Source organism: Acartia tonsa, chromosome 1, assembly GCF_053477335.1.
Source record: "Acartia tonsa isolate MP-2025a chromosome 1, ASM5347733v1, whole genome shotgun sequence".
In the NCBI taxonomy this organism is placed as follows: domain Eukaryota; kingdom Metazoa; phylum Arthropoda; class Copepoda; order Calanoida; family Acartiidae; genus Acartia; species Acartia tonsa.
In genome coordinates this window covers 33,413,708-33,474,655 of record NC_137260.1, presented here as the reverse complement: position 1 = coordinate 33,474,655, position 60,948 = coordinate 33,413,708, and the positions used below count along the sequence as shown (strand labels likewise).

General features: G+C 30.8%; 3 protein-coding genes across 4 annotated transcripts; 1 reads left to right on the top strand and 2 right to left on the bottom strand.

Annotated features, from left to right (window-relative positions):
• Window positions 1-8,643: 8,643 nt before the first annotated feature.
• LOC145317410 (uncharacterized) lies at window positions 8,644-9,417 on the bottom strand. The gene has a single exon (XM_080158490.1). The coding sequence runs from the start codon at window positions 9,367-9,369 to the stop codon at window positions 8,737-8,739; it is 633 nt and encodes a 210-aa protein (XP_080014616.1). The 5' UTR covers window positions 9,370-9,417; the 3' UTR covers window positions 8,644-8,736.
• Window positions 9,418-15,550: 6,133 nt separating this feature from the next.
• LOC145330738 (F-box/WD repeat-containing protein 5-like) lies at window positions 15,551-34,479 on the top strand. Of its 2 annotated transcripts, XM_080175405.1 has the most exons (26): window positions 15,551-15,683; window positions 22,383-22,452; window positions 24,736-24,770; window positions 25,012-25,082; window positions 25,283-25,346; window positions 25,704-25,775; window positions 26,417-26,484; window positions 27,026-27,046; window positions 27,529-27,610; window positions 27,735-27,840; window positions 28,357-28,452; window positions 28,834-28,891; window positions 29,372-29,449; window positions 30,070-30,173; window positions 30,443-30,544; window positions 30,765-30,848; window positions 31,114-31,149; window positions 31,233-31,321; window positions 31,552-31,605; window positions 31,874-31,925; window positions 32,200-32,280; window positions 32,501-32,538; window positions 32,791-32,902; window positions 33,106-33,183; window positions 33,489-33,568; window positions 33,718-34,479. In XM_080175405.1, exons 1-26 carry the CDS (start codon window positions 15,589-15,591, stop codon window positions 33,818-33,820), a joined length of 1,929 nt encoding a protein of 642 aa, XP_080031531.1. In that variant the 5' UTR covers window positions 15,551-15,588; the 3' UTR covers window positions 33,821-34,479. The 2 variants fall into 2 exon arrangements, with proteins under 2 accessions (XP_080031531.1, XP_080031539.1); XM_080175413.1 differs by lacking the exon at window positions 30,443-30,544.
• Window positions 34,480-40,644: 6,165 nt separating this feature from the next.
• LOC145327165 (katanin p60 ATPase-containing subunit A-like 2) lies at window positions 40,645-53,275 on the bottom strand. The gene is made up of 15 exons (XM_080170735.1): window positions 53,198-53,275; window positions 49,413-49,482; window positions 47,580-47,656; window positions 47,225-47,340; window positions 46,871-46,962; window positions 46,624-46,692; window positions 46,150-46,258; window positions 45,669-45,747; window positions 45,144-45,192; window positions 44,401-44,624; window positions 43,833-43,992; window positions 43,549-43,639; window positions 43,235-43,336; window positions 41,214-41,305; window positions 40,645-40,740 (listed from the first exon to the last, which is right to left on the bottom strand). Exons 1-15 carry the CDS (start codon window positions 53,248-53,250, stop codon window positions 40,645-40,647), a joined length of 1,479 nt encoding a protein of 492 aa, XP_080026861.1. The 5' UTR covers window positions 53,251-53,275.
• Between the last annotated feature and the right edge of the window lie 7,673 nt (window positions 53,276-60,948).

The window sequence follows — 60,948 nt, the reverse complement described above, 5'->3', positions numbered from 1 at the left end:
ATGTATTTTTGACTTTAGTTTAAATGTAAAATTTAGAAAATGTAAATTGAACAATTACATATTCTTGTACATTAACATTAGTAAAGAATTTAAATTCACTTTCATCAAAGAATATTTTCTCATGACTAGGCAGCCGCAATGTTTTCCTGACTATAAAGAAAACTTGGTGTACTTGGCTGTGGCAGAAAAACAAAGGTAAATATTTTACTTTGTTCCTACCGAGCCATATATTTATAAATTTGTTTTATAATCATTTTGTTAACATAGAAATCATTATATAAGAATACATTTAACAATTAAGAAAATATAGTATAGTAATGTAACATAAGAGAAATATTTTTTAGGTAAGCCTGGTAACACTATCTTTTCATTTCATTAGAAAAAAAAATTAACCACTATCAAACACTTTTATTAAGTCAAAGTAATATTAATGCAGCTAGCTTCTTTCGTAGAAGATTACTCTTCAAGTAATAAAATTCACAGCTGTATAAATACAGCTGTTTTTTCCCAAAAGTTTAAATTGACTGCCATTTTCATCAACATGCCTCTAAGTAAATTAATAAATTTTTCGGTGCAACTGTTGCCCTGTTAGTTGAAACTTTGAGTCCTGCTAAAGGTTGTCCTTGTACATAGAGTTTAATCTCAATATTTGAAAGATAGAGTAGCCTAACTCTTTGGTGCAATGTGAATTTGATTAGACCTATAATTCCTCACTTCTCAGTACAAAGTGGGATACACATTCTACAAAAGTATTCATGTTGTTTTATGTTGTATTTTTCATCTTGATATTAACCTCCATATAACCTTACCTAATACAAAATTTAATACCTACTTCGAGCTTCTAATCTGACAGTACAAGGATATACCCAGAAGTTTTTTTTATTGGAAAAAATATGTTGTTTTTGTGTGTGTTAAAATGTAAAGATTATTAAATCCCTTATAAAAAGTAGTAGATTCCAGGGGGGCAGGGATGAGACATAGGACTGTAAATAACTAGAATATGTTCGTTGGCTCAAATTTTGGGTACTTTTATGGAGTTTTGATAGGCATGTTACATACTAGCAATGTTCAAACTATTCAACGGATAATTTTTATCTGCAAAAATGGCAATTTATGGTTTATCTTCATTTGTGATTTCTTATTCAGAGACGTTTGATAGGTATTAGACTATTTAACATTAACATGGGTAAGAGAGAGGATAACCCCCCCCCCCTCCATCCCATGCCCCTTTTTACAAAACAGATACAAATGTTGTATACCTGTTCCTTTTCCTGATTCTCACCTTCTAACTCTGAATTCAATTATCCTGTATTATTGACAGGGACCACAAGTCTTATTCTTTAAAGGTTGGTGATTTACCACGATTGATTGCCGTGTCTGCTCGTTTTGAAAGCATTTAAATTAAATAATGAAATGATTATCTTTATTTGAAAAGCATATATATTTCTTCGTGAATTTGTATTTCCCCTATTTCTGCTGATACGACAATAAAATAACTTTAAGTCAAAGGACTTGAATGTATATTCTAATTCGTAAAAGAATTTTCTATTTAAAGAATAAATTCTTCAAATTTCAAACAGCTTTTTACTAAAATAAATATTGTCTGGTTTTTTTTTTAATTAACTTCTTATAAAGCCCTCTTAAATTTAAAATTTTCATTTCATCCAACTTTTTACATCTAATTTATGAATAGGTTACAAACAAAAGCAAAAACATCAGTTCCTGATTTTTTCTCTAGAGATGTGGATGGAGCTGAGCCGCTCAAAATAAACGGCGGCTAACCATAAACGTCCAAGGGGGGGGGGGGGGTAATGGGGCGATTACCCCCCCAAACGATTTTTCATTTTACCCCCCCCCCCCCATTTAAAATTTACCCCTACCCTGGGGGTGCCGTAGGAGGGGGTATTTACCCCCCCAAAATAAAAAATCTCTAATAAAAAAAATTTTTGCGCGCTTCGCGCGCATTTTTGATGCTAAATATTTAATAAAATTTAAATTACCCCCCCAAAAATTTTACCCCGGGGGTAAATTTTGGAGGGGGGTTAACTAAATTTATCCCTGCCAACAGATTTTAGGGGGGGTAATTACCCCCCCCAAGCAAATTTTACCCCCGGGGTAAAAATTTTGTGGGGGGTAAAAAAAAATTTGCGGCGTGCTTTGCGCGCCATTTCACCCCCCAAAAGCAAATTACCCCCCCCTTAAAAAAATTTTACCCCCCCCCAAAAAAAATAGCTTGGACGTCTATGCGGCTAACATTACTGAAATCTATGTAAGAAAAAAGTATAAAGTTATGATTAAAGGCATGATTGTTGGTTATACTTTGTCAAAAACATGTAGGTCTTTGTTTTGCTACTCTTGTTAAAACCTATTCTTCTTTCAAGACAAATGTGACTAAAGTATGTGAAGCTAATTTATTTTACACAGAAGATAAAACACACTTTATACATTACAATCACAGTGCTTAATTTACAAAAATTCATATTTTTACCTCTTTCACTTTACGGTATAAATGAGGTAAAGCTAATGTGCAAGTCACAAGTGTATTTTTTCATTTCTTATATTAAATTTTCTTTTGCTTAAGATATCACTGATTACTTGAGAAGGAAATCTTTATACAAAAAAAATACAATATTCCTGTCATCCATGATTGTACGTACATAAATAAATTTTGTAAGGATTTATCTTGGAAGTATAAAGTTATATTACTTTATGATGAATCTTCCATAGTTTTATATTACTTTAAGGATGTACTATGTAAAATATATGAATAGCTATTTTCATGGAAAGCGAGGGCCAGTGTTATTGAGATTTAGTGAATCAAGGCGTGAGGGACCCTATCAAAGATCAAATGATTTCTTAGAAGAAGGTATTACTTGTTAGTTATAATCAAATAAATAATATTTAGCTTTAAATTTATCTATCTTTTAGGAATAATTATTTACCTTAAAGTTACATATTATAATTAATATTAATGTTTTATATAATTCTACTCATGAATTATTCTATAGCTACCAATTAAAATCTATTTATAAATGCAGACTACTCAATGCTTTAAACGCTAAACAAACTTTATTTCAATAACAAGGATTAAATCATACATAAATAGAAAAACGAAATTTCACTGTGAAATAATTTGGTCAACATTCTTTGTTATTTGTGCTATAACAAAATCTTCGTTGTTTTCCGCTAGGTGCTTTGAAGATAATGTTGGTAATCGGTCACAGAGATTTCTACCATCACTGGAGAAGAATCAGTTTTCTGTCTGCCTTTATTTTTTTCTGCTTCAAGTTTTTTTTGGTTATTATATATCCAGTTTTTGTACTGCAAATATTGTTTTGAAATCTGAAACCAAGCTGAGTCGAGATGACGCTAAGAAACCCGCCTTATCAACAACAGTCTGACCTACCTCCCTCCCCTCCAACTTCTGCCACCATCCCTTCCTCCACCCCTTTCTGCTGCACCTGTTCTACCCCTTTTGGATTGAATGTCTTTCCGCCTGATTTCTGTGTTCTATCTATTACTATTCTATTTATTGTGTGAAAAAGGGAAATACATTTCCCTTTTATTCTGGTGCCTTCTCCCCCATATCATGGGGTTATCTTTATCCGCATATGTCAAGGAGCAGATCACTTACTGTGAATTTTAAGAAATCTTTGACAAGAACCTTTGTAGTCTTTTTTTTATTATAAGACTACCTTACAATTTTGACTTTTCATCAATTTTGTAAGACCCCAAAAGAGCCCAGTAAGCTGAAACTGGGAAACCTCCAACTCCATAATCTACTCCTGCCCAAAATGCTTGCTACTAATCAAACCAACCAACCAACAAACTGAAACTCAAACACCAAACCAATTTAAACATTATTAATTTAATTGTGTATTTAGTTTATTATGTTAGTTATTTACATTTTATATGTATAACAGCTAACCCTTAACCTACTAACAGTAACACATATCTATTTTATTAATTTTATTTTCGTATTTTACTTATTTCATTTTGTATGATTTTTTTCTAAAAGAATAAATCATTTTAACAACAAACTGTGAAATAATTTGATATGGGAATATATAATCATGCAATACAAGAAGCTAAAATATTATCTCGAGAACTCAGAAATCTCACCAAAATAGCAGGATATAGATCTAAACAAAAAACCTCTTTGTTTTAAAATAAAAGAAAATCTTAAACTTAAAACACAGAGTGTCAGACATAATAACCCAGTCAGTTACTGAGTAACTTGGCTGTTATTGGTGAATGAATGAGACTAAATCTGTTTTGAGACATGCCAAGTTTAAACACTAACTAAAACCATTAATTGATTATTCAAAAGGAAGCAGCTTATAGTGTCTCTAAAAAGGTGGACAAATGTTTCAATGTTTTGCCGAACTATGCCAATTTACGTCATTATTTCTTCATATATGACGCCAATCTAGAGAATTCGGCCAAGCATTGTAACATTTGTCCACTTTTTATGGAGACACTTTAATCTGCTTCATTCAGAAAAATAAATCACATAATAAACATTAAAAGAAGATTACATGGTCGTTTACGTCCCCCAAAGAAGATAAAGTATAGAATAGAATCCAGGTAGAAGATTCTGCCTGGCTAGCCTGAAATAAAATTGGAACTTTTGAAAGCCCTAAATGGCTACAAGGCTTGTAGTAAAATCATATGATTTCAGATATTATCGAGAAATGATATGAGAAATAAATGCCTTTTTTAATAGTATACTAAAAGCCATACAGCCAATCGTCCAGCCATATTTGTCCTATTCACAATGGATTAAAACCTTATAGTATTAGCAAAACTTTAAACAAAAATTCATTTCAACATGAATTTAGTAAAAAAATGACCTTAAAAATATTTGGTTAAGAAATAATGATCATGGCATTTGTATTAGGGTTGCGCATGAATTTGTTTACAAAAAATCCTTAGCAGCTGATTTTTAATTCTTTCAAGGTCTGAGAGTAAAAGATGTTTATATCCAATTATATATTTTTAAGTATTTTAATTTCAATTCTTATCATAAATTATTTTATTAATTGTTGAGTTATACGCAAGTTACGTTTACATTTCGTAATCGAGTGATTACGAAAGTTGCGTCATAAAGTACATTGACAGTGGTGAAATGTAAACAATATTAGATAAACATAAATTTAATTTCTATGCAGTAGAGACATAAAGTTAGAGGAAAAATCTAATACTTTTCGATATATTTTCATTAAAAAGATATTATTTCAGTTTTGTCCCAACTTGACATTCAAGTTTCATATTATGTTTTTATTGCGCAAGCGCAACTTTTCTTCAATATTCCCTAAAATATTTGAGGTTTTTATTTCTATTCCTCCTTATTCTATGATCGATAACCGCTGGGTCGATTGGGGTTTCCTTTGCAGTGAAGCAGTGTTTGAAGTATGGGAGGGGTAGTTCACTTCCTCCTCCTCTCCATAAACAAAAACGATTAATAGTTAATTATTTTTTGAATAGTGCGAAAAAACCTTTTTATAAATCTTGGTTATAGATCTTGGACTTCAACAATTATTTGATTTAAGAAATTTCCTAAAATAGATATGAGAGTGCATTTTCTGTGAATGATACAAATGTTTTCGGGTTTCAGGGCGTAGTTAGTATGATATTTGGGAAGGTATACCTATATTATGTATGAATACATGGTTACTTACAGATTAACCTAAATTATACCTGGTCTTTCAAAAGATTTAGTCCTTTCATTGATGATTTTAGAATTAACAAAATTTATTTATCTTTTATTTTAAGATTTACAGTGTACGATATTTATTATTTACAGGGTTGTCATATACCCCCCTTGATTTGCAATGATGCACGCCTATTGCGTTTGTGTCCCCTTGCAAACTAAACTTGCGAACTGGTGAATGTTCCAGGGATACAAGGAAAGGACAATGGCTGCTATATTAATGTAACTCTATTTCTTGATTAATTATGAAAGTAATAAATGAGCTGAAAGAAAAAGAATATTCACTGTTTCAACTGTCATTGTCCTACCCTTTATCCATGGATAATGACCCTAAAGTTTTTTCACTCTGACCATATGGAATAAAACTTTTCAATTAAAGTAAAAAACTAGATACCATGCAGTCCAAAGAAGCGCAGCAGCTATTCATTATGCTGTTAAGATATACTGTTATCTAATCAATTCAACACTTAATGTTCAAAAAACCAAATAAGGTTTCGATGCTGTACGTATTGGTGCAAAAAATGGGGACAAATTTCAAATTGTTTTGGCGTGTGACGTCATACCCCCATATCTTTTCTAGGGGGTTTCTTTCCTCCTTCCCTTTTCTTTCCCCTCACTTGTGACGTAAATAAACAGCCCCGTCAAATCAATTTAAAAATTGTCCCCATTTTTTGCACCAATACGTACAGCATCAAGGTTTCTTGAAAATTGGAGATTGATTAATACAGCCGTTATTGAGATTTTATTGGATTTACACAAAAAATATACTATTAACACAAACACATACAACTTCTTAGTTTTTAAGTCAACGATTGATTTAAACACTGCACCCTTCCAAACACTCCTGTTTTTGTGCACTCCTACGTTTGACACTCCTACATGCAACTTAGTTCTTTGAACGACATATAAAATTTTAGTGACATAATGAACATAAACCAGAATTCGAAACACGCAGCCGCAGTCACCATCAGACACACGGCTTAAAGAAAACTCCTAGGCAGCTTTCTAAGACCGCAGTAAGCATTTGCTATAGATACCAAATTTTAAATCAGCCACCATTAGCCACAGCGATCCTGAGTCTTATCTCGGATATATCTCTTTTTTAAATCAAAATATTTGTAAAGAGTGTATTGTAAAGAGGCTGCGATTTCAAAAACTGCATACACGCAGAAAGTTTGTAAAAGTTAGGTTCAAATAATTGCATTGCAGATTCAATATATGTATTATATATATATTATAAATACGGAGAAAGTGTATGAAGGAAAAATTACTAGATTTAAAAAAAATATGTCGAATTTTGCGTAAATTTGTATGATATATCTTGGGAATTTGATAGTTTCAAATTTGGGCAGAATTCTAAATGACAAATCAAATATGTATCAAAGTTTAAAATATTTAAATAAGATTTTTTATTTTTGTTTTTGATGCTTTTTTTAATGTATATATATTTATATGTGTCTTTGGTCTAAGAATTACGAGAGACTTTATCATAATGAAATACTATTTCCTTTGTTTGATAAATCTAATACTTAGAATCCACATATTAATGTAGGATCTAAATACTAAATAAAATAAAAACTTTTTCCTACTTTATAGATGGGTTGGGTAAGTAATATTCAAATTCAAAAATTATTTAATTTAAAGATGAAAAAATTGAATAATTTTTGCCTTTAGCGGGGTAAGTAACATGGCATTTTTGGTAGTACCAGAACCAGGTTTTGCATGATAACGTACTTAAATGTCCTACAGAAAACCGACTCGTTGATTATCAAATCTACCAGGAATTTTTGCCTGTTAACAATTTTTGTAAACCAAACAATTGACAATATTAGAAATTATTCCATCGTTGATTTTCAGCCCATATTCGAAGTTCGAACCTCTTAAAAACTATTGGATTTGCCTAAACATTGGATGTCGTAGATTGTTATGAATAATTCTTAATCTGATTTTAATGATTTATATTATTTTGTTGAAATTTTGAATTGTCTTGTTTTATACTTAAAATGCATTATCTATGAAACATTATTAATTACACGCATGCTATTAAACAAAACAAAGAGAAGATAGCTTTGGTACCAAGAAAATTTACTAGAAATTGGATAAATTATAACTAAAACCTAGCATTTTCCTAAAGGTTAAGACACTTCTTAAAATCAATTTTAAGTGTTTTTCCTGTTCATATATGTTTAAATATTTTTCGATTGGTAAAGAAACTACCTTAAAATATACTTTAAAAGTATATAAATGACAATCTCTTTGAATATAATTATCTGTTTTTAAAGGTTGTTAGCTTAACATTGTTGATCCACTGTCATCTAATATAGATATTTGTTACTAATATCTATAAAAAAAAATTTTTAACATTTTACAAAGTCCTACTTTTTCAGAATCCTTTTTTATTTCCCGAATATTTGAAAATGCATTTCATGAAAGTAATTGTGATTATAAGTTGAGGATTCAATTTATCTAGATTGATGACAGGATACCAAGAATAGTTGTTTATTACACCGTATTATAGACAGCTTTCCGTGGATAGTAAAATGAAAAATATATTTGATTAAAGCAAGTTATTATATCCCCGAGGGGGCGATTTCTCAGGCTAACAAAACTGGCAATTTAATGATTTATGTTTTAATATTTTTTTAAAATTTGTCTGTATTAAGATGCTATGAATAATTTTCCGTATTTTCCGTGGTTGAGTATCGGTTCTAATCCAGCGGATATTTATCGGTTTATAAGCAGTACTGATTATCTGCTGTGAGATAAAATTTAGAACCCAACCACCAAACTACCTTGTGTTTCCATTTCTAGAGATACTTAATGTATAAGTTGATAACTGAATTAGAGGCTATCATTAAACTCAAAATTTTCCTTTAAAATTGGAGTAAATATGGCTAAAATAATTAATTCAACAATTAAATAAAACTAAATTTTGCAGATATGCATATATCTTTTATTAGTCGTCATTGGCAAGTGGCAAACATAAATACTTTTACAAATAATCTATTTTATAATAATACTGTTTAATTCCTGCAGTTAGTGAGGATGGGGAGATTACAAATGTTGATCCTGTCATCAAAGAACATGTTGAGAGGACACTTCTTGTGCTCAACAGATCCATCCTTCTGGCAGACATAGTACCACTGGCAGGACTCTGGGTCAGCAACCTTGGCATATTCTCCCTCAGGGCACTCAATTGGAAGCTGGGGTTCTTCTTCTTCAGTGGTGGTATCAACTACTTCTTCTTCGGTTGTTGTCTCTACAACATCTTCAGTGGTAGTTGCAACTTCTTCGACTGTGGTGGTTTCCACTTCTTCAGGGGTGGTAGTTTCAACCTCTTCGGGTGTTGTAGTTTCAACTTCCTCAGTGGTGGTAGTGGTAGCTTCTTCAGTTGTAGTAGTAGTTGTTGTGGTAGCTTCACACTCAACCATGTTAGGCCAGTTACAAACATTTATGGAGGCATCAAATAGTAGAGGAGGAAGACATTGATCAGCAACAGCTTCTCCGTGGGAGCACACATAAAACTTGGAGCAGTCAGTGGGGTCAGGAATGTAGGTTCCCTCAGCGGCTCCAGTGCAGTCAACTCCAGATTCAGCTGACCTTGGCCTGGCTGTGGCTGAAGCTACAAGAGCAAGGATAACAAGGAAGGATTTCATTTTTGATGTTTTGCTTATTGGTGTTTGATTGAAATTATTGGAAGACTGGTGAATTTTTCAGACATTCAGTTTGGTTTTATAGGCGAAATTTTCTTATCTCTAAAGAGTTAAACAAATAAATTTAAAGAATTTTATAATTGAAATATATAGTTTTAAGTACAAATAACTTTTTATGTTGCTGACTTAATTATTGTTTGCAAAGGTTTAATATTTATCATCTACTCATAGCATGATATTAAATTTGTCATAGGTTTTTAAAAGAATTATTTAATTATTTTTTATATTATTAATCAAGATTATTTTATCTTAGACGTGACACTTTTGGCAAGATTGTACTATTTAGATAATGTTTTTTTTATACAAAAGTTAAGTATTAAGTTACTTTTTCGACTATTTTTATTTTCTGACATTCAAAGCAAAGTCCTTAGAAGATGGTGACAAATCCGCAAGTGTCTGCATATATATACTAAAATAGTTTTTTTTATGAATTCTGGTCGGTGCTCCTTGAATTTAAGTTTTTGAGGCAAAACTTTACTATACTTAGGGTAGGTCCGTCTGGTAGTCTGTCCACTATGGATAGTTCTTATCATCAATTAAAGAATGTTAGAACTCAAACGTTGCATTATGATTCCTTTAACATTTAGGCAATTGATAATGTTCGTTTGTCCTACCATCTGGTGTGAGAGCCTCGCTTTAATGGAATTAGCCATACTTTGTTTTTATTTTTGCGCGTGAATGAGAGATTAAGTAAACAAATCTTATAAGTCAAAAACGTTTTCCCTATTTGCGGTAAATAAATTGAGATAAAGTACAAACTTATTCTAAAAAGAAAGATTAGTTAATCGTATAAAATCCTATCCCAGTTTTGAAAAAGATACTTCTGTAAGTTTGTAACAAAAAGAATTTAATCCTTCTGTTAAGTCAAAATTTGAAAATTATAAGTGTACTTTAACGTCTAAATGTAAATATGGAGGAGGGGAGGGACTATATTTGACATATAATGTGTAACATGGATTACTACATAATGAGATACCCAAGCTAATTAGTAAAACAAATCTGTATAAAAATAAGGATTTATATAGAGAAAAGAACTTTAATAAGTATATACCTTGATGTTTGAAGAAGATAGTAAATAAATTTCTTAAGACTATCTCGTATAGCAGCTGCAAAATTTACATTTTACTTATAAAAATATGACAGAAAGATCATTAATAGAAAGCAAATAAGTATCTACTTCAAAAGGATTAAAGGGTTAGATTTGACAACATATAAAGCCACTATGCTTATAAAATTATGCTTGGGTGATAAATAATTGCTTTAAAAACATACAATAAGACGTGCATGTACTATTTATCTATAAAAACGTCGCTCAACATATTACTTGTATAACTATATTATCATAATTCTTTAATTTTCCCTAAACATGATTTAAAATTAAAAAGTACACACTTTATGACTTCTTAAACTAGAGTTTTCTATGTTATGCGTATTTATAATCCTTATATTAAAGTAGTATATCTGTGTGTACTTGTCTGTCTTTACAGAAATATCTCGTTTACCACTGAGTCAATATGGTTCTCCTTTAAAAAATAGCTTTACATATGCTCTGGGAAGGTTTATAGTTATTTTGTAGAAGGGTAGCACTTATTTACTTTTTCTATTTAAACTAAAATTAAAACAGGGGGCATGTATACTTTCACACACACACCCTCCCCCCCCCCCCACTCCACCTCAAGAAGCCTCTGGGGGCGTATCCGCTAGTATATTACGATAATTAAAAAGACAATTACGAAATCTTCGACTCAACCCTCCTCTACCTTCCCTCTAGTAACCCTAGAGGCATATAGTTGCGAAGCCGCAAGAATTAAATAAAATACAGTGTGATTTTTTATGAGAACTTTTTTGAAATCAATTTTACCCCACTTATAGTTATCAAAATTTTATGATTAATGGCTTATTTTCTTCGTTTTTTAATGCAATTAAAAGAACATTAAAAGACTAATACAGTTTTAGTTTAAAAAGTACAGTAAAATGTAAAATTCAAAACTTAGGTGTCAACATCTAAAAATGGTTTTAGCGCATTTTTCTTATGTTCAAATTTTCTACCTTTTGCAAGAATGGCTGCAAAACGCTTCAAAGTTAAAGATCTAGAGCTACATAGTACATTGATACAGATACAATTGGGGAAATGTACTAGAATACATTAAGGTTTGCAGGTCATATCTCAATTAGGGAGGGAGTACTGGCCCCCCAAAGTCGACTACTGAAAATTTTTTTCTTGCAATGGGTAGAAGATTTGAGCATAAGAAAAATGCGCTAAAACCATTTTGATGTTGTCACCTAAGTATTGAATTTTAGATTTTACTGTACTTTTTAATTAAAAACTGAAATATTTTTTTAATGTTCTATTAATTAAATAATGTGATCTAACACCATTTATATTTATTTTTTCGTAGCAGACGAAATCATTATTTTTTCTATAATTGTCTGCTTCTAAAATTTCCGCCATCTGTGATTTGGGCTTGTTTTGTATCAACCAATCACCAATTGGCGGACCTAAATGACGAGACTGAGATCACTTGGACTTCAATTAAAGAAAACTTTCAATCTACTGCTAAGGAAATCCTAGGACACAAGAAACCAGAGAAAAAGGACTGGATCTCTGAAGAAACATGGAACAAAATAGAAGAGAGAAAGAATCTTAAAAACAAAATTCATAATGCTCAACATTTGGCTGACATGGGCAATTTAAGAGCTGAATATACTGCTAAAGACAAAGAAGTCAAAAAGCGCACAAGGAAAGACAAGAGAGATTACATTGACAATCTGGCTGAAAAGGCCCAGAGAGCAGCTGACTTCGGTAACATGAAAACAGTATACAACATAACCAAGCAATTAAGTGGCAAATATAACAAAAAGAGTGGTGAAACTATCAAGGCTAAAGATGGTAAATTACTCACTACAGAAAAAGAAGTTGCTGAAAGGTGGAAATCGCATTTTGAAGAAGTGTTGAACAGACCTGAACCTGAAATTACTGCTGAACCAGAACCAGGACATGAAATAGACATAGACACAAGACCACCAACTATTCAAGAAGTTAAAGCTGCTATACATAGTCTAAAGAACGACAAAGCACCTGGACCTGACTTGATAACTGCTGAAATGCTTAAGGCAGACATAGATCTTTCTGCTAGGACTCTGACTGATCTCTTTGATAAAATTTGGAGACAAGAAAAGATACCAACTGACTGGTCTAAAGGTATAATCATAAAACTACCTAAGAAGGGAGATTCGAACAATTGTGATAATTGGAGAGGAATTATGCTGCTTTCTATCCCAAGCAAGGTCCTATGTAAAGTTATTTTAAATAGAATTGATGAGAAAATTGACAATAAACTAAGAGAAGAACAAGCTGGGTTCCGTGCTGGAAGAGGCTGTGTTGACCAAATTTTCACCCTTAGGACAGTTATTGAACAATGTGTTGAATTTAACAAGCCACTCCATGTAAATTTTGTTGATTTCTCTAAGGCCTTTGACTCCATACACAGACAAACACTCTGGAAAATACTAAGAAGTTATGGTATACCTGAAAAGATGATAATTATGATAACTAAATTTTATGACAACTTCCAAGCCTGTGTTTCAGTTGGAAACAATAAGACATCTGATTTCTTTAAAATAAGCACTGGAGTTAGACAGGGATGCATTTTATCACCTATTCTATTTATATTGGTCATTGACTGGGTGATGAAGAAAACCACAGAGGACAAAAAACGTGGTCTCCAGCTGGGCATACTAGGACACCTAGAAGATCTGGACTTTGCTGATGATCTGGCACTGATTTCAGAAACAATTAAACATCTACAAGCTAAGACAGATAGACTAGTCAAATACGCAGGACAAGTCGGGCTCTTTGTTAATGTCAAGAAGACTGAAATTATGAATATACCTACAAACCCTGATCAAACTATAACAATAAATGGTGAACAATTGAAACAAAGCAACAAATTCACCTATTTGGGGAGTGTTATCAGCAGTAAAAATGGCTCAAAAGCTGATATTAAAACCAGGATTGATAAGGCTAGGGTTGCTTTCAACAGTCTACACAACGTTTGGAATTCAAAGAAACTTGCTCTGAAAACAAAAATCAGACTTTACAACAGTAATGTAAAATCAGTTCTTCTTTATGGAGCTGAATGCTGGAGAACTGTGAAAACTGAAACAAATCAACTTAATGCATTTCACAATAGCTGCCTAAGAAGAATTTGCAAAATATTCTGGCCAAACAAAATATCAAACATTGAGCTGTATGCTAAGACCAAGTGCAATAGTATTGAAGCAGAAGTGAAATTTAAAAGACTAAGATGGCTAGGACATGTGCTCAGAATGGAACAAAATAGGTTTCCAAAAAAGTGCTTAAAATGGAACCCCACCACTGGTAAACGTAAACGGGGACAACCAAAAATGACCTGGAGGCGGAGCACTGAAAAGGACCTCTTTAATTTGAAATTAACATGGGGAGAAGCTGAAGCACTTGCCACAAAAAGGAATTCATGGAGGAGCAGGGTGGCCGTATTCTCTGGACTCCACAGTCCAAAAGAGAGACGCGACTGAACTGAACTGAATTAATTGCATTAAAAAACGAAAAAAATAAGCCATTAATCATAAAATTTTGATAACTATAAGTGGGGTAAAATTGATTTCAAAAAAGTTCTCATAAAAAACACACTGTATTTTATTTAATTCTTGCGGCTTCGCAACTATATGCCTCTAGGGTTACTAGAGGGAAGGTAGAGGAGGGTTGAGTCGAAGATTTCGTAATTGTCTTTTTAATTATCGTAATATACTAGCGGATACGCCCCCAGAGGCTTCTTGAGGTGGAGTGGGGGGGGGGGGAGGGTGTGTGTGTGAAAGTATACATGCCCCCTGTTTTAATTTTAGTTTAAATAGAAAAAGTAAATAAGTGCTACCCTTCTACAAAATAACTATAAACCTTCATTAATCATTAAATTCTGATAACTATAGGTGGGGTAAAATTGCTTTCAAAAAAGTTCTCATAAAAAAACACACTGTAGTAAATTCATATATCTCACCTTTTTCATGATAATTTGTTCATTCCACTCATTTAAAATCTATTACAAGAAAGAAAATATATATTGAACTTTCATTTCAAATGATTGCAAAAATTTTATATTTGATCAAAATTCCCTGACTCACACGAAATGTAATTTCTAAGGACATTTTCAATTTTTTGGCCCCATTCCAAAAAATGCTTTTCAGCGGTGCAATTTTTTTGTTGTCAGTTTGTTTTGCTACTTTAGAACTTTCTGTTTGTGATTATTTTTGCAAGAAACGTATTTCTTTTTTAGTTAATGATCATTTTCTATAAGCGATTACAGTGTGAGAAGGCATAATATTATTTTTGTCAAAATAACAAGTGGCCATGGCTAACATATTATCGACACTCTATTTTAAAACAACTTTCAAAAGCAAAATTTTTCTATAATTAGGATTTGTTTTTAAAACTTTTTGACAACATCTTTTATATGATTTAATTATCTAATCACCCGGTTTTCGAAACAATTATTTCTAGGTACAATATTTCAAGCAAAGTATATCTATCATCAAGTCCTAAACATGCAAGTATGTCCTTAAATATGTAATATCCTTTATTACTCAATTTTGCGGCAAGTTTATACTTTTATTAATAATAGTCAGCTTTTTAAGTTTTGACACTCTACAAGTGTTTATGTGCATTTGTTCTACAGTCTGACTTCAGAGCTTCGCTTTCATTTATAATATGTTCATCGACAATACAGCTTCCATAAAAAGTGGTAATGACTGACACAATATTGATAGTCTAATGCCATAATAACCACATATTTTTATGTTGATTTATGTTGACACAAATTGACGATACAATGTTTTGACAGCGATGTTACTAATAATTCAAAAATCCACTTTTAAACAATTGCTGTAAGTTGACCCATTTTAGATAGATTGGTCCACTATGCAATGATTCAGTTTCCACAAAAGTCTTAAGTAGGTTTTAAGCTATTTAGTGGATGTTATGTCATCCCCTCACATACGTACCAAGATTGACACAAATTTTATAACTTAAAAAAAACATTACAATTTATGATAGTTTCAAGTTTCAAGATACCGACTTTTGTAATTTTCTAGATATATATATTTATAGAGTAGCTGCGCTACTAGAAGATGGGCTGGGAGCATCTAAATGAGTATGTGCTGCTAGAGATATTTGTTTATCTAATTCCTGACGATATAAAGAAATGTGCTTGTGTGTGTAGGTGGTAAGTGACATTCTTTTCAGTGACTATGGAGGATAAAGCTTTTTTTTTAATTCTCAGCTGTCGTTAGGGGGAAAAACTTATTAAAATTTCCGACCTTTTTCATATGCTCCCCATTTGTTATTTTAGATTTATTTTGTTTGTTGGCTATACCTCATTCCTGGTTTCATGCAATATCAATTCCTGAAAGAAAGGTTTAAGAGTTTTTGGTTTTTCTTTTGTATGATTTGGTAGATATTTTCAGTTTGCGGCTTAACTTCCCTCCCTTTGCAGTTCACCCACCCTTGTTAGTTGGAATAGTTTAAATTTTTTGCCCATGCCCGACATGGTTACTGTCTAATTTTAAGGATTTTATATTTTATAATGATTCTATTCTATGGGTACGGGAGGATTTGCAAAATGAAACCACACCCCCACAAAAAAAACAATTATCCTAAACCCATGACAAAGTACATGTACAAGGGTAGAAAAATAGACAATGCAATTATAATCCTTATAATTCTACTGTTTTGAATTATGCTTTTAGTAGCATGATAATTTCCATTTGGGAGGGGGAGGGATTTTTGAAGGATGTAGTATTCTTAAGAGCTAATGATCTCTTTCCTCGGATGATTTGTATGAAATGATTTGAAAAATGTAGACACAAAGTTTACCCCAAATGCAAAATAGTTTTGGATTCATTGCACTCTCTTGACTCATTTCGAATCAAACTTAATATCTAATTAAGCTCCAACATTTCTTAGGCTCTGAGTATTAATACTTTTTAAAAGCGAAGCTTTTCTATAATTAGGGTCGGTCCGTCCGTCCGTAACGGATAGCTTTTTTCGCTAATTTAGGCATGTTAGAATTGTCCTATTGATTTTAAACTTTGCATGGTGATTTCTGTAGTAGTTAGGTACGATTTAGAAAGCGTAGCAACTCTATAATCATTACCAGAATGTCCGTACGTTCATTTTAAACATGTTGATTTTTTTACTTTTTTAACAACAAATTTTTATGTGATCTAATAATCCGATTGATCTGATTTTTGGTATACTGATTCCTGGGACAACAAAGTACAATATTATAAGCGAAGCAACTCTATAATCAAGTCCTTAAAAATGTAAGTATGTCCATAAACATTACTCTGTATCAAGCAGTTTTTCAACAATTTTACTTAAAATTTTGCTTCGACATTTATACATTTATATTCTGATTATTCAGTTCTGACACTATACAAGTGTAAGTGTCCGTTTGTCCTACCGTTTCAGTGCTTCGCTTTTATGGATGTTGTCATCCTTGTTTTTTTGTGAAAGTCACAAGTTTTTACTTAAATAAAATTCTATTCCCCTCATCCCTTTCTTTAGGACTGACTCATATTATAGAGTGTTATGGGATATTTTTAGTTTTTTATAAATAGTTAGTTAATCTTCTAAGATTATCAAGAAAAGTTTAGATTCTCCTCAAAGGTATGGGCGAAGCTGACGTCAATCAAAGTTTAGTATAATCTCAGTGTACAAAATTATTTGAAATTGTGCAAATAAATTGTAAGTAATTAAAAGTAGTTATGTAAATATTAGAAATAAAGTACAAAAGTACAGACGTCACTGGAATTTTTACATCCAAAAATTTGATTACTCTATTTAGCAACAAGAACAATAATTTTATGTGTTGATAAGGATGCTGTGAGTATTGGTGCAAAAAATATGACATAACAAAAAAAAATAGCCAATGAGAGGCCACTATAGATTTTACCATTGGTCAATAACGGCCTCTCATTGGCTAATTTATTTTGTTACGTCATATTTTTGCACCAATACTCACAGCATCGTTGATAAGACATCCAAATTGGTCCATATGACCATATAAGAATTCCTGAAAATTTTACAAAAATGTTTGTTTATTTTGTGTTACCTTAGTCCCAGCCAAAATGTGAAATTATGCTAGGGACAAAAATACTTTTAAAAAGCACCTCCCATTCTCAGACTTTCGCAAGAAGATTTTTAGCCATTCTCTTTTCGAGGAGACAACAGACACCTGGCGCTAAGATGCCTGATTAGTCGATAATACCTGCAGGAATCCCTACCCATTTTATCAAACACTTTACTCAACTAAACCTAACTTAACTCTCGATATTTTAAAATGCTTTTTTTTCATAATTAGGGTGTGTGCGTTCATTTTCGTTCATCTATCATGTTATATTACAAACTTTAAAACTTCTGTCATCGTTACCAGAAAGTTCGGACGTCAATTTCAAACATGCTGATTTTAACTTTTTGGACCACAATTTTTGTATAATAATAAAGTCTTAAACATGCAATTATGTCCTTTTAAACAGAATCGTGTATTTACGCAATTTTGCAACACATTTGAAAACAATTTGGTTTAGACCATTGAACTAATATACTGCTTATTAAGTTTGACACTCCACAAGTGTTTATGTTGTTTTGTTATAAGTACTAATTTAAGAGCTTTGCATTTATGGATGTTTTTACCCTTGTTCTACTATTTTAAAGAGATATGCTTTTATGAAATTTGTTCACATTGACAAGACATACGGACAAGCATATATATATTTTTTTAATGAAACTATACATTTGCTTTACTATAGTAAATTCGTTTAGTATGTTTACATAACTAAGTAACTACTGATTGTAATTTTATTGTTCATTTTCTGTTCATTTAATTTTCAGAAAAGGATTTAAATTTTAATCTGTTCTCTATTAGATTAGTCCGTCACCCTGAAGGGCCTATATTCGATACCCAAATTTTGCGGCTCTATCCAGGACTCAATACAAACCTAACCTAACCTTCCCTAACGGAAAACTACCCACTCCTTATTTTAAATCTTTTTTTAAAAATTGTTTGTTGCAAAAATTCTTAAATACAGGATACTTACATTTTTAGGACTTAATTATAATAGAGATGCTTTGCTTATAACATTGTACGGATCTACTGCAGTTCACGGTAAAATATTGCTGGTAACGAATATTGCCAAAAATCTATGAATTTTAGAGGCTGCTAGCTGCCAAACGGCTGAACGTACAGATCATACCCGCACACCACTTTATGCGGTATAAGAAGGCCTACAAATAATCTGGAATAGCCAAGATCCAATGATGCACAGGGAAAGCTTCACTATAGAAAAAACGCGTAAAATAGGCCTTTTTCGCGCATTACCAGCAATATTTTACCGTGAACTGCAGTAGATCCCATTGTACTTTAATCTGTATTTAAAACAAGGATGACAACATCCATAAAAGCGAAGCACAGATACGGTAAGACAAACGGACATTATTAATACTTGTATAGTGTCAGAACTGAATAATCAGAATATAAATGTATAAGAGTCAACGCAAAATTGTAAGTAAATTTGTTGAAAAACAGCTGATTCAGGATAATGTTTATGGACATACTTACATTTTTAGGACTTGATTATAGAGTTGCTTCGCTTATTACATTATACTTTGTCAGGGAGTAAGGGAGGGGACAATGGGCAGTTAATTCAATTTTATAGTTGTGACCCTTAAAGGTTGAAAACCCAGATATTTCCAGATAAAACAAGTATTTGCAATATAGCAACCTTTAGTGGAAATTATTGACTTTTTGAATTGTTTTTAATTCGAAATGCACCATCCTTAAACTGATGCTATACTACAAGCCTTTGATTCTAGAGATCAAAACTCTTGTTTACAGTTCATTTCCATAATTGTTATTATCTAAACTTCGGAAAATTAAGGAAACATACCATTTTACTTTTACAACATCTTTTACCCAAATTTTTTTATTGTATTTATTAAAAAGCTTAGACATGAAAAAGCCTTTAGATAATTATATTACAAAACTTACTAAAACAATTACCTTCCTACAGAACTTTTAACTCAAGTTATTTCAGTTAACGAAATAAAAATGAGATACCTTGCGTCAAAATTTCATACTACATAAATAAAATAGTTGAGAACATAAGTACATCTTAATTTTAAAGATCTTAAGGTTTAAGTAACATATCTTAGGATAACTGGTAGCTGCGCTCCTAGCATCCAGGACAGAAAAATAAAATAACACCATCTTGAGATTTTAATGATAAACAAACCTTGAACAACTCAGGACTTCGTGAATTTTCCTTAAGATTTTGAAATTAATCGGATCATTAATTACAGAAATATTAAGCTAAAGCAAAAAACTTTTGCCTTTACATTAAATCAATAAGAAACATCTAACATGTCTAAAGTAACGAAAAGAGCTAACCGTTACGGACGTACAAATGTGCGGGACCTAATTATAGGAAGGCTTTGCTCATAATAACTAATAATCTTAATATAATTTCATTCTACAACGCATTAATCGGAATGATTTTACATTAAACAAGAATTAGATATAAAAAATGTAATGATTCAATTTACAAAATAATTTTCAAAATCAAAATATTCTGTCTGCTTGTTATTGTTTATCTTTTTGTTGACGCGCTAGTTTGCCGCGAGATTATGCATGATTTTGCATGACGTCATTCATAATTGGTCCCCAAGATTGGTTAGAAACTGCTAAATTCTTGCATGTTCCCTTTAAGCCAGTCCCCAAAGTCTGAGACTCCTAAAAATTGAATATTCGATCCATTGTCCCCTCCCTTACTCCCTGATACTTTGTTGTCCCAGGAATCAATACACCAAAAATCAGATCAATCGGATGATCAGATCACATAAAAATTTGTTGTTAAAAAGTAAAAAAAATCAACATGTTTAAAATGGACGTACGGACATTTTGGTGATGATTATAGAGTTGCTACGCTTTCTAAATCGTACCTAACTATTAAAGGAATCCCCATGCAAAATTTTAAATCGATAGGACAATTCTAACATGCCTAAATTAACGAAAAAAGCTATCCGTTACGGACGTTCGGACGTACGGACTTACGGACGGACCGACCCTAATTATAGAAAAGCTTCGCTTTTAAAAATAGGACTTTCTAGTAGCGATTATAGAGTTGCTACGCTTTTTAAATCGTACCTAATTGTTATTGGAATCATCATACAATTTCAAAACGATAAAACAATTCTAACATGTTTGTATTAACGAAAGGAGCTAACTTTTCCGTACGGACCGAGCCTGATTATAGAAAAGATTCGCTTTTTAAAAGCTTATGAACAAAAGATATTTTTCAACTCCATGAGACAAAAAGTCTGAGAACAAAACTGTAGACTTTGGCGAAAAATAATATTATCTTTATTCTCAATAAACAAGATTAAAAATGCATTATGGTAGGCAAATATCTATGAAAAAAATCTATGACAAGTTCAAGCCCAAAGCACTAAAAAACTAAATTAAAAGCAAATTAACCAACGGCTTGGTTAACAATGACTTGCACGAAGCACAGCCGAAAAGAAGGTGTATTAACTTTTATTTTTATAGCTAGCCGGTGCTTTTAGTAAGTAGTAGATGTAAAAATTTCCATAGAATTCAGAAATGCAATCGGTTTTTTTGTAGACCTCTTATTTTTTAAGTAATTTAAGTTTTTTTAAAAACAAAATTAAGTCGTTTTTAAGGTACTAAAACGCACCAAAATAAAAATAAAAATGGCAGTATGAACAAAAATAGTAAGATCTTTAATTTGAAACCTTACTTTTTAAATTCTGTTGAGAAATTATTGAAAAAATAGATTTTTTAAATCTTGGTTTAATCAAAACTTTAAACAAAAATATACTCTACCACGGGCATAAAAAATATGGGTTCGTGTATACTTTTAGAATCAGAAAAATATTACAAAATATTGTAAGCAAAATTGAAAAAAAGTTAAAAAAAATTAAAAATAAAAATGGCCTAGCATATCATTTTGTACAGGCAACACTATTTTTACCCGCTCTTTACCCCCTTCCCATTTTTACCCCCAAAACAAGGTTTAAGATGGTTGCCTGTATAATATAATATAATAGTTTCATATAATTTCTTTTATTGTAGTTTATTTACTATTTTGTAAACTTTTTATTTCAATTTTGCTTAGAATCGATTTGTAATATTTTTCTGATTCTAAAAGTATATATGAACCCATATTTTTATGCCTGTGGTAGAATATATTTATGTTTAAAGTTTTGATTAAACCGAGATTTAAAAAATTGATTTTTAAAAAAATTACTCAACAGAATTTAAAAAAGTAAGGTGTCAAATTAAAGATCTTACTACTTTTGTTCATACTGGTATTTTTATTTCTTTTATTTTGTTGCGTTTTAGTACCTTAAAACTGACTTAATTATTTTTTAAAAAAACTTAAATTACTTCAAAAATAAGAGGTCTACAAAAAAAAAACCAATTGCATATCTGAATTCTCTGGAAAATTTTACATCTACTACTTACTAAAAGCACCGGCTAGCTATAAAAATAAAGTTAAGACACCTTCTTTTAAAGTTTAAATCGACCCTTTACATTCAATTTTAGCTTTAAATATTTAATTATAAAAAAAATTGGTGGGAGAAGCCATATTCTTTTACAGATGAATTTTCTTTTAATGGTGTTGGTACCTTCCTACAAAATAGTCATCAAGAAGATCCATAATGACTCATCGGTTAGCGGTACATACAGACGGATATCCTTTCACTTTTATATTTTAGGATTACAATAGAATAATTAGAAACCCTTTATAGGTTTCAAGCGCATACCCACCCAATGATTCTCTACATTAATTACTTTTTTAACAGGTATTATCGTGAAATCACTATAATTTGTATACCCAAGGTGGAACACAGTTTCTCGAGACTCAATTCTCTGGAAGTCCAAGATTAAACAACTATTCAACAAAAGTGAGGTAAAACCAAAGGGAAACATTTCTACAAGAAACAAACATGGATGTTAACAAGATGTCTATCTGTCTTTGTGTCTGTAGCTTAGGTTCACTGGAAAACACTGGACCAAAATGATTCTCATTTGCTGTGAAGCTATTTATCTAGGTCCAGGAAAAGTTTATAACTATTATGAGGAGAGTACCACTACCCTTCTAAGACCCCCCCCCCCCCACAATTTGAAAACAAATTTCTTCATACCCTCAAGCGATTTAGAAGGGTTGTACTGCCATGAGATGGTTTAACAATACAATTGAAATTTAAAGTATCTCTACATGCTAGAGAGAAAGATACTAAGTCCTACAAATTTTGGTAGGTAGAAAAAAGCCTAAAACGATACAACTCAGCCTTCGTGTATATACCAATACATAACCTTCATATATTGTACCGTATGATTGATTATCCATTTAAATCATGTAAATTTTTTTTGTTTAATTTGCTTTAGTAGAATATGTGGTATATACATAGAGCTCAGAAAGCTTAATGAAATAAAATTAAATTGCTGAATACCACTTCTTATACAATGAGTAAAACTCTAATTCTAGAAAAAGTTAATTAGACAGAAAACTAGAATGACTATATGTGTATGTAGCTCAGAGAAATGTCATATGCACTAATAATAAAAAAGTCCGTTGGCTGATCTTCAATTTTGGCGACTAAACTAATACATTATTGGCTGTGGTAGCTAACTAATTTGGCCTGTAAAAATCAAATTAAGACTTGACGATATTTAAATTGTGGCTTTTGGTGTTATAACAACAAAATAAATTAAGGTCTGAAATTTCTTTTCAGTAAAGATTTATTTTTCACATGGTGCTGAAGACGGTTGTCAGTAAGCAATCAGAATAATTGTAAAGATATTTTCTCTTTTCAACAAGTTTCAATTCCAAGATTAAATGTCTGAACTTCTGTATCAAGAATAGATTAAACTTAGAGACAAATAAACATTATCTTTCTTCACATTTAAAGAAGAGTTGAAATAATTGTTAATATGAATTAATTCTTTATTTCAGATAACTATTAACTATTTAGTAAAAACAAGCAAGTAAAAAAAAATAAGAAGCCCATTGATGTTTGATTATATACTTTCTTGTTGGGGAAAATGATATAAAGTAAAAAAAAATGTGGAGGATTAAAAAAATGTACAGACAAAGCGTCAGTCCTACAGAAAAACTTTAATGCTGCTACGTTATTTTTATTCAAACCCTTATGTTAATTGAATTATGCAGTCTATATCATTTTATTCTTTTGTAAAAAGGGTAAAAAAGAAATGTTTAACTATTTAATGAAATGAAAGAGATTATTAAATGTTTAATAAAAGGATGAATAAGATTTTTAAGTTGGATAGAAAAGAAAAAAAAATTACAGTTTTGTTATGTCAAAATATTTACAACGAACAATAATCAACTTATTTACTAAGTATATTTGCGATAACTTTTATTTAATAGATTCTTCCAATTTTTAACATTTACAAAACAGCCTGCTTTATTGCTTCAAGATCCATGTCAGATCTATATAGGAAATAAATGTCTATATGTGAGCTCAAGTTTTTTAAGGAATAAACAGGGATCGGAAGCCTCACGTAAGCCGCGCATAAGCCTCAGTTTTAAACCTGCTTGTGAGCAGAAAAAAAAATTTCAGAAAGAAGGATTGTCTGCTAAAGAGCCGTTTTATACATCCAGCTGAATTTTATTGTGATAAAATCACGATTTCACTGAGGCTTACACGCGGCTTACGTGAGGCTTCCGATCCCTGGGAATAAATGTTTAAAACTCATAGTGCTCCAATAATCCAAATTAAATTCTCATTGACCAAAGCGATACGGCCTTTATTCTATTTGTTTATGAAATGAATAAAGTTTTTGAATCCATGTTGATATTTGAATTACATTGAAGTATTTAATCTTGATTTAATAAACAAAAAATATACGTTCATAATATAGAAAATCTAAGAAAACTCTGTTTTAAAAGAATTCCATTGTGGCGACACTTCCGTAGTGTTCAAATATTAAAACTAAAATTTAAATCATATTAACCCTTTGGTGATGGTAATGTAAATAAAAAATATAATTGAAGAAATCTTTAAAGAAATCATTTAAAATATTAAATATTTACTTCTTTCTTTTATATAGTAATGGCCAGGGAGGAAAATTGAAATAGATAAATAGATATGTACTTATAGAAAACTAGCTAATAGTGAGATAGTTATATCGAGCCAACTCTAGTAATATATAAAGAAATTAATTTTAGGTGAAATGTCTACCCCCAGACATGCCCTCTTGGAGGTAACATTTACTATATTGTTTTTTTAAAATATTTACAATTAAATGAAGAAAACAAACACCCTAAAATGCCAATCAAATTAGCTTTTAGCAAGAATTATTGATTATTCTTATGATTCCTGTATTTTAAAACTGAATAAATTAAAGATTTTACTGGTGAAACAATTCAACTAAACCTTTTTTTGGATAGATTATTTTAGAAAAGTTATAAATAATTCAAACTAAAATTATTTGTGTGTTTAAGATGTGATTATGAACGAATATCAAGAAGTGGGATGACAAGACTCAAATTTTCAAAAAATATTCATGACCAAGGTTTGATTTAAAACTTATCAAGCTAAAAGTAAATATGCATGAAACTAGAAAGTTTTTATTGAATCACTAATAAAAACTTTTTTTTAAAAACCAAACACTTAACTAAAATTTGACTTATTTTTTTTTCACAAATAAGATTCAAAGCAATTTGACTTCCAAATGCGAAAGTTTAAATAAAATAATATTACAAATATTTCAAGGAGTAACACATGCCGCGTTTTCTGGAGATGGAACTGTGCTGGCAACTTGCGGGAACGATTCCAGGTACAAAAATACTTGGGTATCATTTTATGACAGTTCTTTAAAGTAAAATAAACCAACCAAAACTTTAGAATATTTTAAGGTCTATGTAAGGTGTAATAGGTTAAGTAATTTTGATTGAAGCCCCACAAGGATATAGGGGCATACATTGTGTTGTTATAAACATTGTATTTAAGAAAGGAACGTCAATTAGAGCAAGTACACAAAAAAGTTTATACATTAAGCACCACTTATTAAGTTTGCATATACATTTATGAAAAGATCTTTCTATCTTGAAAGATAGAAATATTTAAACTGTACATTAACTCTTTTTGAAACGCTTGATTTTTTTGTCTTGAAGTATATTAATATGTTGTTTAGAGTTTGTATTTGGCAGTTAACAAATGATTCTACTCACAATCAACCAGAGTTGATCTTAGAAGAAGATTTTAGGTTTTTCTTTTTGAATTTTCTGTATAATATGCTTTATTTTTCTCATTAGAATGCTAGCGGTTCCGATCCTAGCCTCTAGGCAAGGGCGTCCAAGCTTTTTTTTTTTTTTTGGGGGGGGGGGTCAAAATTATATTTTTGGAAATATATAAAAGTTTTAAGTAAGTTGGAACATTTTACAACATAGCTCTGTAACCAAATTCACGTAAATTTGTCTTAGATTGACGTAAGCAAATGAATTAATAAATATTTGTAAAATTGACGTTCGTATCAAAATTGTTTAGACAGTTTTTATACTGATAAATCTATCTTTGTTTGCACAAAAAATACTTCCTTTTTTATCATAATGATTATGAAAGTATTTATGATTTTAAATCTTAGATGATTTTTTTTTCATAATACTTTTTAAAATTATTGTTAAAGTTGACAGTTTTATCTAACAAATTGGGTTGCCATTATGGAAACAGCCAGCTTCGTCTTTCTGATAAACTGGCGGCTGCAGCTAAGATTGTCCCACAAAAAATTTAGTGACTGCAGTTGCAGCAACAATTTTTTTAAAATGTAAATTTATTTGCCGACCCTTAACTTATAAATAAAGTCATTGTTGCTATTTTTGTTTTAATATTTTTGTTTACAATTTTTAGTCGGTTTAATTGGAGTAGAGCAGTTTATGTTGCATTTAATAAGAAGAAAACTTCCCTTCTTGTTTTAGGTAACATTTTACTGTTATAAACGATATTTTTAAATAATTCATTCAAAATAATCGCTTCGATTTTAGCCAAGTTCTTAATTGGGGCCCAGGGGGTTATACTTCCTCGATGAGTATGTATATCTTCCCTAATAGCTAGGACCAACACAAAACTTCTCTTAAATTTGGAGAAGGATAGGTCAAGCCGTATACGATATTTTACTGGACAAACACAGATATACAACTTATTATCCAATCCAATCATGTAAAGTATTGTAAAGATTATTTGTCTGTCCGTTGTGATTTTACCATTAGACTAATTGAGTCTTACTCTCCAAAGAAGCTTCACATACATCCCTGGATGGTTTATGTTATTTTCTTTTTCATTTTTTTCTCGTCGAATACAGAGCCCCAAGATTCTAGGGTGACCCATATAGCATTAATTAACAAAGTTATATATCTTTTTGCACAATTAGTTTAAAATGCTTATATTTTACATTGTCAATAATTTTAAAATTAATGAATTTTAATATTTATTAATTTGATGCATAATTTTCTATTTTAGGTGTTTTGAAAGCAAATATTGGTAAGGAGTAAACATTGGATTTTGTAAAAGACAATAGTCTATTAAATAAATAAATCTATAATTATCAAAAAGTATGACAACATCCATAAAAGCAAACATCCAAATTCCCATATAAAAAACATCAAATTGACCCTTATTAGATATAGTGTAGCAATGAACAACAATCTAAATAATTCACAGATCTGAATAAAAATCCATTATTAAATATTTTCGTATAGACCAAAATGCTTACACTTTAATATTGTGCCTAATCACTTTCGTAATTATTAATGTAATAGTAGTTTTATAGAGTAATAAGTATCTGTAATAAGTAATAAGCTTTGAAATTATACCACAATGTTTCATGGGTAGGAATTTTGATTCCGTTAATGTACAGTACACTCTTTGGCTATCTGTCAATAACAGACACTAACAATAACATACTTAAATGAAAAAAAGATTTGATCAAACAATAATATGTTTATTAGTTGTAATAATTATAGCTGGAACCCGCAGGGGTGAAATAGTGATTCTCTCTGTAGAAAATGAAGATATGGGCACTATCAAGAGTAGAATATTTACAAGGTAGATAAAAGAAAAAGCAGATCATTGTATAATATTAAAAAGATAAGTAGATAAGATTTAATAATAAATGTATATAATCATAATGTAAGAACATATTAATTAACATTTTTCTATGTTTGCATAGACCACATGAGACTGGAGGCTGTTGGTTTAATGATAATTATGTCATTTCATCAGAATATGACTGGCTTACTAGAGGAATTTCTGTTAATAAACTTTGGATGAATAAGGTAAAACTATATTCAGTATGGGCATGACTACAAATCTATTCAATTTCTGCTTGACTTTAAAAAGTTGTGAACCATTGCATTGTAATAAAACCTTCGTCTGAAAAAAATCTACAATTCTGTTGTCCGACCTGACAGTAAAGTTCACCGAACAACTTTGACAATTATACTAAACAAACATGAATGGCTTTTAGAAATTTTATATGAAAATGTAAATAAAAATCAAAGAAATAAATACATTTTTTAATGGTGCGGGTTTTAGGCCAGTTATAACCAACCAAAAACTTTGTCCTTTTTATTTTAGTATCTGCAGAAAACCTGTCTATTTATAAATCCATGCAATCATTTATTAAATAAAAATTGTACTTGAATTGGACATGCAATAACCGAAAATCAGTTTTGACTATTAAACCTCACAGACTAACATTGCTATCAAAAGATTGTTTGTCAGTAAAAGATGAAGAAATATAGAAATCTACTGCAAATATATGAATGATAATGACCATTTATACTATTTAGGTGAATTTTACAGATGACAGCTGTGCCACGTTAGCCTGTATGAGGCAGCTGTACAGGATGTACAATTCCGCCTCTTCTTCCATTGGAAATATCATGGTAAAACCATTATATAAAAGTAACAGGATATGTGTCTGTCTGTTCGAGCGATCGAAAGATCTTTCTAACCCCTGAACAGAAATAGTTCTCGTTTACAGTGTAGCTTCTCAGGTTCTTGAAAGATTATTTTTTTTTTTTGGGGGGGGGGGAGGATAACATTGCCATCCATAAAACATGCAAAGCCGCCAGTATTTAAAACTATTTAACCACCACAATGATGTTAAATGCAGTGTGTCATATTTATCTTGGATAATAGGTATGGCAATCAAATAAATATAGGCATACTTGTCTATCTATTTGTTACATAGAGAAAAAGAATATTAGATAAATTTAAGTAAAGGGCAAAAATAACGAAGAAGTAAAATTAATATTTATCTTCAGGTTTGTAATGTACCAAGACAAAACAAATACACGTACAGGAAATATATCGAATCTCCAGGTATAATTTTTTGCATGGCAGCCTAGCGGTTATGAATTGTTGAGAAAAATGAATTTATCTTTCAGTTAAGAATTACTATGCATTTTGAAAGAGGTATTTAGTTTTTGCCTTTTCCATCAATTAATTTTTTATGTTTTTCGTCATTTGTAAGAAGAAAGGGACTTTAAAGATTGATTTGAATTGAAGTATAAGAAATTTATTGTCGTTATATGTATGTACAAGAAAGTAAATAATGAATTTTCATTTTAAAAGATTTAAAAAGGCACAAGTTATTTTGAAAACTATTCTTGCTTCCTATTGGTGGCTGGATTGTATAGTTTCCTAATTAAAAATACAGTTGGAATGTAATAATGGCTAGTTGTAGATTATTTAAGGGTCAGCGGACAATTTAAGCTATATAGTGTCATTGATTCATAGCTGTCGATCGAGACTTGGTTATTATAAATAGATATTCAATTATCATTTGAAATTAACATTTAGAAACAGATGTAGTATTGGCAGCCCAAATATATCTTGGAGAAAACCATTGTCTACATCTCATTCAAGTGCCAGTTGCAGGTAAAATAAATATTTTTTGGTATCAAAGCTAATGTAAAACGTGGTTACTTTACAGCATTGTCCATTTGATGTAAAACATATATAGTCGTCTTTGCTCTATCAAATATTAAATATTTGACATAGAATGTTCATAGCCTACTTCAACGGCCAGAGGATAGAAAATAAGGTAATTATCAAATTCTATCCCTAATGTCTGCAGTCAACTTTAAAGGACAGATGGTAAGATAATTATCAAATTCTATCCCTAGATAATGTCCCTAGCCTGCCACATGGGACAGAAAATAAGATAATCACCAAATTCTATCCCTAGATAATGTCCCTAGCCTGCCACAAGGGACAGAAAATAAGATAATCACCAAATTATATCCCTAGATAATGTCTCTAGCCTGCCACAAGGGACAGAAAATAAGATTATTATCATATTCTATCCCTAGATAATGTCTCTATCCTGCCACAAGGGACAGAAAATAAGATAATCATCAAATTCTATCCCTAGATAATGTTCCTAGGCTGCCACAAGGGACAGATGATAAGATAATTATCAAATTCTATCCCTAGATAATGTCTCTAGCCTGCCACAATGGACAGATGATAAGATAATTATCAAATTCTATCCCTAGATAATGTCCCTAGCCTGCCACAAGGGACAGATATGAGGACAATCAGATATATTTGGGATGGTTACTATGTCATAGATTGGGACGAAAATCCATCTGAATCAAGAGTAAGTTTTTAAACTTGCAATCATATCACATTCTTCCACCTTTGCAGTTCGAAATATCTTGCTCTAAAGCGAGCCATAACTAAAGACTTACAAAATGGCATAACTTAGCTTATATTCAATATGCTTTGCATTAAATTCAAGATAGTATGTCAAATGGCATATAGTTAAATGTACGAGAATGAGAATATTTATAACAAAGGGTAATATATAAAATGTATTGTTCTTATTTTAGACAAAATAGATAATAGAAAATAACAATGTTTGTATAGGAAATAGAAAAAGTATGTATAAGCTACGCTAAGGAATATCACGAAGATAGAAGAAAGGATTTTGCCAATGGCGTTGATGATTCTAATGAATGGCTCTGGGAGGTTAGTAAATGTCGTCATACACATAGAAAACTAGGAAAAATAAATGTTAATTTATATAAAAGAAAAATCGCTAAATGTAGCTTGCAGTAGGGGGTATAGAGAGGTGTCAATACCCTCTTATAATTAAAAATTAGGAAGACATGCCTTCCCCCTTTTCCCCGTAAGGTTTATTTCTAAAAACGCCTCTGTATCTATCTATCTAAATAATGATAAATCTTAGGATGAATTTGATAATGAAGGTACTAGTGAAGAAGATTGGGAATATTTTATCAACAATGATAATCCAAATCAACAAGACGAAGAGGTACATGTGCATAAACCATTGCTTTACTTTATCTACTCTAGTTATTATTGGAGATGCTTTTCAATAAATGCTATTTGTCTGTCTAGCTGTCACTCTGAAAAACTTTATTTGATTGATTTTCTTTGTTTATTGGCTTGTTTGAGAAAAAAATTAACACAAATTGCTTATGATAAAAGTCCTAAAAAATATTTTCTATTCCTTGGTCATGTAAAAAAAAACATTCTTAATTTTGATATATTTAAGTGTTTTTATGTTATTTAAACAGGAAGAGATTATTTTGGACAATGAAATCAAAGAACAGGCAAATATTTTAAATTTATAATTTAGATTAAGATAATTTTTTTTTATTCACATACAATCTTAGTTTGATACTTTATTTTACAGATATTAAATGAAGAGGATAAATTGATGTTATTTACTACTGGCAGAAAAACTTATATGCCACACCAACTTGGAATTAAACTTATGACTAGGTGATTATATATAACTATAGCTTGTATGTAATGTGTAAATTTCCCTTAAAATTTAAATAATACTAAATAATAATATAAGCAAAGTGATTTCTCCTTAATTATGTTTTGTTGTGAATTGCATACAATTTTTCATTAAAGGCAATATTAAAATTCATTTAAGATACGGCTTTATTTAAAAAAAAAATTTCAGTAAGATTTAAAATTATGTATGAAATTATATATATTCTTAGAGTAAAGTTTAAGCAGCATCTGGATGTGGACAAATCTATTGCTGAATTTGTAAGGTCAGTTTCTTAAATGAAAAAGAGAAATTATATAAAGAAATAAGGTTTTTTGTCGGAAGCTTTTTAGGTAAGAGTCATAAAAGTCTTAAGCTGGTTTTAAGGACAACTCAAACCCCTGACTCCCAACCTCACAACCTTTCCCTAGGAAATAGGGGCGAAGCAACTAGTTCTATATATAGTTATATCAAAACCGTAGATGATTCGTTTCAAGTAAAAGTGATACAAAATAAAGCAAAGAATATAACTATCTTAAATGTCTTCTTTGTAGAGAAGGAAATCAGAGAAGAGAAGAGGAAAGAAGAAGACTTGAAAACCAAAGGAATTTTTTTTTTCAGCAATAAGTATCAATTGTACTTTTGCCTCATGGCTTAAGTAACGCAGCTTCACTGTAATTACTAAGTTTAAAGACATAAGTTATTTGGATATTAAGCAGCCTAAACAATTATTGAGAATTTTTGTCAAATTACCTTCAAATCTTTTCTAATCTTGCTCTGGCATAGATAATATTGTTTGTTTTTCATTGCTTATACAATACTTTTAGTTTCTTGTAATAATATAAACATAAACAGAAATTATTTGCTTTAAAAAATTAGGGAAATAAATGTGCCACCCTACCATGATTATTCCCAAGTATATCCTATGTTCGACATTGTTGATGTCATTTTTGATTTTCAGGTAAAGAATTATGGATATTGAAATTAATGAAACAGCAAATATCATTTGTGCTTGGTTTTTCAACTCTTTCATTATAATGCTAAGAACCGTCTACCTTTATCACTTTTTGTTAGACATTTAAACAATCCCATACCTAAGCGTTGATCTTTAACTTAGAAAGTTATACTTTTATTTCAAAAATGGTATAGTTTTGAAAAGTTCTAAAATCTATTCTTTTCAGGGTTATATTGTTGGCTATGGAGTTTCAAGAGATTCAAGGTAAACTTTCGAGACTTTAAAAATTGTATTGTTCATTTTTGAAATGTTTAGTTACTGTATGTATAAAAAGAGAACATAGAATGTGTGTATACCAAGAAGGGTCTTTTATATTTAAATGTTATTGATACTACAGAAAGTAGTGTCTGGATTCTTAATGATCTTTTTTGTGACAGTCACATGGACGTGCTAAAATTGAGCAGTAGCTTCTGTAATTTTCTCATAAATCCTTTTTTCTAAATGATTTTCTTATAGATATGTTTATGTGCATTTAAAGCCATGGCCACGAGGCTACAGGATTCCAGATGTTCTAGATCCTCCACCAGCAGCTATCCAACCTCAGATAGTGGTCATAGATCTTGCACAGGTACGATTCAGCATCAATTAATATAAGTTTATTTCATATTCTTTATATTTACTTTTCCTGTAAATTACATTTCCTAGAAGTTGTTGTTCATATAAAACCATTCCTGTTTTGTTTACATTCAACTCAACCCGAAATAATGATACAATTTGGCATTGTGTTGTTGTGTAGTAGTGTTGTAGCATACCAAACTAAATTTTGTTTAGATGAAAGTGGTTGGAGGATCAGATCCAGTTCAGAGAATATTTACTGCCCCTGAAAATATTATTGGTTCTTCTGTACAGGTAGGATTTTGGGAGGGTACTTTTGAAGGGGGGTACTTTCCCCCCCCCAAAAAAAGGGACTATAGAAAGCTATAAGCGGTTAATGGGATCCTTAGGTACAAACAGACTTACAGACAACATGTTACTTTCATATAAGAATGATACCCCAAATTTTTTCTTTAGTGTAAATGTAGATGATGTGTTTAGTCCTTTACAACTTGATAGCTCAAGTCTTTTAAAATAGTTGATATGTACATATGGAAAACAAAACAAATTGATTGATGTCTTAATTTCTGTATATTAAGTATATGTACTCTGTGTTTAAGGTTACACATGAACATGTACTAACTACTGCTGGAGATTATGGTCTAGTTATTGATCGTCATCATGGGGAAGAAGTTTGCAGGAATATTATAGTTCATAATATTAACAATCTAAAATTCTATTGAGTAATTAATAACTAGTTCTTGAGAAAGAATATAAAATTAGACAAATAATTTAGAGTGATTAATTAATGTATTTTGATAAGTTACATCTTATGAACATACTTAATAGAGTTGAACACACAGACATACTAATATGCGCTGGAGACCCACACTCTCCATCCTGTATAATCACTGGAGGTGAGGATGGAGTTATGAACATCTGGAAACACTAACATCTGCTGGGGACCCACCCTCTCCATCCTTTATAATCACTGGAGGTGAGGATGGAGTTATGAACATCTGGAAACACTAACACCTGCTGGAGACCTACACTCTCCATCCTGTATAATCACTGGAGATGAGGATGGAGTTATGAACATCTGGAAACACTAACATCTGCTGGGGACCCACCCTCTCCATCCTGTATAATCACTGGAGTTGAGAATGGAGTTATGCACATCTGGAAACACTAACATCTGCTGGAGACCCACACTCTCCATCCTGTATAATTACTGCACTGGAGGTGAGGATGGAGTTATGCACCAAGGTGTCAATACAGCCAGGGATAGAACAAACTTATAAGAATTAGAGGGAAGAAAGGGTTGAAAACTTATTTTATTGTCCTCTTCCCCACCGAATAATAGTTTTTTTTTATAGTAGGTATTAGTCAAATTAGCACTTCTAATAGCATTTAGATAAATTTTTATTTATTACTACTTTAATTAGGTGTACTTTCATTGACCCAGAATTGAGTAAATATTATAATAAAATATTGCCAGCTTTTGTAAATTTTTAGTTATGAATTTGATTGTTTTTAACTTTGTTTGATCTCGAAATGAAAATAAAAATAGCTTTTTTATAATTTTTTTGTTGTTGTAAATACATTTATATGATATAATTCTTGTTAGTAGCGCGGATATTTTATAATAAGGGTCTGTCTGTCTGTCCCTAATATGGTTGTTTTTATAGTCATTGTAAAATTTTTAGCTTCTTTTTACTTTTTAGACGTTTTAATGTTTTGTCGTTTTTATACAACTTCTCAGTTTGCATCATCAATAGATGCCAACAAACCTTTTTTGTTTTGATTGAACGAGCGATTATGATTGCTTTTTTTATAACGTTCATGTGAGCTTGTATAAATGCTGCGCTACTTAAAGACAGAGTTATTTTTATTGAACTTTAATTCATCCCTATATAATAAAACCAATTATAGGCCATGTAAAGTGTATATATTATTGAAGAGGGCTTGATGATAACCCGGAGAATAAAACTCTAAAATTAATTTTGAAGATCACAACAAGATTTATACAGAATTTTCGTTATAATGTTAAATATTAAATGTGTTGTTACTGTGCATTTGTTATGTTAAGTTATTTGACTGTATAATTTATTGAGCTAGATCTTTTTTTAAATAAAATGATTCCCTGCTTGTGTGTGAATGTATGGTAAGTGCATATTAATTTTGCATATTACCCCCAAATCTTGCGAAATGCATGACTTTTGAAGCCATGGATAATTTTGACATGAACACCAAGATCTTTAACTTGGACAATTCAGATATGTTTTTAGAGGTTTTTATAAGATAAAATTACATAAATATTTTTAGTATCAAAGCTATTCTATAAATAATTTTTTTCTGACCGTCCGTAGTCTGTCCATCAATACATTACATTATATGGAAAATTCTATTAATCGGCTAGTTCTTCCCTAAGGAACAACAAGTTTACAACTTACTTAGTATGTCAGTCTGTCGGACATGCTACATATATATGATATATATAAAGATTTCGTTATTTTCTAACCTTTATCACATCCAACTCTCTCATTCTTTTCTGTTGATATCTGTTCTATAAATCACTTTGTCTATAACTGTCACGCTTTATGTCTTTCTAATTTTGTTGTCAAAACAAAGTTTTTAAAAAAAATATAAAGCTGATATGAAGATTTCACCTTAAAACTCAAGGAGGAAAGGACATTTGACTATAAATTATACTGATACCCAAAGTTTTATAAATAAAATCATTATCTTATTTGATGGGTCAAAAAATTTAGGTATTTTCATTTAATCTTTTGGATGGTTTTAAAAAAAGTAAATAAAGTCTACAAAAGGGGTGATTTTATTTATTAAAATAAGGGTTTATTATTTGTCCATTGTTTTATCCTTTACGATCATTGATTATTCATACATACAAGTTATCTATACATATTATCTCTATAGAATATTATCTAATATAATTTAATGCATAGATTCGCAATCAAACCTTTGACATGAGTATATGAATTCTATATCCACCACCTTATCATTACAATACAGTTCTAGTCATGAACACAAAATTACAGGCAAAGACAGACAGACAGACAGATTGAAAAGACAAAAAAATGGAAAGTTCTACATTCGTGAAACAAAGAAAAAGAATTTCAAATTTTCAAATTTTTTCAAAGTTTATTATCGAGTTGAATTACCAAATCCAATTCCTAGAATAACCATTTTTAAAATAAAGAATTTGAAACAAAATCGATTACCTAATTAATTAATAAACAAAAATTTCAAAAGGCAAATATAAATAGTTTAGGAAATAATATATTTTTTTTTATGAATTGTATCTACTTAATGGTTTTGGATTGGAAGATGTTTAAATCGGCCAAAAAAAACAAAAGATACAGCTAATATACTTAAATGGCTATTACATATTGGAAGAGATACCGACCGACAGACCTGATTATAAAGTTAATATTAAAGGAAAGAGTTTAAGTAAAGCTAGGTACTCTAAACATGTAGGGAGGTTACGTGATTGATTTATATACATTTATTCATTTACCACCTAACAAAGCACAATTTCACTCTTGAAGAATGTAGGAGAGGGTGTAAGAAGAGAATAATTTCTTTTCTCGTATTCATTTGAATCCGGTGGATAGGAACCGGTTCTCATGAATACGAAAAAACTATGTCTAGCATCGTATTATATCCAGTTTTCTACGAATATAGAAATGTACAATCATAAGATTAAAACCAGTTTTTTTTAGCCGGTGCCTCCGGCACCTCGGGGCTAAAAAAACTAGTTTTAATCTTATAATTGTACATTCTATATCCGCGGAAAGCCGTTTATAATACGATACGAGAAATAACTATTATCGTATTCATTTGAATCCGGTGGATAGGAACCGGTTCTCATGAAAACGAAAAAACTATGTCTAATATCCTATTATATCAAGTTTTCTACGAATATAGAAATGTACAATCATAAGATTAAAATTAGTTTTTTTTAGCCGGTGCCTTCGGCACCACGGGTTAAAAAAACTAGTTTTAATCCTATAATTGTACATTCTATATCCGCGGAAAGCCGTTTATAAAACGATACGAGAAATAACTATTCTCGTATTCATTCGAATCCGGTGGACATCATAAGATTAAAACCAGTTTTTTTAGCCGGTGCCTTCGGCACATTCTATATCCGCGGAAAGCCGTTTATAATACGATGCGAGAAATAAGAATTCTATTGTTATATCTTTGGATGTTTGGGTGATAGATAATATAGCTCGTGACAAGATCAAAGATATTTCAAAGTCTAATATCGTACATTCAAATTAATCACTTTTAAGTTGTGTTTATTCTAGCTAGAAATTGTACTGTTACATTAGGGTATATTTTCTTTCTAGACCAAGATAACGTTTTGTAGATTTATTTCAAGATTTGATAGTTTATAATAGAGTATTTATCTTACATTTATATTTTTTTCTTTTCTTTTTAAAAAAGCTGTTTTTGGTCATATATGATTTTTATAAATATAAGAAATGGGAATTCGTACACCATGGGATGAAGTCTTTAAACAATATTAACCTAACCTTACTACCCTCCCATTGAGGATAGGGGCGTAAACACTAGTTACTAGATAAGTTGGATTATAAAATCTGGCTAAGAAACTGAAGTTTTATGCTAAATGAAAAACTTATATTTCAGTTTAAGAAATACTTAAAGCAAAGTGTAAGACAGTATTATTTTCCTAACCCCCAAAACTAGTAATCTTTCAGAATATGTCTCTTGGAGAGGAGAAAATGAAATCTATAAGATCTCTTAAATTAAGTTGTCGCCAATTTCTCATTTACCACAATGGATTTGTTATTACTTGAAGCTTACACCAGATTATAATGTACTGTAACAAAGTGAAACTCGTAGCTGGCTAAAATGACAATAATCTACTGGATGAACGAAATGACCAATAAATGATGTCCATTATAATAACCTAAATTAACGCTAATTTGTCCCCTGTCGTAATATCCATGTATTTTCTATATCCATTTTTATCACATCCTACGTTAATTAGCTCAGTTTAAGTTATTTGTATTTAGGTTTGTAAGTTTCAAAAGGTGACAATATTACTTAACAAGGAAGATTTAGGTGTTCTTATTTAAACTTGTAAAAGGACATAAGGACATACTGGTATTACAATAGTTACCAAAACTTATCATAAATATATAATATATAATCAAGAATCACCTCTTGAGTCCTAATTATTTTTATCAATTATCTTTTGATTTGTCAAAGAGTACCGAATTTCATAATAAATACAATCATAGAACAAGTGAGAACTACATGGGCTCGGCAGCCGTTCGTCAGCAGTAATAAGAATAACAAGCAGAATCCTATTTCTACTATATTTATGTAGCGTAACATTATTTTAACATTCTCATTATATGTTGATTTGATAACAGCACAAAGGTTAGTCAGAAAGGTAACTTGTGGATAGGGTTCGCTGCTATAATAAAGACTTTTTGAACAATATGATGCACTTATATTTTATCAAGAACGATTATATATGAGGACAAAAGTAGCGCAAAAAAAGATAAACTATCAAATCAAAGGTTATTTATGAAAGGTATATTTTTGAAAATATGCTCAAATATTTGATTGTATCAATGTAACTTGGGATATTGGAGAGTTAGAGGGACCTAAAAATAGTGGGGTAAGAATTGAAAAGGGGGAAATATTTTCAACATTACATCTACAAGACGTTACTTATGTAGTAACTTACAGCAAAAACCTAATCTCATAGCAGCTACGCTGCTTATAAAAAGTAGTAATTAAAATGATTTTAACCGCTAGTGTAATGTGATCCCGTAATGCAGCTAGTAATTATAAATACCGCAGAAACATTCAGAGATATGCCAATTATAAGAACAAAAACTTTTTTGGTAATATGTCGATTTTAATTATTTTTCTCGTATTCATTCGAATCCGGTGGATAGGAACCGGTTCTCATCCATACGAAAAAACTATGTCTAGCATCGTATTATATCCAGTTTTCTACGAATATAGAAATGTACAATCATAAGATTGAAACCAGTTTTTTTAGCCGGTGCCTCCGGCACCTCGGGTCTAAAAAAACTAGTTTTAATCTTATAATTGTACATTCTATATCCGCGGAAAGCCGTTTATAATACGATACGAGAAATAACTATTAGATAATGCTAATTTAATGTTTTTTTTTATTATTTTTGTTACTTGTGCTCCTATTCATTCATCAGTCTATTCGTAGCGCTTTAAAAAAAATATTTGCTTCCCTTTTTATTAAGATTTAGTAGTAAAATAAAAGAATAGAGGGTATATGATTTATATGTATCTCTGCCCATTAGTCGGGATTCTGTCCCAATTTTGTATTGCGTCTTTGAAATCAGCAAATAGCGTTGGAAATATAAACACAGCTAGGTCCCTACAAAAGAACAGAAAGCAATAAGCTAGCAGACTTAAATGGTCTCAATCACTTCGGCCAGGCAGTTGTCTGGATTATACAACTATACTTACCCATTTATTTACTAAGTAATGAGCAGCCTGACCCTTTACATTACTCACTTTATTTGTTCTTTACAATGCTTTGCTTATCATTGATGTTGTAACCCTCTCTTTGACATGCCCTTTTATCTTTTTGCTTATCAATTTGATAACAAATGATATTAATAACAGTTTAACACAATTGATTAATTAATATTTTATTTACAATTCTTATGAAAGGACAAGTGGCAGTTTAATAATTAGATATACATTTTGTCACACATAAATTGTCCCATTTTTTATGGAACTACTTAAACTTTGCATAGTTAAACATTTAAGATAGTATTTTTAAAGATGCTTAATAAAAGTAAATAGTTTTTTTTTTTCTTAATTCCGTGAATTTTTTCAAATTAAAAAATGTGACAATTAAGAGACAGGAGATGCTGGAACAAAAAAATAATATTTTTTGGCTTACATCATATTATAGTCAGCTTTCCGCAGGTATTAAAATAAATTGAATTTTTTTTTAGATTTTAACCAGGTTTTTAGCCTTGATTGGTCGAAGGCCCTGGCTAACAAACTTGTTTTAGTTTTATATTTTTTATTTCAATATTCGGGGGAAATTCTCTGTATTACGTTGCTATACATGATTTTTCAGTATTGTAGAGAACGAGAAGCCAAATTAACGATATAACTATTATTTTCAGTATTAATTTTATTTGCTATAAATAGATTTCAACATAATCTTGTAATCATTTAACAAGAATAAAAATCCCAAACAAATAAAATGAAAAGATTAAGAATAAGAGCCATATTTCTTGTTCCATTCTGAAAACTTGTTCTTGCTTGAGCATGATGGTTTTATTTTCTCTCTGGCGAACATAAGATCTCCTAGGCTGATGGTCAGAACATCGTCCCTGGTTTCAGTCATTTGTGTTCATTTAATTATTTCTTTTAAACTTAAAATTGATAAACGTCGCCAATGAGGATTAACAAAATTATCACTTTTCTGTTAAAATCATTAGATTAAAAGTTTCTACACTTCCAGTTTGGAACTATTCAATGAAAATTTAATAAAAATTGCCCAAAGTTTTTGATCCAGCGCGATTAAAATTGTAAAATTAAAAATGTTAAGTGTAACCAAGACATTAAACAGCTAACCTACATGATAATCATTATATTTGGGATGGTTTTATGCTATTTTGCATAATAATCACCGTCCCACATGTGGAACATAATATATTTATCTAAGTATTTTTGTTATGGCCTTATAAGGCTTCTTTGTTTTAATTAAATGAACATATTCCTGTCTGTATGTCTAATGGCATTCATGGTGGCCTCTCTACACAACATTGTCAAATCAGAACCAGAATAATCACTTGTATCCTTCATACACAATATAGCTTAGTGTTGGATATATCATACATTTCTATTGGTATTTTGTAGTTAATATAGAAGTATAGTTATTTCCTGTATGGCTCCGAGACCGTTTAATGTCAGCTGGATTATAACTGATTCGCAGCCATACGGAAAAATCATGTATATTGTATAGCATCATAAATATTAAAACAAAACTCCTAAAATAAATACTAGTTTTGTTTGTCCGGGCCTTCGACACCTCAAGCCTAAAAAAACTTTTTAATCTTATGATTTTTTTATTTTAATCTCCGCAGAAAGCTGTCTATAATATGATGTAATTTATAACTATTTATCACATCGTATTAAATATAGACAGTTTTCTGAGTAAAGTAAAATAAAAATTATGGTATATTGTATATATAGACAAAATCACTCTACTGATTTTTTTGTTTAAACTACCCTTCTTTACATCTGTTTAAAGTAAAAACTGTAAATTTTACCTTGGCTAGTTTTAATAGATCTTGCTGTGACGGGGGTTCAGTAACTTCTGTATTTAAACACTGCATCAGAATATTAAATCTCTCTTGTTCTCCTAAAATATTGATATTTATGGTTCAGTAACTTTTGTATTTAAACATTGCATCAGAATATTAAACCTCTCTTGTTCTCCTATAATATTGATATTTGTGGTTCAGTAACAACTATATCTAAACACTGTATCAGAGTTTAAAAACCTCTCTTGTTCTCCTGTAATATCAATATTTTTGGTTCAGTAACTTTTGTATTTAAACACTGCATCAGAATATTAAATCTCTCTTGTTCTCCTATAATATCAATATTTATGATTCAGTAACAACTATATCTAAACACTGCATCAGAATATTAAACCTCATTTGTTCTCCTAAACCCCGAACCACTTCATTATGCAATCTACATTTTCCTGGATATTTTGTCTACGGTAGTCCATAAGTGTACAGCTTTACAGTACATTGTTTCTATTTGTTAAAGTAACACGTATGATAAAAGAAAAAGATTCTTTTTAAAGTAAAATGCTTATATTTCAATCAAAATCTATATTTTTTTTATTTTTTACCGATCCACGTCATTATGCAAATCAAAAGAAAATCAATGAGAAAACGTTTGTTTTGCACTTTTCTCCACTTTTAAAAAATGATTCTGATAAAATAACAATTTTTTAAGGGATTTATGCATTAATTATAATGAAAAACAGTTTCAGGTAGATTTTAATGATTTTTCTAAATAAGAAATAATTGAAAAAGCTAAATACATGTTAAAGATAAAAATTACCTTGAAAAGTATACAAAAATGTTTTTTGATGTGTTAAAAAAATCCATTTTAAAATCTTGATTTGAGGATGATGGCCTTTAAGATGCTCTTACTGGTGGTGAAGGTGAGCTAAATGTTATCTAAGTACATGACCATTACAACAACTTGTCTATTAACCTATGTACCATTTTTTGTAGCCATAGCAGCCTCCAGTAGAGCCTCTCGACATGAAATATAACCATTATCTAAAAACTACATTATTTACTTTATGAATTTTAGTAATTAAAATTGAAATTTTTTTCTTTTTTAATATTGCTTGGCTGGAGGCTTCTATGACTACAAAAATTGGACCATAGTTTAATATATAAGTTTTCTTCAAGGGCATGCACTTTGATAACATTTAGCTCACCATCACCACCAGTAAGAGCATCTTAAAGGCCATCATCCTCAAAATCAAGATTTTAAAATGGATTATTTTAACACATCAAAAAACATTTTTGTATACTTTTCAGGCAAATTTTTATTTTTTACATGTATTTAGCTTCATCCATAAGACTGGGGGTCGGCAGCTGTCCTCTAAAGTGATAGGGATAGAATTTCTTTTTTTCAATTATTTCTTATTTAGAAAAATCAATAAAATCTACCTTAAACTGTTTTTCATTATAATTAATGCATAAATCCCTTAAAAAATTGTTATTTTATCAGAATTATTTTTTAAAAGTGGAGAAAAGTGCAAAACAAACGTTTTCTCATTGATTTTCTTTTGATTTGCATAATGAAGTGGATCGGTAAAAAATACAAAAATATAGATTTTGATTGAAATATAAGCATTTTACTTTAAACAGAATCTTTTTCTTTTATCATACTTGTTGCTTTAACAAATAGAAACAATGTACTGTAAAGCTGTACACGTATGGACTACCGTAGACAAAATATCCAGGAAAATGTAGATTGCATAATGAAGTGGTTCGGGGTTTATAATATCAATATTTATGGTTCAGTAACGACTTTATTTAAACACTGAATAAGAATATTAAATCTTTCTTGTTCTCCTATAATATTGATATTTATGGTTCAGTAACAACTATATCTAAACACTGCATCAGAATATTAAACCTCTCTTGTTCTCCTATAATATCAATATTTATGGCTCCGTAACAACTATATTTCAAAATTACAGTAGAATATTATACCTTACAAAGAGTAATTATAATATGGATATACGTTTGTATACCTGGAAGGTTGACCAATATTTTCTTATGGAACCTGCGCAGGATTGCTGGATCCAGGCTCCAGGGCAAGTTGGTGGATACAAGAAACAGAATTTCACCAGAACCTTACAAAAAATATTTCTGTGGAAGAATGATAAGGTATAACAATCAATCAAGCAAAAAAACTAATGTTTCACATACACTTTAAATGAAAAAAAACATTTTAGTTTTTAAATGTAAATTGTACAGCTGGCAATAAAATAGAAAATCTTAAAATTGTATTTTAAAATAGTTTAAATCAAATTCTTTTGTACAAAAAAAATTACAATGAAATTACCTGTAGAACTTTCAAGTCCATCTAGCTGTACAAGAAGTTCGGCTTTACATCTTCTGCTTGCTTCATGCTCATTACTGAGAATCATAACATTCTTGTTTAAAGCATGATTAGATATTAATGGGCTTAAGGAAAACAAAGTGTAATTGTTATGAATATTTAGAAAAAAGAAGAATGTTTATTACGAAAATAAGCCTTTTTGCCTAAAACTTTTCTGAGGAACAAAGTCAAATCAGTTTTAATAGCCTTAAAGTTATGGCAATTTTGCTTTTTAAAATCAATTATACTGAAACTGTAAGAATGTTATCCCTAGTTCCTCTCTCATTTAGGATAGCATCAGCTTCATCCATAAAAATTGTAGCTGGGGCATTCAGCTTGGCCAACATAAACAATAATCTTATCATCTTCTCACTATCTCCTCGCCACTTGCTTGCTAGACTTGAACATCTAAAATTATCAGGGTTTCAAAGAAATTACTCTGGAGTGTAGATTTATTTTCCCTCTTTATTATACACGTAGAATTATGCCTATGGTTGCTGGTAAAGTATTGGAGGAAAAGATTGATTTATTTGTTACACCTAAGGTAGATTCTTTTTTTTTAAATATGGTCACTGCATCGCTGCCTCAACAAAATTGTTTTTGTGAAAAATCCTACAAAATCACATAAAAATCTACAAAAATTAAATAAAATCATAGAAGGGTTATTAACATAAGATTAGGCGGGCAGTGATGCAGCTACCCTATTTTTTTAAGAATCCAGTTCTGTATTTTCCTCTCAGTCTCTTGAACAATTAAGCCCATTAAATGATAAACATTTTTCTCAAAACTTTCTGATATGGTATAAAAATATTTTACCTGACATTGAAGAAAGTAGTGTTGAATCTACTGGCCACAGCTTTAGCCAGCATAGTCTTGCCAGTTCCTGGTGGGCCAAACAGCAGCAGTGAACTCACACAGTTTGAAAACATTTGAGACTTTTTTAGGCTGTTAAATATGTTTGGATATCTCATAGGGTATAGGACACACTCTTCCAAGGCTTCTTTCACTGGGTCATGACCAATCACTGATTCCCAGGTTACCTAAAATTGTAAAAAGTTCAGTTTTCGTAAAAACAAGCATTTAAAAATAGTTAAATATGGCCGAGAGTTAATGTTTGAGTTAATTCAAATATTATTATATCTGGGGAAATGGATAATTCAGTTATTTGTATTTATTAATAAGATAATATTTATCAAATTATCGTTCTTAATATTTAGTTAATTCAAATATAATTATATCTGGGTAAATGGATGATTCAGTTATTTGTATTTGTAAAATAATATTTATTAAATTATCGTTCTTAATATTTAGCTTAATCACATTGAAAAATTAGGTAAATTTTTCCAACTACATAGTTTGACCTATCTTTAAAAAAGGTATTCCCTAGGACAAAGTTAAATTGAAGTCCTAAGATTATGAAAATCCTCTTTATATGTACCTATGTTTCCTATTCAAAATAAGATATACTTTATATTACTTTCTTCAAATATCATTCGATAAATGTTTAAAGAAATATACAAGCAAAACATTTAACTACTTAAAATTATTTATAATCTTACCCCTGGTTTATCTGTGACGACATCTCTTGCTAACCATTGTAACAAATCTCTAAGACAAATATTCTTTTATAAATGGGTTAGGATGCTTTGAAAATAACCGCTGGACCGATAATTTCTCCTTATTAAGAGAATACTCATTTCAGTCTCGGGATGTTTTTTTTATCTACTTTAAAAAAATAGCCATTGGAGAGCTATAAAGACAAAAAAAATGTTTTCAACTAATACTCAATAATCGGAGGGGAATGCGGTCAGACCCCAATTCTTGCTGTGCAAAGTTCCTAAGATATAGAAACTAAACTATTACAGAACTTTCGCATTCAACATTTTAAGATTTACATGCCTAAATTTAGATTCAGGAAGACATTTTCCTTTTTTATATATAGTTTAAGTTAGGGCATTTCAAGCTTATAGTCATATACAATCTGCAATAAAGCAGGCTATAGTTTTGTTGAAATGGGAACATTGTAGCGGATGGATGTATTATAAAAACCATGTAAATAGAGTAGCTGTGCTCCAAAATTATACCTGGATTCTTCTCCCTGCATTAGATTTGTGGGGAATATGATTTCCTTTTCCTCTGGGTCTTCATCCAAAACACCTTTACCTATAATTTACAAGAATGACAACATCCGTAAATGCAAAGCTAAACAAATAAAGCATTATGACAAACTAATATTAACAAATATAACTTTAAAGAAACGAAATTTCTTACCATCCTGCGAAACATCATTTAAAAATTCTGTTGATAAAAGTTGTGTACAGTACAAGGTTAGAATTGATACGATATTATATTATACCTTATCATTACAGGAACCCTTACTAATGACGTTAGTAACTATATCTCAGATTTGAGAAAAAAAACTGGGAATAGTCCCTTTCGTGGCAACGCAGCTTAAGGGGCAATTCTTCATACTTTATTTTGAAAATGAATAATGAAATTAAACAAAAAACTGAATAAAAGAGTGTGTTGTAAAGTATCCCTGCAAAACATTATTGACGTATCTACCTTTGACACAGAAATCAACATAGTTGCTGTTTATTGAATCTGCCATTAACTCCTTTGTGTTTAATGATTGGGCTCTTCGCACATTTTTACTTCGCTTTCTTCTTATTGTCTAAAACAGAAATCCAGTGTTAGGTAAACAGAAGATAAGATATTTAGGATAGAATCCCCAGAGTTGACGAGTAAACTACACCCTCCTACCCCTCTCCCAACCCGCTTATTATTCTAGTAGGGATCTTTAACCCTTTAGAAGACTATCCTAAAAAAACATCAACAATACACTTTTAAAACCTAAGTAATGAGTGGTCTTTCTTTTTTCGAATAATTACATTAAAAAAATCTGCTCGGTATTTCTCAATCTATATAAATAAAAATATATTTTTCTCCGTCACCCATGCATTCCTGGCATTTTTACTATTTTAACTTAATTCACATTGAGAATCTAACCTTTATTGAACAAGAAATCCTCCATCTTACCTGATCCTTTCCTTCTCCTAGCTCTTTCTCAATCTTCCTGCACAGTTCTGGTCTTTTATCATATTTTACCTGCAAAATACACAGGATTTGTAATTAGATAAAAAAATAAGTGAGAAAAATTTAGAAATGTTGCGTTGATTGTCCAAATTTGTCAAATGTCTAACCTTGAATTGTCAGTTTTGGTACTCTTGAATGTTGCCATCCTTCTATACTAAATATTAACCAAATACGATAATTAAATAAATACCTGATGATAGGATTCATATTCAGCAAAAACAATTTTAAGATCCACATTGTCACATACTGTATAGTTTCCAATCTCCCAGGGTAGAGAATTTGCTATAAACAATATATAATTAAACAAGCATGACAACATCCATAAGCGTTCTTATAGAGTTGGTAATGATTATAGAGTTGCTGCGCTATTGAAACAATGGAAGCGCTGGAAAGTGTCAGGGGTGACGTCATTTAAATTCGTCTAAAAAGGAGGGTTGAGAAGAGAAGTAGAAAAGGAAATCCCTTAAACAGAGATGGATAATAAACGTATTATCATAACGTCACACATGAAACTCTCCAGCACTTCTAACTATGTGTTGATTACCTAGAACTGAGGCTGCATCAATGAGCCCCTCGTCCTGAAGATGTTTATGAACAAGAACAAGCATCTCTCGTTTGCGCGCATCCTGCATTTTCTTATCCTGATCGCGGGCAACCCATCTAAAATTTTCAAACAATATCTGATGAATTTTGTAAATATAGTGGTTTCTCTTATAAAACGTCTGGAACACAAACGCATTTTACACTCCCTGTAAAGTTACAAATTAACCAGAACAAAGTAGAATTAAAAGGAAAGGAAAAGTTATTTATACGATTGATAATTCGTAATAACTAAATCCTGTGGTTCCTTAGCCCAACAGGACGCCATGCATCTAATAAAATTTTATATAACTACTTACCTTGGGTCAGGCATACTGTCGTCCTCAAGAGTGGTTCGAGAACTGTATTCTAACTTAGGAAATGACCAACTTGGACCCTGAAGAAAGAATATGTTCATTGAGATAACACTATTTCCAAAGTCGTGTTTTTTTTGTGCATTGCGAAAAAAGAATTTATTTCTACTTTTTGACTATCAATCTCTGTATAAAAGTAACTGAATGATTGTCTGTGTGTGTTATTGAAGGATCTCGCTAACCCATTAACCCATATGGTTTAACTAATGATCCTTTCACTTTCTCCCTGGCCATACAAGAGAAATCACCAAGGAAAATAAATAATCAAAAGTCTTTTAAAACTTTAAGAGACTTTTAGGTGCGTAGCTGCTGGTTTGAGATAAACTTGTGGCTTCTACCTTAATGAATAAATGTAGCGGTTAGCAAAATCTTAAGCTTCATTTGGTCAACCAAACATAGTCTTACTTTGTTTTACTACATTTATTTGATTGCTATAAAAAAGTTCTTTTTGAAACAATGTCTAGTCTATTTTCTATATCATAGCTTCTAAAATCGATTCATAAAAATTTATTAAAAATTTATTAAAAGCGAAGCTTTTCTATAATTAGGGTCGGTCCGTCCGTACGTCGGAGATGGATAGCTTTTTTCGTTAATTTAGGCATGTTAGAATTGTCCTATCGATTTCAAACTTTGCATGGTGATTTCTGTAGTAGCTAGGTACAATTTAGAAAGCGTAGCAACTCTATAATCATTACCAGAATGTCCGTACGTCCATTTTAAACATGTTGATTTTTTACTTTTTTAACAAAAAATTTTCATGTGATCTAATTATCCGAATGTTCTGATTTCTGGTATACTGATTCCTGGGACAACAAAGTACAATATTATAAGTAAAGCAACTCTATAATCAAGTTATAAAAATGTAAGTATGTCCATAAACATTATCCTGTATCAAGAAGTTTTTCAACAAATTTACTCACAATTTTGCTTTGACTCTTAGGTATTTATTTATATTCTGATTATTCAGTTCTGACACTGTCAGTTTGTACGACCGTTTCAGAGCTTAGCTTTTATGGATGTTGTCATCCTTGTTTGCTTTATTATCACATCTCATCAACCGGCTATATTGGGCTTGATATAATAATGTTATATTGTGCATCATGAAAATATAGGAACTACTTATGAGAAGAGGTCTTTTCTATCTGAAAATGCACTTTCTTCAGATAACCTATCAAAACATTACGCCTTTTTCAGACAGACAGACTGATAAATAGATAGAAACATTAAAGTTTATCCATAAGTAGCGTTACAATAAAAAACAGTAAACTATAACACAGTAATATTTAAATAAAAACTTGCAATGATTTTCACCATGTGAAAATATTTATTCTGTTTTGGTGAAAAAGTTGGGGGAAAAACGCAGACTGTATTCTAACCGATGGATAGTCTGACTAACAAATCCTATTTATATAGTATTATACGCTCTTTTAGATTTTAGCCGGTGTTTTATATTTGGAGTTAGACCATTTTATCGATTTAAAGTATTTTTGCATTTATAGAAAATTCATCAAAAATAGTTAACTTGAAATGCAATTTATGCACAATACCCTTTGGTTTGAACCCTATGGCTAGCTGCTTGTCTCCTATTGTCGTCATTTGAAATATGAAAACTCTGTTAAATATGATACCTTGTGTTGACAAAAAAAAAAATTAAAATAGTGCATACGCTGTCAGTCAAGGAATATTTTTCTCCCAATATTGTTTCAGAAAAGCATAATTTAGAATTTTTTCCACCCAGCTGTTGCTTTTTATGAGAAAATGAAGGAAATGTAGAATTACCTTGATATCTTTAGTTGGTTCAATAGAAGCTGTTTCTATTGATTCTTTTCTGTTAGCGGCTAGATGCTTTCTGAAACAATAAATAGTAATATAAAAACAGGTTAATATGGTTTTTATTGATTTCTTTGACTTTTTTAGGCTGATAAATCCTTTCTAAATGTTTGGTCGTTTCCCCCGAAGTGCCTTAGTTTGGTTAGGTTATACTAGGTACTGGTTAGATCTGCAGGATCAATACACCACAGGATTCAAGAAAAAAAAGTCCTCTCTTATCTAGATTTATTTCAGTGGGGGTTTTGTGCTCGCAAGGCACTTTTGAGGGAAAGGAACAAATGAAGTTATAAAAAAGCTTTATTTACTGTTTAATGGTTCCTGATACGGGACTTAAAAATGTTGTTTTTTCTTTTTAAAGGCAAAGCTTTCCTATAATTAGGGTGGGTAACTCCGTACGTCCGTAAAGGATAGCTTTTTTCGTTAATTTAGGCATGTTAGAATTGTTCTATCGATTTCAAACTTTGTATGGTGACTCCTGTATTAGTTAGGTACGATTTAGAAAGCGTAGCAACTCTATAATCGTTGCCAGAATGTCCGTTCGTCCATTTTAAACATGTTGGTTTTTAACTTTTTAAATAACAATTTTATTATGTTATATAATCATCCAGTTGATCTGATTGTTGGAGTTCTGATTCCTGTTACAATTAGGTACAATATTATCATCCTTGTTAATGTAAAAATCTAATCTACAAATTAGTTCTGTCTGTTAAAAAAACATTGCAAAAATGAAGTAACTATGACAACAATTTCCATAAGAATCACAGCCATAACAATTTTGATGAAACCAATAAGCCAATTAGAGGTATTATGCAAATTAATACATCATTATCCCTCCCCCCCCCCCCCTTGACCATGGAGGAACTCATTGAACTATATTAGCAACCTGACTAGACGACAAATATTTCTCAGTCACAATATCCACGTATTATTGTATATCCATTTTTATGCATAAACCATTTTAATAATGACAATTTGTTAGACTTCATCCTAAAAATCTATTCCACTTTTGTAGACAGTTTAATATATCAGGCAGACAAATATAATTTAGTTATAGAGTAGCTGCACTAATAAAATATTGTCCGTTCTTTTAAAGAAATTTAACTATGCTATGGTAAGAATGGTACATTTATGTGAAGAAAACTAAGTAAACTAAATAATGCACTAAAGGGCGGGACACAACTATATGGATGTGTAAAAATCAGGAATAAAGGAATAATATAAGTTAAAATGTTTGACCATTATTATATTACAGATTTACAACCCTCTGGTCAACATCTGCAAATTCCAGCATATTACGGATTAACAATTACATTTACTGAATAAGTTACAAAATTTTCTACATTAAATTATGTATTTCCATATTTTGTGTATGCTTTTGGATATATTTGATCGTGTAGATAAAATTATGAATTTTTATTTCTTCTTTTGTGGCTGAAAATATTATAAAAGGTATAATGCGGCTGTATATTATTGAATAAACTTTTTAAAAAAGGGAATATTAATATTATTTTAATGTTCTTTTCTACCTTTGTTTGTAATATCAGGCTAAAAAATCCCCCCTTTACAATGCGTAATAACCACCACAACTATGTAAGATGGCTGCAGCCGTGTTAAGCTGCAATTAATTTAGCATGCCGCTCTCTAAATCAGCCGTCACTTCACTATGTTCCCTAGCTGCTAAAATACAGATGGCGGCTGCTATATTTTTAAAATAATTAACATGTGGTTGTTGCTTAGCCCTTTTCATTAACACTAGCGGCTTCGCCCCTAGCCTCTAGGGGCTTTGCCCCAAGAGGTATAATTACATCTTTTATTACCTGGAGATCCCCTACTCCACAAGAAATTTAAATAATAAATAATTTAAAAAATAAAAAAAAAATGGCGGGGTGATTTTTGTTTTTTGGGGGGTTGGGGGTGTCCCACCCCCCAAGAAGATAGCCTGAAACCACCACAGGACCACATCATTCTACTTTGTATTATAGATTTGAATAATCCGAAGCCGCGGCAAAGCCACTCAAAATTTGCCGTGGCTTCAGAGTAACAAACAAGCAAACTTTGTTCAGTTTAAAAATAAAATTAAAAAGTAATTTTTAAAATAAAATAAAATAATATTGATCAAATGTTGAAATTCTGACAAAAGTAAAGTTTTACATTTTACTCATATAAGTAATAATTTTATTTTACAATTTGGTTTTCATATGACTTTTCCTAGTGGGGTTGATAGCATAATTTGTGATGGTTAGTAACTTTGCAACAAGGTTCCTAAAGTTGAAAGATGACAAAATTCTACAGTAGGGTGTCTTTAGGCTTTAGATTATTCTTACATATATAGAAATAGATAAAAGTTGGATAATTTAAAAATTAATCAAAGCCTTGTATCCAATTTTAACTGATTTTTTAGCCTTTTATGGATAAAAATCTTGAAACAACTATCTTGTTAATTTTTGCAAATAGCTAAAACTGAGAAAGGGGGTTGTATGTTGTGTTAAAAATCCGTAAAAGTGTGAGTAAGGTTTTTACGTATACATATATAAGAAAAGTAGCTTAATAATTCTAGCAAACCTCGTACCAGCTTTGTTTTATATTGGTGTTAAAATAAAATTGTTAATTGTTGATATATTTATTTAACCTTTTAGTGTATTACCCCTGTTGTACTGCATTCAATGTCAAACTAAATCAACACAACTTTTAATACTTATTTAGGCTTTAGTTTATATAAACATTAAGATTGCAACGAATTTTCTTTAATGCCTGAAGATTGTACAAATGAATGATATGTTTGCTTTCTTTAAAAATGTTTTTTTTTTAATCTTTTTTATAGGAAACAGTAATAATACTTATTTTTATAAAATAGTAACAGGCTAGGATGTTTGAAACTATTGTAAGGGAGTATACATCCATCTTCCCAAGATAAATGGCATCTAGAACCACCCTCAGCCTTTAAATACACCTAGAGACCTCCATATGCAAAAGTGCTAGTATCACTTAAATTTTAACGTTATAATATTTTGTAAATATTTCTATTTACATCCCTTAAGTTCCGGAAACTTTTAAGATTTGAAAACGTGCAAATAAAAGACTGTAACAAAGCTTCCCTAAAAACAACTGCATAACAGACAAAAATATCTAATTCATTTTTACGATAGGTAGAAATGGAGAAAATTTTAGTTAGTTTCTCATCAAGCACTACATTTTTTATCCCTGACAAACTTAGTAGTGGACCACAAAATCCCTCCTTCCTATTTCCACCTTTTTTACCAATCATATTCCTAACCAAAGCCATACGCCTAATTTTGCAGTGTCCTAGCCCTGTGGAGTCCTTTTCTTCCTTATCTAACCTTGTTTTGACACCCTCCTAACAATTTTTGATACTCCCCTTTAACTAAAATCGAGGGTAGTGTAAGCTTTAGAAGGATGTACTATAGACAAGAAGAGGGGTGTATTTTTAGTGTCAAGGGGTTGTCTCCACCCCCTAAAAGTCCACCCACCCATTCAAAAGTCAAAAAAGCGTACCTGAATTGCTGAATTTACGCGGGAACCGCGAAAATTTTTTTAACGCAAAATGAAATTTAAGGGGATTTGCTTTTCTTGGCTTAACAATAACATCCACCTTGGCTGTAACATGGGAGCATAGACCCTTGTCAAGTGATGTGTAGGGGGGTTGACACTTAGGGGGGGATACACGCATCTCCAGAACGCCTCTGGTTTCAAAGCCATACTGTAAAAATGAATACCTGTATGCCAATTCTCCTCTGGCAGCCGCCCGTAGGCTATTCACTGTTGACATTTTTTTATGATTCTAATTTAGTAGTAATCTAGCTTATTTTTTTTATAAACAGAAAAAGTAACAAAGATGATAGCATCCATAAGTAACAAAGGACAAAAAAACATACATGGGCATACGGACAAGGAGATTTCAAGAGCATTTGTTAAAATCAATAATCACGAAACCTTTCTCACATGTTTTTATATTCTTTGATATTTTGTGGCATGACTGAAAGTCGACGAACAAAATAAATTACATACTATAGATCTTCATTATTAAATCGAACATTCATAAAAATCAGCTGTCTATCTTGAATAACAGATGAGAAATCACATAAAATAACAGCGTTATGGACTGACTGACGGACGTTGAGACAAAGCAAATTATAGAATAGCTTCATTACTAAAAAGAATGGTTACTTTTACAAAATAGAATAACTAATAGTTGTATTCACAAAATTTTAGGTTACTCCTAAAATACTAAGTTAAATTATCTTTTATTTTATGATTAGAGATTAATATACATTTATTGTGATTAAAATTTTAGGGCCAAATCAAATACCTTCCCTTTTATACCCTTATTGATGTCCCTTTGGAGTAATAGTTCCCTTTAACGGCCACTAACAATTCAAACACATTCTGGAAACCATAACACATCTAAAGTGACAAGAAATTTTGTTTATCTTATTTCTAATTTTAATTTTATCAATATTCTTATTACAAAGACTTTTAGTTACTGGATGGTTTTACTCGAATGAGGCTCGAAGGTTTACTAAACAGAATCCAGACTCAATTTTGTTACCAAAGTTATTCCTTTATAATAGTATAACACCACTGTGACAGGCTAGGGTATGCTTTCGTTCTAATGTCATTCTAAAGAATGAGAGACTATCGAATTTATATTTGCTAAACTAGGACAATTATTATAAAACTAGGCCTTAGCATTGAACTTACTTACTTCTCAGGGATTAAACAAAAGAAGATTTATTGTTTGACGGGTCACTTTTCAGTTTTCTGTATCCGTTCGTTTGTCAATGCGATGTAAAAATTGACTTATAAAGTATTAGTAACTAAAATATATCATTGAATGAAATATATAAGGTGTAGCAACTCAATATACATCATGATAATAAGTTATTCCATTTTCAATATTTAATTTTTTTTTATATTTTGATAATGATTACCTCATCCTATTGATTTAAAACCGGAAATAATTTATCTAATTCTCTGCATGCTTACTCAAGATTCATAGATCAGACATTCTAAGTATTTAAATTGAATTTGTAGACTTTAATTATTACTAGCGGCTACGCCCCTAGAGGCCTCTAGTGGCACTTTAAATGTTTTTGTTTGTTAAAGTTTACGATAATTCTTTATTTTACGGATACCTCTTAATGTTACGTTGAAATCTCCCAGATTTCAAGAAAATTTTCAATTTTTTTGTCATTTCTTTTGGGAGGGTGGTGGTACCCTCCCCCAAAATAGTTAAAAACCTTCCCGGGACATATGACAATCTACCCTGTTAAGGAGAACCCAATCGGTTCAGCGGTTAGCGAGATCCTTCGGTACAGACACACAGATACACAGACACACAGACACATAGACATCCTGTTACTTTAGTATAAGGATACCTCTCATATTTACAAACATTAGGGAATATATATTTCTTATTAATGCTAACAGAGTATGAAGAAGGAGATGTACCTATGCCTATATTCCTGTTTACTCTAGCTCTTATTTACAACCATCAACAGGGGAATATATATTTTTTCAATGTTAACAACCTAATACCAGGGTAATGAAACTTTATACACTTTTATAAATATAATCATATTGTAACAGTATAATTATTAAAGAAAAAAATGGAGATTATTATTACCAATCATATAAATTTGGTTACAGCCCTTTCAAGGAAAGCTTTAATTTTGTCTTTCTAAAATATATTTTGTGTTGTCACCTTACACTTTGAGTCAGCTACGAGCGAAGAAATCATTAAAAGTAATAATAAAGTTATTCTATTATTCGAACCTTGGAAATTCCCTCCAATTATGGTAATAATAAATTAGTCACCAGATAACGCAAAATATTTTCCCCTTATTTTACCTTATTATAAAAAGAATATTCTTTTTTTTAATAATCTTTTTTTTTCTTCTAAAAACAGTATTTACAAATAGAACTAAAAATAACTTTGAACGGTCGATAAATTGCACTAATATTTTATTTTAACGGCATTTAAAATCACGAAACCTTTCTAGCGTGATTTTATGATATAAATATTTTGCTTACACAAAGTATTAACATTTTTCATATAAAATTATCGATTGTCAATCGAAATTTCGAAGAGATCCAAAGATAAAAAAACAAGGTATTTAAGAAATAAAGACATAAAAAAAAACAAGAAAGATATAAGAACTATCGGATCATATGAAGGAAATGAAGTCATTCCTTAAAAGGACAGAAATTTCATTGCAAAAAGGACAGAAATCATCTTCCTTTTTCTCAGATAAGTGAAATATGGACAAAAATCACTCTCCTTTTTCTCACATATCTGAAAAAGAGAATAAAAATCACCTTCCTAAATCTCACTTAATCTTCCTAATCCTAAGAAAATTAACCTAGTTCCTCCAAATTCTACCTTTTCATATAAAAGTCTACCTTTTCCTTACACATTCTCACTTATTCTCAGATAACCTACCTTATTCTAAGAAATTCTTCCTAAATCTAAGAAAATCTACCTTACTCCCCCAAATTCTTCCTTGGTTTCCCAAATTCTTCCTTATTCTAGGAAATTCTACCTAATTTTAAGAAATTCTTCCTTATTCCAAGAAAATCTACCTTATTTCCCCAAATTCTTCCTTATTCTTGGAAATTCTATGTTATTCTAAGAAAATCTTCCTAATTCTCCCAAATTCTTCCTAGTTCTAAGAAAATCTACCTTATTCTAACAAATTCTTCCTTATTCTAAGAAAATCTACCTTATTCTAACAAATTCTACCTTATTCTTCCTAATTCTTTCTTATTCCCCCAAATTCTACCTTATTCTAAGAAAATCTTACTTGTTCTAAGAAAATCTACCTTATTCTAAGAAATTCTTCCTTATTCTAAGAAAATCTACCTTATTCTAACAAATTCTTCCTTATTCTAAGAAATTCTTCCTTATTCTAAGAAGTTCTACCTTATTCTGAAAATCTACCTTATTCTAAGAAATTCTTCCTTATTCAAAGAAAATCTACCTTATTATAACAAATTCTTCCTTATTCTAAGAAATTCTTTCTTATTCTAACAAACTCTTCCTTATTCTAAGAAAATCTACCTTATTCTAAGAAATTCTTCCTTATTCTAAGAAATTCTATCTTATTCTAAGAAAATCTACCTTATTCTAAGAAATTCTTCCTTATTCTTAGAAAATCTTCCTTATTCTAAGAAATTCTTCCTTATTCTAAGAAAATCTACCTAATTCTCTCAAATTCTTTCAAAATATAGGGGTCCCAAACTCAAAAGTTTCAGCGCGATCCGACCACCCATTCTTGAGATACAGTGACCTGGTGTCCTTGGCACTGATGTTAAGATTTGGGAAATGGTTCGAATCCTTAATAAAATATTTTGGCACTAATACCAAGGTGGACAAATAATTTTGATCCAATAAAATTATTTTAAGTGTCAAAATATTTTTGGACTTTAACCAAATTTACTGAGGATTCGAACCATTTCCCAAATCTTACTGTAGGAACCAAGGACACCAGGTCACCGTATCTCAAGAACAGGTGGTCGGATTGCACTGAAACTTTGTTTTTGACTTTGGGACCCCTATATATTGCAAGAATTTGGGAGAATTAGGTAGATTTTCTTAGAATAAGGAATAATATGTTAGAATAAGGAAGAATTTTTGAGAATAAGGAAGAATTTGGGGGAATAAGGTAGATTTTCTTACAATAAGGAAGAATTTCTTAGAATAAGGTAGATTTTCTTAGAATAAGGTAGAATTTCTTAGAATAAGTAAGAATTTCTTAGAATAAGGTAGATTTTCTTAGAATAAGGAAGAATTTCTTATAATAAGGTAGATTTTCTTGGAATAAGGAATGATTTGGGAAAATTAGGTAGATTTTCCTAGAATAAGGAAGAATTTCATAGAATAAGGAAGAATTTCTTAGAATAAGGTAGATTTTCTTAGAATAAGGTAGAATTTCTTAGAATAAGAAAGAATTTCTTAGAGTAAGGTAGATTTTCTTAGAATAAGGAAGAATTTGGGAGAATAAGGTAGATTTTCTTAGAATAAGGAAGAGTTTGGGAGAATTAGGTAGATTTTCTTAGAATAAGGAAGAATTTCTTAGAATAAGGTAGATTTTCTTAGAATAAGGTAGAATTTCTTAGAATAAGGAAGAATTTCTTAGAATAAGGTAGATTTTCTTAGAATAATGAAGAATTTCTTAGAATAAGGTAGATTTTCTTAGAATAAGGTAGAATTTCTTAGAATAAGGAAGAATTTCTTAGAATAAGGTAGATTTTCTTAGAAAAGGTAGATTTTCTTAGAATAAGGTAGAATTTCTTAGAATAAGGAAGAATTTAGGAGAATTAGGTAGATTTTCTTAGAATAAGGAAGAATTACCCAGAATAAGGTAGATTTTCTTAGAACAAGTAAGATTATCTTAGAATAAGGTAGAGTTTGTGGGAATAAGAAAGAATTAAGAAGAATAAGGTAGATTTTCTTAGAATAAGGAAGAATTTGGGAGAATTAGGTAGATTTTCTTAGAATAAGGAAGAATTTCTTAGAATAAGGTAGATTTTCTTAGAACAAGTAAGAATTTCTTAGAATAAGGCAGAATTTGGGGGAATAAAGAATAATTAGGGAGAATAAGGTTGATTTTCTTAGAATAAGGAAGAATTTCTTAGAAGAAGGTAGATTTTCTTAGAACAAGGAAGAATTTCTTAGAATAAGGAAGAATATGGGAGAATAAGGTAGATTTTCTTAGAATAAGGAAAAATTTCTTAGAATAAGGTAGATTTTCTTAGAATAAGGTAGAATTTGGGGGAATAAGATAGGTTTTCTTGGAATAAGGAAGAATTTTTTAGAATAAGGTAAGTTATCTGAGAATAAGGGAGAATTTGTGTAATTAAGGTAGAATTTTTGAGAATAAGGAAGAATTTGGTAAAAAAAGGTAGATTGATTAAACATGGTTGTAATAGTGAGGAAAAGGAAGAATTTCTAAGAACTAGGAAGAATTTGTAAGATGGTGGACAGAGGTCACCTTCCTTTAGTGAGAATTTGTAAGATAGTGGACAGAAATCACCTTCTTTACTGAGAATTTGTAAGAAAAAGGAAAGAAAATAGCCTTCCTATACCCAAGGAAGGGAATTTCTGTCCTTTTTAGGAATGACTTCATTTCCTTCATATGATCCGAACTATCTTTTTGGCTTTGTAAGAAACAACCTATATGCGCTAAATACTTAAAAATTAAAGCAAGTAAAAATTAAAACTAAATTAATTTTTTTCTACACTTCTATTAATATTTCTTACATAATAAATTCAAATTATTTTAGAACCCAAATGAGATACAAGCTAAACTGAATATTTTAACCCTCTGTGGTTGATATCTTAATAAGAAAGATACATGCTTATCTGTTGAAGATGGTAGGTAAGTGTTAGAAAGGTTTAGTTTTAAGATGTTCAATTATATAGCTGTATGGATGCAGAGAATAATATTAACTATTATATGCTTGTCCGTATAGGGTTAAAGTCTAGGTGGTGAATCATATAACTTATCATATGCTTGTCTGTATAGGGTTAAAGTCTAGGTGTTACTGTATGTATGTGGAGAATAATTTTGAATATTATGCATGGTCTCTATAAGAGCTAGTGTGTGATACATGTTTTTACAATATTGGCAATTCATTAAGAAATCTTAAAATGCTACTTTTATATATTATGTGAAATAATTCGATGTCTTCCGTTCAGACAGTAAAATTCTGTTGGTCTAAATTTCAGAGAAGCTTTCAGTTATATCTAAAACTGAAATTTTCCAATTTTCCATCTTCCTCTCTAAAAGTGAAGTTGATCAAAGTAGTTTAATTAATTGTCATCTATTTTTTTGGGGGGGAAATAAACGATTCTCATTGGGATAGAGGAAATCTTATAGGCCAATTTCATTTGAAGAAATTTAACATGAGTCTTATCTGCAGTTATGTCCCCATATGTATAAGCCATAGAGAATATATGCTAGCATTGTCATTAAATAGCAGTTCTGAATTAACACCGTTTACATGCAAGTTAATATAATACTTTTGACGTCCTGAATATGTGATGTTACCAAATGTAAATTGATCTACAAGTGATCATATGGTACTGTGATACTTTAATATAATATGCCCTTAGAATCTGTTACAAATTGTTGGCCTAAATGTCACCACAGCCGTGTCAAATGACGTGCAGACGGATAGTCCTTGTTAAATTTTTGTGCTGTTGTCTTATTAAAAGCAAAGCTTTTCTATAATTAGGGACGGTCCATCCGTCCGTCCGTATGTCCGTCCGAGACATTTTTTAGGCAAGTTAGAATTGTTTTTATCGATTTCAAACTTTGCATGGTGATTCCTGTAGTAGTTAAGTATGATTTAGAAAGCGTAGCAACTCTATAATTATTACCAGAATGTCCGTACGTCCATTTTAAACATGTTGATTTTTCTACTTTTTTAACAACAAATTATTATGTGATCTAATTATCTGATTGATCTGATTTTTGGTATTTTGATTCCTGGGACAACAGGGTACAATAGTATAAGCGAAGCAACTCTATAATCAAGTCCTAAAAATGTAAGTATGTCCATAAACATTATCCTGTATCAAGCAGTTCTTCAACAAATTTACTTACAATTTTGGTTCCACTCTTATACATTTATATTCTGATTATTCAGTTCTGACACTATACAAGTCCGTTTTTCCTACCGTTTCAGTGCTTTGCTTTTATGGATGTTGTCATCCTTGTTTATATAAGATTTTATGACAAATATCAATAGTGCCATCTTGATGGCAATTTTTACATAGTTCTATTTTGTTGACATTTACATGATCGAATCATTGAAATTAAGATTAAGACTTTAGGGGGCTAGGTGTCGCTTCGGGTACTAGACCTCTCTCCACGCACCTTGGAACATACATACAATACTTATGATTGCGGTGTAAAGCGTCCATTCACCCATCAGACAACCAACTCTCGACGACCTTTGTCTAAGAAGTTCAACTGTGCATGGTAGCGGGTTGCGCCTGTTTTGGGCCAAAGCATTCCCCCCAATTTAACTATTTACGTCGCGCATCTGATATAGTAGCAGTGGGAACCATTTTTAACGTCTTAAGTTATGACGCGGTGTTGGACCGAGATTCGAACCTATCACCTTCCCGACGACGAGCGGATGCGCTACGTGTTGAGCCACGGTCGCGGGTTTAAATTATTGAAATAGTATGTAGACACAATGATTTTATATGTAACAGGGGTGTCAGAGGGGTTCCAGCAAGTCACGTGTCATCAAAACTTAATCTTCTTAAATTTAAGTTACTTAAAACTAAATATGCATGTACAACAAAAATGATTACATCCATGAACATAATTTGACAAATATTATAAAAAAAATGCATAAACTATATTATACTATATACCCTATGGTCTGAAGATTTTAGATTTTATAGCATCTGAGGAAATTCCATTTCACCACTTCCAGAGAGGGAGGGGAC

Coding starts and splice junctions, on each gene's coding strand:
- LOC145327165 (XM_080170735.1), bottom strand. CDS start 53,250: ATGTCAACAGTGAATAGCCTACGGGCGGCTGCCAGAGGAGAATTGGCA. Junction 47,341..47,579: donor GACAGTATGCCTGACCCAAG/GTAAGTAGTTAT, acceptor TGAAAATTTTAG/ATGGGTTGCCCGCGATCAGG. Junction 45,193..45,668: donor ATGCAGGGAGAAGAATCCAG/GTATAATTTTGG, acceptor TATTTGTCTTAG/AGATTTGTTACAATGGTTAG.
- LOC145317410 (XM_080158490.1), bottom strand. CDS start 9,369: ATGAAATCCTTCCTTGTTATCCTTGCTCTTGTAGCTTCAGCCACAGCC.
- LOC145330738 (XM_080175405.1), top strand. CDS start 15,589: ATGGGCTGGGAGCATCTAAATGAGTATGTGCTGCTAGAGATATTTGTT. Junction 27,047..27,528: donor TGTTTTGAAAGCAAATATTG/GTAAGGAGTAAA, acceptor TAATAATTATAG/CTGGAACCCGCAGGGGTGAA. Junction 32,281..32,500: donor ATGTCATTTTTGATTTTCAG/GTAAAGAATTAT, acceptor TATTCTTTTCAG/GGTTATATTGTTGGCTATGG.